The sequence below is a fragment of the Lissotriton helveticus genome, chromosome 4_1 (assembly GCF_964261635.1).
Source record: "Lissotriton helveticus chromosome 4_1, aLisHel1.1, whole genome shotgun sequence".
In the NCBI taxonomy this organism is placed as follows: Eukaryota; Metazoa; Chordata; class Amphibia; order Caudata; family Salamandridae; genus Lissotriton; species Lissotriton helveticus.
The window spans coordinates 1,366,571,495-1,366,643,583 of record NC_136063.1 but is presented as its reverse complement, the minus strand read 5'-3'; the positions used below and the strand labels follow the sequence as shown (position 1 = coordinate 1,366,643,583).

Below are 72,089 nucleotides of genomic sequence, written 5' to 3'. Positions count from 1 at the left end.
TCACCATGGTGCAGCGCTCTAGGGTAAAGGGCACTGGGCTAGTGACGTGAACACATACACACGTGAGGGGGGGAGGCTGCACATGTTAAACGACAGTTGTGCGCAGCCCGGTAATTGCGTACTTGTAGCCCGGTGCAGTGGAACTCTGCAAGGATAGGTATTGACCTAGGGTAGACATATATTAGAAGGCATTCATATTTAGGTCAGTAGGATTCACTGTATTATATACATGGGTGAAATCTACCTTACAGTGTGATTTCATTCCACTTAGGCCTACAGAGTCCAGCGGCATGTCAAACAGGTAACATATGCATGCTGAGTTTGAGGGTTTCAATAACATATGTGTGCATCTTATAGATCAAGAAGAACTGTCATATTTCTCTGGCTCAATGGAAAGGGAGGGATGGATGGAATCTCAACTATATCCTGGCATTAGTTTCCTAGACGAAAAGAAACCTAATGAACAATCATAACATTTATGTAGGGAAAAGCCAGGCTTTTAGTGCCAAGCGGATATGAGAAGCTCTTAGAGAGGATGGAAGACTGTTCCAGAGTTGGCCCGCTATGAACAAAGGAGGAAGTCCCGGCATCAGGAGAAAACATAAAGGGGGCTCTCTTCCAGGTTTTGCTGGGAAGGGTTGTAGCAGTGATTTAAGCTAGGGCTGGAACAGAGGCTCTCAGGAACTCTGTTCTGACTAACTTGAAAGCAGCATTTTGTATTGTTCCAGAATGCTGTCCACGACGATTGGGACAGGGGTTGAGGCATGCTGTGGCATCCCAGGATTGACCAGGGGATGACTGGTATTTAGAACTTTCCACCTCACTTCTACACCCTTGCACAAGAGACACATGGAGAACAACACCCAGGACCTGGAAGGCTATGACAGCAGAATGATGGACAGCTTGGAAGGGAAGTCAGCTGATGCCCCAATGGGCTGAGGATTTCATTTGCAGCTGACCCAAAGGATTAGATGGGTTCCTCAAGGTCTGGATCTGCTGGCCCTCTTATGCCTCCTGAGGACCAGTTGGGGGAAGACATGGACTCCACTGCCACTCTGGATGGCACCCTGGAAGAAAGACAGCCAGGAGTCTCTGGAACCTTGATGTGTGCAGGTAGGTGAATGCTCTGCTAACTAGTTGCAGGAGGAATGTGCAAGATGCCCCACCAGCAGAAAAGGGGCTGTAGGACTTGGCCCTTTTGGCAGGTTCACCCCGAAACTTTTTGCATTTTCCTAGCCTTTTTCTGTAACCTAGTGTTGGCGATTTTAGGCCTCTGCGCACTTTTTCACTGTGGTCCAGTGTAAAGTGCGTGCACTCTCTGTGTATGTGTGGTGAGAGTGGCCTGCCCTCCCATAGGAATGCATGGGGATATGTGTGTCCATGGTAGTTCCTGATGTGTGGGGAGTGCAGGGGCGAGTTTGGTATGTGCAAACTTGTGAGGTTAAATGCTGCGCGGCGGTGTGCGCAGATTTAATGTGTCTAGTGTAGAAGTGCCACCTTTAGAAGTGGCCATTTCTGTGTGCAGTGAATGTGAATTGACTGCCTGGCTTGTGATTGGCTGGAGCTGGCTGGTGTGCTTGGCTCCAGGAGTCAGGATGGGTCTGCCTGGTGGTGAATGGGGAGATCTGCATGTTGATGGAAGGGAGGAGTTGCGCCTGGGACCTGAATAGGGCTGTGCCTTCCCTCCACAATGCTAGCTCCACCCCCTGTGCTGCGTCTGATGTCCCTAGCCTGGCCAGTGAAAGGGAGAGAGGGGCTGAGCAAAACAAAGTGCTCAGGAGTTCCCCTGAACCAGTTGTAGCTGGTTCTCCTATTCCCGGCCCCCTTTTAAACAAAGGAGATAGGTGTATAAAAGAGGGGCTGTGACCCCATGATTTGGTTCTTGTGTTCAACTCGAATCTACCAGGGGCGTACTGCTGCTGGGCCCCAGGGGAAGGCTGGCCTCCCTGGGCCCTGCCCAGCCCCTGGATGCCCGGAGGACCTTTCTCTGTTGGGAGCTGTTGTGCTCCATCTTTGATGTCCAGGACCTTTGGCAGCATGGGAGCGCTTTCCTGTACATGCCTGGTGAGCGCTTGATTTACCTCTCTGGGAGCGCTTTATTTTAACCCTGCAGCGCTGGGCTGCAGCATGTGCGAGGGATTCCCCCTGTCTGGGGATTCCCCCCTCTTTGTGCTTATCGCGGGTGCCACCCCGCTTCTTTAATTATTTATATTTCGGGTGCCACCCCGTTTATGGCCGCTTCGTTATTTGGATCCCTAGCGTGTGCCCACCTCGCATACTACATTTATTTTCGAGCTAGAGGGAGCCTACCCGTCATTTATCCCAGGGATCGCCGTCCGCGGCCCGCCTGCTTGTGGGCGGGGACACCTTATGGAAGGGAAAGTGCGGCCGGAAGCTGGTGCTGCGAGGGGAGGACGGGAGCCTACCCCGCCTCCCCGAGTGCCCACGAGTTGTCCCGGGTCCCAGGAGGGGGCTCGGGTGAAGAAAGAGTGCGGCCATGGTCCTCCGGGGCTCCCGGTGCGAAGAGGGAGCCCCTCGCCGATCCTGATTGCAGGCAGGGCTCTCGGAAGGAGGAGAGAGCCCCACAGATCCCCCGCCCGATGTTGGAAGCTGGACCGGAGTCGTGCCCCGAGCTGGTGAATGGAGGTTTGAGTGTGCGGGTTGGTACCAGTCGAGGCCCCGACCCGTCCCGCCAGAGAGCGGGCTGCTCCATCATGGTGCAGTCGGTGCGCAGAGGGGCCCGTGACCCTTCCCCAGGTGGGGTCTGACATTCCCAGCGGCGCCGCAGTGGCAGTCCGCTGCAACTTCGTTCGGGGGCAGTATTCAGTTACCGAGCCCCGAGTGGCTCCAACAATGGAACGGAGTAGTTCAGAGCCTAGGTGGCGCCCTCGCCCCCAGTATTTGCTATTAGAGCCCCCGGAGGCTCCACCATGGGGGCATGTGTTTGTTTCCAGAGCCTATGCGTGGCTCCAACGTTTGGGGGCATCTCTGATTATTTAAGGAGCCAGTGGGCGCCTGAGGCAAAGTTGATTCGAGAGCCAGAGTGCTCCAAGGCCCCTATTTTTCTTTAGAGCCAGGTGGCTCCAACGACAGGCGCAGTTTTGATTTAGGAATCCCTGAGAGGGACAGGAGCGACACAGTGGTGTCAGGCCCCCGTGGATTTACAGCTGCCGAGCAAGTAGTGGGCAGCTGCAACGTTTAGGTTTTGGCACAGTGGCGCAGCCTTGACTTTCGCTGCCTAGGCAGCAGCCCTGACTCTCTGGACATAGGGCATTTGAGCCCCTTCTTGGATGGCCAGTTGGCCAGGGGGAGTGGTAGAGGTATAGGGCGCAGGGCCCTAATGTGATTTATGTGCTCATGTGATTATGGTGCTAGGAAATGTAATGCATTTAGTATGTTTTACGCACCCTGTTTGATACCTCCAGATATGGTTTAGGTTTATGAGGTTGTTTTACCTATTTAGGTTTGTGTTAGTGAGATTATACTTCACTGTGTGATTTACGCCCCTAATGTGAGTTATACTTAGGAGGTAGGGTCTAATGTGATTAGACTAGTGAGTAGATTGCATAATGTGTTTATGCTGGTGAGGTTGGCGCAGGATGTAATTCGCGCCTGATGTGACTGTGCATAATGTAGGTTATGTTACAGGTTGAGGTGGAGTACAGTGATTAACGGTTGTTACTGGTTGTATGTTTATGATCTATTTGTACTTGTACCAATTTCTGATAAGTGCTGATCCTGACAGTGGCCCACGTGGCCCTGACCTTTGTAAATAATCCCTTGTGAATATTGCCCGTGCCAGTTGGCACAGTGTGTGTTATGTGTTTACTACTCTAATGTGTTATGAGAATACAAAGCCTATTTTTATATAACCTTGTGTGGAGTTCCGTTTGTAGTGTGCCTGGGATGTTGTTGTGTGGGCGTGCGCAAATGCTTTACACATTGCCTCCGAGATTAGCCTGACTGCTCGTGCCAAGCTACCAAGGGGGGAGCAGGGGTTATCTTTTGCGTGTAACTCCCTTGCCCTGACTAGAGTGGTGGTTTCTGCCTGGCTTTGGCGCAAGCCATAGCCAACCAGAAATTCCATTTCTAACAGGGGCTTAATGAGAGTAGACAGCTGTTGCAGGGATCACACTTTTGGAGGCTAAGAGGCCTATTAAAAATGCTCTTGGTGACTGGAGCTCACCACCAGAAGCAAAACGGGCTAAAGATCATGAAAATTGGTGGAACTGGAGTTATGCTCTGGAAAAGATCTGACTTTTGATCCCCTGCAACTACATGAGAAAGAACGCATGGTGTCCCCATCTGCTCTGGGATGGCGCAAAGGAATGCCAGGTCTCAAGACCCAAAAAACAAATGAGGGGCGGCACCTTTTAGATGCTGCCATGTGGACACCATCACTTGAGGCAGGGATTCCTTGGCTGTGCATGGCAAAATGCCTGTGTTGAGAGGCGGGCATGCCCAGCACCTGCACCACGCTTCGCCAGCGGGAGCACAAAAAGGACCAGATTTCGTTGCACTGCAGCAAAGAGAGAAAATGGCGGTTCCCATGAGAGGCCTGGGAGGTGTACGTGGGGAGCTGGCTGGGTTTGCAGGTGCTCTGGGGTTTCCCCTCACAACCTCCAATGACCTTGGACCAGGCGTAGATGTCCCGAGTGGGACAGGGCACTCGCCAAACAAAATGAAACACAAGAGCTGCACTGATGGAGGAACCCTGTGGTACCCCATGCCTATTCTCTACAAATTCCGACTGGTAGGGAGGGAGCGCTACTGCTTGCCATCTGTCCGAAAGATAGGAGCGCATCCAGCTCAGTGCTGTACCCATCACCCCTAGATCTTCCAGCCTTGACAGAAGAATGCCATGGTTGACCGTATCAAACGCATTCGAAGATTGTCTAAAACTCTTTTTCAAAACAACATAAGACCCTGACTGCGCCTGATTTCCAGGGGAAGACAATTCCAGAGGCGAGCAGCTGCCACACTGAAAGCTCTTCCCCACAGAGTGACCTTCTTTGTCCTGGGGATTCTAGCCAGACTGGCAAATGAAGAGTGGAGAGTACGAGTCGGTTCATACCATTGCAACCTATACTGGATCAGCTTGGGACCTTGCCCATGGAGTGCCTTGAACACTATACAGAGAGATTTAATCAAAATCCTCTGAGCGACTGGCAACCAGTGTAGCTCTGCCAGTGCTTGAGTTGTCGAGGAGCGACGTGTTCGACCTAATGCTAGCTTAGCTGCTGCCGCCTGAATACTCTGGCGCCTAGCAATCAGGTATCCAGGGGATTCCAGAAGCAGGGCATTACAGTAGTCCAGGCGGCTCAATATAATACTCCTTACTACCGTAGTTCGTGCCAGTACTGGCAACAGTGGTAGCACTTTCCGGAGTCCTCGAAAAAGGGTGTAACAGCCTCCCACCAGCTTGTTAACGTGAGATTCTAGATTTAATTTCTCATTAAAACTAACCCCCAGATTTTGTATGGTAGTCACTGGTGTCTGCATACCATCCGAGGTTATGGGCCAGAGAAGTCAGCTGGCAGGGCTCGAGGGACCCCCCCCCCCCCCCCACCTTGCAATGCAAGATCTCGGTTTTTTCGTTGTTAAACTAAGCGAGTTTTCCTTCAGCCATTTCACCATTTCTCTCATGCATGCGTGGAAACTGTCCAGTGCGTCCACCTGGTCACCCTCAAGGGATACCATGAGCTGCGTATCATCAGCGTAGTTGATCACGCTGATTTTGTGTGCCTTAATGATCTCCAACAGAGGTTGCATATATGTGTTAAACAGCACAGGACTGATGGAGGAACCCTGTGGTACCCCATGCCTATTCTTAACAAATTCCAACTGGTAGGGAGGGAGCGCTACTGCTTGCCATCTGTCCAAAAGATAGGAGCGCATCCAGCTCAGTGCCGTACCCATCACCCCTAGATCTTCCAGCCTTGACAGAAGAATGCCATGGTTGACCGTATCAAACGCATTCGAAGATTGTCTAAAACGGCCACCAAGGCTGTCTCTGTTCCATGCCCCGGTCTGAACCCAAACTGTTCCTCCTCCAGTTTGCCGTTTGTCTCCAGAAAACGAGACAGTGTTCTGCTTACCCAGCATTCCATGATCTTAATCGGGTAAGGTAAGAGGGAAATTGGTATATAGTTGGTATAACATCCTGGGTCTAGTGTGAGCTTCGTCAGAAGTGGCGAGATAACAGCCCGCTTCCAGATGGGCGGTACCACAGCAGAACAAAGAGACTGACAGAATAGCTGGTATAGAATAGAGAAGAGTTCTGACCCAAATTCTTTCCTCAGCTTAGGAGGCATAGGATCCAGTGGTGGCACAGAGGGCAACCACCCCCCAAGAAACACGGGCAAGGCCTGGCCAGATGACCCCTATTCGGAGGTTAGCAGAGGGGCAAGGACCTTCAGTAGCAAGAGGAAGGAAGGGAGGGAGGGAAGGACAGAGATTGAAGGCAACACCCCCTCCCCCTGAACCTGAAGTAGCCAGAGCAGTGGGGCACAGGAGCACCATAACCCCATCCTCCAAGGAACCAAGAGGAGGAATAAACCGCAACCAGACGGAACCACCCGTCAAGAGCAAAAGAAGGTACTCACAGGATACACAGCCTCCTACCAGGAGGAGAGTTCCGAAGACCAACTGAAGGGTCCTCCCAGAACGGGGAGGAAGGGCGGGCCATGAAGGAATCAGCAGCTAGAATCGTCTCTACCAGATACATCGTTACCGAAGGTAAGTAACTCGTACATCTGATAGAGACTACTAGCCGCAGATTCCTTCACGTAGACTAGATACCCTAGCAATACTCTGCGAAAGGACCCCACCAGCCTGAACAGAACCGAGGGGTCCACAGGGGACCAGATCTGCGGATCAGGTAAAACCTCGACCCAGCCAGGCAAGAGGAACCCCACAAGCAGAACATCACCGACCCCCAGGAGATGGAGGAGGGAGAAGAGGTTTTAGAGGGCCATACACTCACAGCAGAGGAACCAAGGGCAAGGCCCAGAAGGCCAAGCACCCCACTCCCCTACAAGGCAACATAGCGTCCATCCAATGCCAAGACAGGAAGAGGAGAAGAAGAAGAAGCCAAAAGGGCCCAAGGAAACTAGGGAAAAGAAGGCAAACCCACCCCAATGGAGGGCAACACGCCAGCCAGAAAGGCACCGACAGTCAAAAACCGGCAGAAGCAAGAAGAACAGCCCAGGGCCTCACAAGGGAGTACACAAAATCATCCCAGCCCTCAGAACAGGAGCAGGGGGGTGAGGGAATGCTCGGGCACACCACTACGAGGGGCAGCGCATATGACCTCAAGAAGCAAAGCAACATACATAAACACCATGGAGAACGGGCGCCCGAAGGCGAGCAGAGCGCAAGCTATATAGCTGCTATCACTACCCCACATAGGGTACGTTAAGTTCCAAGATATGGGAACCCTCTTTGGAAGAACTTCGGCAGCAGAGGAAAAACCCAAAGAACCACAGGGAAAAAACGTCCCCGCGAAAGGCTTGACAAGTAGCCCAAGCAAAGCAGAAGGCCTAATCTCAGGGCCAAGTCTGCGCAACAACTCCAGCGAAACACACACACATAGGCAACAAAGGGCCGTCCAGCAGCCAACAATGCCAAAGTCCCAAGGAAGGACTCAAATGGCCAGAAAACACACACCACAGCCAGACCAACTGGTCGAAGAAGGCCCAGAACCAGCCCAACTCACCAGTCACTGAGGAGGAGGAGGATAAGGCAGCGGAGGAGGAGGAGGACGGAGCCCTGCCAAGAACCTTTGGATGGCGGAGACACCCGGGGCATGAAACAACAGGCTGCCATCAAACAGAAGGTGATTGAGTCGCTCCCGAATATTCTCGGGGAACACTCCGTCCCAAAGCCAAGCACGGCGACGGAGAGCGACTGAGGAAGCCACGGCCCAGCCCAGCACCTCTGAGATGTCCAGAGCGGAGAATAAACGCCGCAAGCTCCCGGCCATCCAACGCATGATGCCAAAAGTCCACCTGAACATTCTCCTGGGACACTGAGGAACCCAGAGACTCAGCCGAGTCCCACAAACAGGAGGAGGCCCTAGCCAGAACACACAAGGTGTTGAGGGCCCGCAGGGCAGCGCTGGTTGAGGCGAACATGGTGCGCCCCCAAGAGTCCAGCCAAAGGCCCTCGCGGGATGGCGGAGTCAACAGTGGCGGCAGGGAGGGAAAAGCAGTCCGCAAAAGCGGACTGGCGGCAGAGTGGTGAAGGTTAAGACAGGCCGGATCACGCAGCGCCGCAAGGTGCCAGTGCAGAAGATGCTGAGGCACCGGATCCCCCGAGGCAGGACGCATCAAAGCCCCCGTCAAGGAAGAAAGGAGCGAACCTTCGATGGGAAGCAAGATTTTCCTCCCACCAGAACCCTGGTGGAGAACCTCCAAGAGATGGTTCGCCGGAAAATGAGCAACCGTGTCACCCATGCGCAGGATGCCCACAGCCATGGACACTGCATGAGCAAAGGCCGTACCCGCCTCCGTAGGGCCCCGCGGTTTAGAAAGCAGCTCCTCCGTGGGCGGCGGCTGCAAGCTAAGGCAGCCATCCCCGAAGCCAAGCGGGACGGGCAAGGGACAGACCTGGAAGCCAGAAGGAGCAGAAGAATGAGAGTCCTGCCGCTCTTCCGACGTACACCACTGCCTCAGGAAAGGCGGGGAGCTGCCCTTCGACGATGCCGGTGAAAAAGATACCACAGGGCGACCAGTCTCCGGGGAGGACTACACCAATATACAGCCTGCCTCCGGAGAAAACGGAGCGTCCGAAGACGAATGCGCAGCACGAGCCCTGCGCTGAGCCGTAGAGTCCGCTGCCTGAAGCAGAACGTCAACACCATCCGGTGTTGCCACACAGGGTGCCTCTAAGTCACACCGCATCGGGGACCGGAGCCTGAGCCGAACTGGCCCGAGGCGGTGCCGGAGAAATGCCGACTCGACCCCCGCCGAGGCAGCCACCTACGCGGAGGAACGAGAAGGGCCTGGGGAGTGACACGAAGCCTTCTGCCAGCCGCAGCCCAGAATGCGGCAGAGATCGTCTGGCAACCCATGTGGTGGCGCCAGGGACGATTCAACCTCCGACGCGCCCTCCAACGACCAGGCTGACCGTGGGGAGGGTCGAGAGGGTCCTGAAGAGGGATGAGGGGTCCCCACCCAGCCACGACCTGGAGCGGGACGAGGAGGGTCCACCGACCCCTGAGGCTCCGCACGGTACAGCCGCTGCCGGCGCCGTAGCGGCGTCACCTCTGTCTTAGACAGGACCACCTTGTCAAAGGACAGACAGGGGCTCGGGGATGCGACCCAAGCCCCGGCATCCTCCCGCGACACCACAAGGACTCCAGCAGGAGTTTGCGGTGAAGAAGAGAGGCCGTGGCCTGAAGGAGGTGCCCCGGAGGAGCCGCACTGCAACAGCACCACATCCTCCAGCCCTGCATCTGAACCAGTCGGCGCAGGGGCCAAAGCCACCGCTGGCGCCGCGGAGGGCCCCACGCAAGGCAAGGGATCCGCCGACGCCCCAGGGGTGGAAGGAGGAGGAGACGCCAGCGAGGTTGCAAAGCCACCGCGTAATGTCTCCATCTGGACTCTCGACGCCCCAACACCGGGAAACGGTGGATAGGACGACACGCGGGCCGCATCACCCGCGGAGAGCCCACGCCTCCGGCAGGCCGGAAACTAGCCCCCGGGGACAAACTGCGACAGTTACCCACCGGGGAGTAACGCTCACGAAACATCGGAGAAGGGCGAGGAAGACAACCACCGCCGTATCTGAAACCGTCCGCCGAAGCAGACCGAAGAGAGGACGTTGACCTGGAGAGACGTGCCGAGAGAAGTTTTATCCGGCGCTCCCGCCGCGACTTCGGCTTCAACTGTTGGCCCGCCGCACAATCAGTGGTGCAGTGATCCTCCCCCAAACACCACATTCAATTGAGGTGAGGGTCCGTCGCCGACATAAGACGCCCACAGGATGTGCAAGTCTTGAAGCCCGAAGGCATTCGCACTGTTCCACAAAAAGAAGGGACAATGGAAAGAAAAAAGAAGGGACAACGGAAAGAAAAAAGAGGGCCCAAACAGGCCCGTAAGCAACGACCGGATCCGCATTGCACGAGGAAAAGGGAAAAAAACGGACATAGGCGCGCCGGGGCAGGTCTTATGTGACCTCGCTGACGTCATGTAAGCGGACGACGCCTAGGCAGAGTCGCGTGGTGCTGCCCCGCCCCTGGCGCGCAAGGATGCTGTGGCAAAAAGTGTCCAGATCCAGTCTCACATCTGGGGATAATTCTACGTGAAGGAATATGCGGCTAGTAGTCTCTATCAGATGGTGGCGTCATGCGGCACAGTGTGGTCTTCCTTCCAGACCAAAAGTGAGAGAGTGGAGCTGCCTATAAGCACCACCTTTACGCCCTAATGATAATTTCTTGATTGACTCTTTCCATGTTCTCTTACGTGGAGCACAAAATAACTGTCGGTACTTGTATGCAGATCTCCAATTTGGGAAGTTTTTAGATGGCAAAAAGAAAACATTCTACAGAACCAAGCCGCTGGAGGGCAGTGATGAAGCTGTGGGTAGATAAGAGTATCCACCAGAAAAAGCATCACCAAAGATGACGTGTTCTGATGAATACTTCTAAACGTAGATTCCTCACAGTTTGAATAGATACCAAAGCAGTAATTTCCAAAGGTGGAGGGTTGGTGGCATGAGCTCAAACAAGAAATTTTGCAAGACCAAACAGGCAAAATGCCCTTCCGTTCAGACCTGGTAGTCAACGCAGTAGTGCTTTGTCAACATGTGCAGCGACAACCACATCACGCGCAGCCTGATAGATGTCAAGGATAGGCACTATGCATGCCAACACAGTGATAGCAGTATATATTACAGTGGTCCCAGTATTAAAACATCGAAATCGTGTCAAAAGGGAAAGAATACAATGATATTCAAATTATAAAGAGTCAAAGTAGGAATTAATTGATGTTTCAGTGCTATTTAATCACACTGAAATTAGTATTTTGTCAGAAGAGCATTAAAGGACATACATTTTTGTAAAAACACCATCATTGCAGCGCCCAAAGGGGAACGTGGACAAGGGAAGGAAGGTGATTCCAGTGAGGTAGTGAGGTAAATAGAATATAGGTGGTGAAAAAACATCACAATCGAACATTCAGGCATACACTATTCATATGGCAGGAAAACAATTAGATATTTATCACAGTACATAACATCTGTACATATTTTGCCATGTAACACACAATTCCACAGTAAAGTAAGTACTGTTGAAGAGACTGGCATTAGCGAAGTGTCTACGTTTTGACCCCTGTGTGTGTGTGTGTAGGTTATTCCAACCCTTACTGGCGGGGTCATACTCAGGACAAAAGTGGGGGGTGGGGGGACGGGGCACCATGAGTGCCTGCGAAGGGATCTCTCACAACTCAATTGTGGAGGGTCAATGGGCTCAGTGGCTCCCAAACATATGGACGAGGGAGGAATCTATGTATTGTCTGGACTAAACCTACAGGAATCATTTTTCGAGTGTTTTCTCACTTGAATCACCTTCCTTCCCTTTTCCACGTTCCGCTTTGGGCACTGCAATGATGTTTTTACAAAAATGTATGTCCTTAAATGCTCTTCTGACAAAATGCAAACTAGTTTCAGTGTGATTAAATAACACTGAAACAACAATTCATTCCTACTTTGACTCTTTAATTTTAATATCAGTGTATTCTTTCCTTTTTGACACGATTTCAATGTTTTAATACTGGAACCAGCGTAATATATACTGCCTTGCACCAAGGTCCCAGGGATTTGGGGTTCACCCTTTATTTGTAACCAATACAGTGATAGCAGCCTAAGCCCTGGTACAATGGGCTCTCAGACCTTCTGGGGCAGCTTTCTGGCCTTTGAATAGCAGATCTTAATGCAGAGGACTATCCATCTTGACAAGAGTCAATTTCTGCACAGCCTTTTCTGTCTTTACCACAGAGAATCACACAAACAGCGATCATCCAAGCTTTAAATCTTTTGGGGTCCAACCGATGGAACCTCTCCTCCTCTCACCCCTGAGTATCCTGAAAGAGTGATGGATTGCTCAACATGGATAGGAGTCACAACTTTTGGCATGGACACCCAAGACCTCAGGACCAGTTTGTCCGGAAAAAAAGATGGTATAGGGTAGTTGTACCGATAAAACCTGGATTTCACTCATGTGACAAGCAGAAGCAATCGCAATAAGGTAGACATTCTTTAAGGACAACACTAAACGAGCAGCTGTACAGCAGTTTGAAGAGAGTAACTACGACATGTCAAGACCAAGTTTATGTCTTATTGTGGCATCACAAACTGGGAGGGAACATTTGCTAAACCATTAATAAACTCCACCAAAACAGGGGAGTTAAACTAGGACATTTAGTCCAGCAAATTCAAAAAGGACAAAATGGCTAACAAACTATAGCAATACCTACTGGAAGGTCTTGCTGGGTCAATTACAAAACAAACAATAAAACATCCTACAGTTTAGCTACTACAAGGACTGTATACTATAGATGGATACTCTGCAGCAATGATGACAATAACCACCTTGGGTGGCAGATCAAACACAGTAAACTGTTGCAACTTAATCTCCATGCTTGGAGGTGTATATTGGCCCAGGTTTGATTGCAAAGCCCTGCCCTGTTGGTGCAATAGATCCTTCTTGAGGGTTAACCAGATCAGGGGACAGGGGGTCATGCCCATGAGTTCCTGCTACCACGCCTCCTGGCCCAGTTTGGAGCCACTAGGTTAGTTGGGCCAGGATGTTCCTGCTCACTTTCAGAACTCTGGGCAACAGTGGCAGAGGTGGAAAAGTGTACAGGAGTCCTGTGCTCCACTTCAGCCGGAATGAATCTTTAGTGAGAGTTTTTATGGGAACTCCAAAACACAAATGTTTTGACATTGCACGTTCAACTGTGGTGAAAACATCTAACCAGCGTTTCCCTTCCACTGTCGTAAGATGCCCACCTCGGAATGCAGATCCCATTTGTGATCAGCCAAGTGCCTCTGGCTGAGCTGGTCCACCCTGGTATTCAAGAATCCCACCAGGTGGTTCATGATCAGGGATATGCCATGACACTGTTCACAAAGGGAGGGCGATGGAAGGATCCAAAAGCCCAGTGAAGGATTGAGAGATCCCTCCTAGACGGAAGGAGAGGGGATACATACTTACAGTAACATAATTCAAATACAAAAATGGGTATCCACTCACGGAGATTAAACACGCTAGAAAACGGTGGAAAGTAAGTAACTGATTTTGTTACCGCCTAAAAGAGGCGGGAAGAGGTGGACAAAGAGTCCAGTGGGACACAAACGAGGGAGAAGTGAACACTCGCAGCCACCCAGGGAACAATCAGATAGCGGGTCCGAGTTGCCCAAGAACATAGTGGTAAACCTAACCACAGTGGAACTGACTACCACAGAACTTACAGTTCTTAATAAAAGCCTAGGCTTTGTCCTCACTACACAGATGGACACATTTAAGAGAAGATGGGAACTAGCGGAATTCTATCAAAAAATACGCATTTAAGCATTTTTCCACAGATCACATTACAAACAAACCCACGACAGCCACACAGATCTGAAGAACAAATCAAGGTTCCAAACCCCTCTGTCCTCTATTCCACCGGTGGGGCTAGCTTTTGAGGAAGCAGTCCCGAGGGAGGGAGAAGAACTTCCACCAAATAGGAGGGCTTTTCAAAACCTTACCAACCAGGAAAGAACTCTCAAGAAAAAACCCCACTTGGTGTTCAAACCGGCCGATAAAGGCGGTGCAGTGGTAATACAGGTTCGTGAAGCACACAGAGAGGCCTGCATAAACCTCCTGATGGATAGGAGAAACTACTGAGTCCTTAGATCTGACCCAACACCACGCGTGAGTAATTTGATTGAGCACCTCACTGATGTAGGGCTGGTAAACGAATGGATCACATTGAGGGAACAGGACTTTCTCATTGCCAAGGAACCACGTATTGCACTATTTTACACACAGCCAAAAATCCATAATAAAAATCCACCTCCCAGCAGACCTATATTTCAAGGGACAGGTTCAATTCTGGAAACTTTATCACAATTCACGGACTGGTTCCTCCGCCCACTAATGAAGGAAATAAAATCCAAAGTACAGGACACAAACCATCTGAATATCCTGCAAAGCATGAATTATGAGCCCAGAACAGAGACTATGCAATGCTTAGACGTAGAGGCCCTTTACACAAGCATACCCCAAGAGGAAACTCTACGAATAGTTAATGACCTTATGTTGGCACAAGACTGGAACTGGCAGGCGCCGGTACACTGGATCATGCAATTAGCACAGATTGCTCTCAAAGAGAACTTCTTCTGTTTTGAGGAACTAACATTCCTACAGTGCCACAGCACATCAATGGGCAGTACCTTCGCCCCGAGCCTGGCCTGTTTGTATGTTAGTTGGTTTGAGGATCACAATATTTGGACAAACAACCCATACAAAAATGAAATCTGCCAGTGGCGACGTCATATTGACAATATTTTTGTGATCTGGTGTGGTACACACACAAATATCGCCGGTTTCTTGGACTGGCTGAATGGAAGAAATCCATTTCTCACCTTTACCTTTTCTGCAGACAAAAATCAAATCTCCTTCCTGGACGTTACTATCAAGGCCGAGAACGGCAAACTAACGACCATAATGTACAAACAACCAACGGATCGCAACATTCTCCTACACTTCAACAGCGCACACCCTAGAGCACTGAGAGAGAATCTCCCCGTGGAGCAATTCCTGAGGATCCGTAGGAACTGCGCTGATCTTCTAGACTATAAAAAAGAAGCTGAGTTGATCTCGAATAGACTGAGGGAAAAGGCTTACCATTGACAAGTAATTCTTGTTGAAGATTGGGGTAGTCACCATACAACTGTGTATATATAGATTGGATTATTAAGCATGCACAATGTCCCTTACCACTTCATGTATTACGAAGCCCCTACATAAATCATAGGAGCACCATGCTTCCAACCCCCCACCTTTTCTACAGATGTATATACTTACAATTGTTTTGTTGTGCTTTTAAATAAACCAAGTTTAAGGATGAATAAACTTTCTACCAGGATAACCCGTAATACTGTACCTTTACCATAATCATGGCTTGAATGAGACCTAGGTCTGTTACTAAGGTTCCGGAATCACAAGTATATATTATTATTAGTAGATCTGCGCACTACAACGTATGTAAATGACAAGTAGGCTTATTTGAGATGTACATATTTTAGTACTGACATTCCCGCCACCTGAAAATTCTGGAGTTGTGGGAATTAAGAGTGTGGAGATTGAACTGATAACTTTTCCGCCTTTTTGATAATACATCTGTCAACAGGTTAATCGCCCAAAGGACAGCAAGTACTATCTTTTTACCATCTGCAATCTGCAGTGGCATGTTGTTTCACACCGGGGCTAACACTCCGGCACTGCACGTTCACGTGTGGAAATATCACCAGGTGACACTACTGGGGGATCGCTTCTCTAATAACGCCTTGACGAATGCCCCGGACCCATACGGGCCAATAGAGTAGGGCAGAAATATGTTGCCACTTGGAGCTTAGGGTCATAGGACCACAACATCCTGATTGCCCCTTTCTTGTTTTTGCGATCCCCGTTCACCCCAATAATAAAGGGATACCGGGGATGAACTAGGGAGTTTTATCTTAATGCTAAGAAACCCCCTAAGAACAGTAAGTCCACCGTTTTTTTAAGAGCTCCCTGGAATAGAGTTGATCCCACCCTGGCCTTTAGGAGTCCGGGTGAACCAGATAATGAAGCAGGCCAATATTAGAGTCTATGCCCTGACACTACACACAACTCCGGACGGCGCAGAGCCCCTTGGCACAGGACACACAACCACATCGCAGCACCACGACAGTGGTGTGGTCAGTGAGAACCTGTGTCCTTGATGGACAGCAGAATGGCCTTTAGCTCAGAATGAATGGCCAACAACTCCAATAGATTGATAAGGAATCTGATTTCCTCCAGAGACCAGTCACCCGATCTCTGCTTCCCCAACCCAGCAGCAACACATCTGTCACCACTGGCAGTTTAGGGTTGGGGAAGGGAGAGGGGTCTGTGATTTGTCCAATTATGGTTGATCAGCCACAGCTGCAGATCATATGCAGTCATCTTGTAGGGCTGGGACCTCAGCCACTTGTCTAATTACCACAGCAAAGGAAGCCTTCTCTTCTGTCGGGTGCCCACAAGGTGAATTCAACCCTGCATCGGGCGAGGGGGGGGGGGGGGGGGGAGAATGAAGCCCACTGGCCTCCTGTAAATCCATATAAAGAGTGTCCTCATCATAATTTTGGGGGTGGGAGGGTAAATCAACCCTATTCTCACCATTGTCATCTCTGGGTTGTGACAGATGACCTAGCAACGACACATCACATCAGTCACCACATCAGCTCAGGTTGGGGGAGGAAGGGAGAGGGGTCTGCGAATGGTCCAATTATGGTTAAGCAGCCACAAATGCAGATCATGTGCAGTCACCTTTAAATCTGAATGACATCTGACAGGTTGACTTGGTGCTCAGCCCACTGGGTCTTCAGATTTGACTGCAGAACTTGCATATGCCACCTTGCCTACTCGACAAGGAGAATGCAGGAGGCCAACAGGGCAAGAAGCCTCAGCTCTCTTCTAATGGAAATCCAGGACAGAGGTTGACAAATTGGGATATAGCACTAATGTCCTGGACTCGTTGCAAAGGAGGGGAAGGCACTGAACTACACCGTGAGTAAGGCAGCTCCTATAAAACAAAACCTCTGCACAGGAGCAAGTTGGAGTTCAGCTCGTTGATAGTGAACCCTAACAATGTTCGGAGGTTAGACATCATCTACAGGTGGTCTAGGAGGACTGTGGCGAGCCTGCCTTCAACAGCCAATCATTGAGGTAGTGGAAAACTGGTATCTCCGACTTCTGAAGGTAGGTGACAACCAATGCCATAACTTTTGTTAACACCCGAGGGCACTCATGACAACAAAGGGGTGCACGACAACTGAAAATGCTCCTGCCCTACCTTGAACCCCAGGTAAAATTTGGGAGACTGCAGGACAAGTATGTGAAATTACGGTTAGCTCCTTTGGAGAGTAAAGCTCTCATCTCCTGCATTAGAATGTAAAAGTGCTCCTCCGAGAGACATTCTTGTATGGGAGAGAGGTGCAGATGGGAAGACAGAGACATGAGGGCATAGGCACGCTAATCAATCTGTAGGAGCCATTTGTCAGATGTGATGGATTGGCACCCTGGGAGTAAGTACTGGATTCTGCCTCACAAAGGGTGGTTGCGCAAACTAACAGCAAGCTACAGCGGCTTGGAGGCTGCTGCCAGAGGTCAGCGGCACTAGGAGGGCTGATGTCCAGGATGACCTGCGCACTGCCTAACAGATCCACATCCACAAAAGGACTGTTGCGACTGCCCAGGAGGATGGGGAGACTGCCATTGCCTGTAGGTTAACCCACTCGAGTAGTCCTGGGATTTCCTGAACTGGTGATGAAACTGCCACGAGTCAACAAACCGAGTTGACTCGTGGCAGTTTCATCTGGCCCTAATCTCTTTAAAGCGTGTTGAGGCAGAACTAATTTTTTTTGGCTAATAGACACGAGCCATCAAAAGGCACATTTACCAGGGTGGCCTGTACGTCTCGTGAGTAACCTGTAGATGGCATTCACACATAGCAAGAGTACCACACTGGTGCCAACCGCTTGCCACAATCAGTAGTATCAAGCAATGCCAGAATCGCGTATTTGGCCGCACCTTGAATGTTCTGAATCAAGGAGGCTCCAAGTTCATCTGGGACTGTCTGCAAGATCTTGCTGGCCAAGTCATAGGAGTGCAAATACCGGTCCAGTAAACATACAACACTGACTGACCTCAATGTTAGGCTAGCCGACGATAACCTTAATTTTCCAAACATCTTATCCTCTTCGACTTCCTGTCCAGAGGGTTCGTACGGAAGGAATTGAAGGGTCACCTTCTGGTGGAAGCCAGGATTACCAGACTCTGAGTAAAATGCTATTTATGGAAATCAGAGTCACCAGAAACCAGTCTATGGCATCTGGATACCGGTCTATTCACTGGCAGGTGTAAACCGGGCTTGGACTAAGCACCCATTAAGGTGTTAATAATGGTTTTATTGAACAAAGCATGGGTTTAGATAAGGCTAGTCCAAGTTGCAAAACTGCTGTAACATTTGTCTTGACTTCAGCTGAAGGCAGTTGTAGAGCAGGACCTCAGCCACTCATCGAATTACCACAGTAAAGGAAGCCCTCTCATCTGTCGGGAGCCCGAGGAGAATTGAACCCTGTATCAGTGGGGGAAGAATTAAGACCACTGTGTTCCTGTAAATCCATGTAAAGAGTGTCATCATAATTTGAGGGTGGGTGGGTAAATAATCCCTACTCTCACCATTGTCATCTCTGGGTGGCGGCAAGCTCTGGTCAGAGTCGAAGCCAAAAAGATAGTGGACCCACTGAGGGCACCTCTGCTGTAGTGGAAGCATAGGATCAGACTCTGATTATATGTGACCCAGGTATGCTGTAGCAGATTCAGACAACGATCTCAGTCATGTTTTAGCTGATGCCAGTTTTGGGGTCTGTAGCAGTCTCTACCAACGTCATTGATGAAGGAGGGACCAATGTAAGCCTCGGAGATGGGTGAAAGTCTGCACGTGAGTCAATGCTGAACCTGTGAGGTGCTCACGGGGTTGAGATGGCACCAAGGACTGATCCATCGAATGAGATCCCTCTGTAGATCCTTTGGGTCCAAAGGTGCAGCAGAGGGAGTGATAGAGAGCCAAAGATGTGCAGAAAGGCCTCCTTACTGGCTTCAACCTGCTGCTTTGCTGTGGATGGCCCAGGGAACTTCAGGCACATCAGGATCGGCTCAATCACAGATCAGGAGTACAATAGATTGTACTTTTACACCCACTTGACTTCTCTTAATAGAGTAGTGGGATAGGGTTGAGTCCCGCTTTGCTTTCTTAGGTTTTCACTTGGACTTAGACTGTGAAGACTACTTCTTGTGAGCTCAGGAGCAGCCCATGCCCTTGACTTGGAGCAGGACTTATGAGACGCCGTTATTTCTTCTGGTGTTAGGCAATGTGCAGCTTCTAAGAACCAGATTGCCATCAGGTGCATGAGGGCGCACTCACACCACACCTCATGCGTGTTTGTCACCGCATCAGTTTTCGTTAGTCACAGCATAGTTTTAAGCTAGTAGTTGTAGGAGGGGACATCATTCCCCAACACGTGTATTCCCGCAGGTGATATAGTGAGTTAAAAAGTAACCTTTTAGTGTATAACTTGTAGTAGCCATCTTGGTCGGACAGTTTAAGGGAAACTCTTCTCACGGCTGAACAGGGGTTTGTACTTTGGCATCTTCAGCATTAATATTGAAAACATTGCAGTGTTTGTAAGAGTCTTGTTCCTATGTAGTTACTTTAGAAGACAACTTGCTCCAAGATTCTTTTTCAAGAGCAGTTAGGAGAGAGATCTGCAGTCTATTAACTGCATCAAGGACCTGACTCTGAGCATTACAGGAGGCGTTAGTTCATCCTTTTACGTGCTCTTCTGTGCCAGGCATGAACCCCCCCCCCCCCCCCACCCACAAAAAGTATTGACAGCTCACTAGTCACTAGAGTAATCCATTTTGAGTCCGAGGGGTCTATAGGGTCAGCAGTACAAAAAATATCTATCAAAGACTATGCTGTTTTAGTACAGCTGGGGGGAAAAAAATCCCAATATTTTTTTGAAGCAGCATTAATCAGACAACCAGTTGTGCAATAAGCACATTTACTGTATTGCGCAGTAGTCTTAGAGACTGATTTAATGCAACTGCGTACGTTTCATGCTGCAAATATGAAATGTAGGAATTGTGTGAGAGTACTGGCTTACCCGTAGAAGGCCTTTCCACTGTGCCTGTGCCAGATCTGCTTTCGCCAGCATACAATGCAAACAGTTACCAAACAATACACAGGACAGGCAGTTTTTCAACAGCCACATACAATGAATGCAGACTCCATTACTTCAAATAATGAGATTCCAAGAATCATAAAGGTCATCACTCAACCAGAGCTACAGAACCATATAAATAGTAGAAGTGCATTAAGAAAATGCTTGTTAACAGGTAGGGTCTGATGCAGTGGTTACCACATACTCTTGCTTTCAACAGTTTTTGAGTCATGTATTGATTTTTCAATAATAAATTTGCATTTCGGTGATTTTTATGCAATGAATCTGTCGTATACTTTTTATGAGCCTTCGGTCCGTATCAGAATTGAAAAATGTCGAAACAATTTGTACTGCAAATATTACATTTAGGAGCCACAGCAGACAGAACTCCTCAGTGAATCCTATACCAAGGAGCAGAGTGGAGGCAAATCAACACTACAATTAATTTAATTTACAGAGTACTGCCACTGGATTAGGTTCTGAGTCACAGAGACCATTTCCTAAAGAACGGTGCTATGGGTACTCCTGTCCAGGCCAATTACATGCATGAAATTCATCACAGAACTGACAAACGCCTTCATTAAGAATTGTTATGTGTCCATTTTAAAGTAGCGTCAAAGTGAATTAAACGTTAACATGTATAGCACCTACTGAAAGGGATTTATTGATATGTGAATTAGTACTACTACTGAACATATTCATACATTAATTTGTGAATTAGTCCCCAAAAAAATCCCAAATGGGAATTATACATACACAATTAGTACAAATAAAAGGAAAGTGCCCTCTTTGCACATTTACTGAATACGAAGTGGGACATTTCAGGGCTAGTTCACAAAGGTGTTAATGAGCACTTGATGTAGCAATCCCGTAGGACTAATTTACGATTTATGAAGGACTTTGTGAACTAGCCTGTGAGAGCCTCTTTTTGTGTGCCCACCCCCATTTTTGGTAGACTTGCATTGCTGGCTTTTGAACTCTGCACACTGGGGCACAGCTGTCTAGGCCGAAGTGTATGTGCTCCGACCCTAAAACCATGGTGAAATTGTTAACTCCTAGTTGGGCCACCTAATTTTAGTTCGTTTTGGGAAATTACACCAAATGGCATGGAGAAGTTAAATATCACTGTCGACTGCAGCATGTTGTGCCATCCACTTGGCTGACCAAGAAATCCTGGCTTCAAGCTTACCTGCATAGCCTGGCGCCAACAATTTTTAGACTTGGAGAACCTGGTCAAAATCTTTATGACAGCAAAGAACCCTACTTTTTATTATTAGAGGAGTCATCCCTAAGAAGTCGTGCTAGTAGTTAAAAGCAATACATGTACGAATTTAATACTGGCATGTACCTACATTGACTAGCCCCAAAATCATTTTCATAGAGGACTGTGGCTGTCCTATGACAAAAAGGCTAAGTTCAGAATACAATCATAACTTCTATCTCTGGTTTGGCTCAAGCTACCAGAGTAATGCAAATGTTATGTAATGCTTATTAAAAATCCAATTTGGTGGCAAAGTCACATTTTTAATAAATATTTAGGAAAAACAACTTTGCCTGCCCTGACCTTTCAGGAGGCTAGTCAGCATTAGCCTGCCAGCAGCTGGCCTGTTGATGCTTGCCTATAAAGAGGTGGGGAAACTGCTATCATAGTTGAAGTAGTGGCTTAGGTTTTTTGACAATATGAGCTTGCTGTAAGGCAAGCAACTCAGTCTTAGGCAGTGTATCTGTGGAGGGTTCAAGAACTTCCATGAACTTGAAATTAACCAATGACAGTCAAGTTTAAAGGGAGACCTGGGGAAGAGAAGCCTGTTGTCGGTTCCCAGATTCAGTATGGTGTAGCTGAGAAGGAAGGCTAGCCCCGTTCCCTAAAACACCCCGGACTGGCACACACTAACCACTTCCAATGGTAGAAAGGATGAGCTATCTTTGATTTTACTTCGGATTCTGCATATTGAAATGGTCTGCAGGATGGCAAACACGATGTGCTCCAAACATGGGATGGGTTGCCCTTGGTAACATTTTCATTGGTTAAGAAGTGTCCATGATTCACATCCACCTACTGGCTAGTAAATCCCACAAAAGTTGCACCTCACCCACAGCTCATCAAAAAAGGTTGATGTACCTGTAGAATAACAGAAATGACCTGGACCTGCTTTTTGAGACCTGTGTGGAGACATGAAGTGATGGGTTTGCTTCCACATGTACCCGGGACTAAGAAGTGGACTCGAAGGGTCAGTTGACTGACATCCTGTGTGGCTACAAGACACAGCAAGCTGCAAAAGGTCTTTTTCCTGAAGTAACCAACTGACCACCAACAACTGGACCTGTAGTGGACCCTGCTGGTGGCCTCTGAATGAATCCTGGCTGCTAAGTGCTGTCCCGGAGGTGCTGGAAGCGTTACAGGTGTAGCTTCTCCAGAACTTCTGAAAGGCGTGGACTTCACAGCAAAGGTTTGCTTTCGAAGGACCTTCGTTGGATGCAGCTTTAGGCTCACACTACTAAAAGATTTTGAGCTCCATTAAAAACTGACCAAGACAGAAGGAAGAAAAGTTGACAGTGAAAATAGGAAAAGTATCTGTCTGAAGCGAGGACTCAAAATCCTCCGAACACAAAATTTTATTTTCTCACCGAGCTTTCCCAGCGAAAGCCAACGTCTTCGGTGGGACTGTTTCCAATACTTTGAGATTACTTCGGCAGATAGAGCCTGCAACATTGCCCAGCTGGAGATCTCGAATTGCATTTCAGAAACTAAGCCGGAAAGTCAAATCTTTGACCAATGCGAACCTGCTTGTATCTGACCAATACTCCATCACGGTTAATCAAAGATCGCGTCTAGGTTCTGGTCAAAAACTAACCGCGACTACTTATTAAAGCGTTACTTTTTTGCCACTTTTTGCCTGGCATGTTTATAAGAAATAGATGCAGAAAATAAATTATAAACCAATGTAGACCTTTATTTTACAGAACAGAATATAAAACAAGACAGAAATTGTCTACAACACGGAACATGGGAGTTCTTTGTCGCCTCTTTTGAGAAACTAAATTCAATTTACAAAGTGAAAAAATAAATACTTCTTGGGAATTACAAGGCTATGTGCATGTGCCATAAAAAAGTAGTTTTCTCCAATAATAGTTTTTGACAAAATGTCTGTGCAAAGAAACAAAATGCATAAGGAACACACGTACTGCTACATTAAGGCAATATGAACAGCAGATAGAGGAACGTTTGCTGTAAAGTGACGGTGTAGTCGGTTTGTCCAGCTTTCCAGACAGCTGGTATTGCACACAAAATGGTCTCCCCATTACTCCTGCTTATCCAAAGACCAAAAATGCCCAGATTTGGTAGTTATGAAGAAAGGAAGAGAATATAGTGAGAGTGGGAGATTGGGAAAAAAGGAAGGATGGAAGATAAGGTGGTCCACCCAAAGTAATTTTCATACAAAGGAAATATTAGTGAACACTCCTACATGTACACAAAACAGTTTGCATCGTCCATGCGCTTTACAAAGTTTATTCCTTTGGATTAGTCCCACAACACCAACTCCTGAGAAAGTGAGGCTAAAATACAGAAATCAGCAAGAAATAAAAATGCAGCAACCTTGCAATACAAAACCCGTTTTTATATCTGCTCACACAAAACCGTTTTTTTTCTTTTAAACCAAGGTTCATCTGAAAATCCAGGGCAGTATCCAGAGCGAAGAACCACTTACTTTGAAAACGCCCATTCAGTTTTGTTATAAGAACGGACCAGGATGCCAGATATGGGCCCTCATTACGATTTGGTTGATAATTGGTACGATATTTATTTCACCTCATAAAAATCAGACTTCTCCAATTCCAAATTAATTGGGTTTGATAAATACCACTCGATTAGAAGTTTATCGCTGATAATTTGGAATAACAATCTGAAGTATTTACCAGGCATTCCGCCATCGCCAATAAATATTAGCAGGTTTATCCTGCATACATTTATCTGAGGCGGCGATTTTTATCACCATACTTGTATTTAGAATATATGCCAGATATGGGCCCTCATTACGAGTTGGTTGATATTTTGTACGATATTTATTTCACCTCATTAAAATCAGACTTCTCCAATTCCAAATTAATTGGGTTTGATAAATACCACCCAATCAGATTGTTATTCCAAATTACCAGCGATAAACTTCTAAAGTATTTACCAGGAATCCCCCCATCGCCAATATATATTAGCAGGTTTATCCTGAATACATTTATCTGAGGCGGCGATTTTTATCACCATACTTGTATTTATAACATATGCACTAACAGAAGTTACTGCATACTTTGGAGTTTTACAGACAATTTGCAAGGAGGGCCTTCGTAACAATCACTGGATTTGAGGGATCCGCCTGGAATTCTTATGAACCAAGATATACATTTCAATAATACTGTTTGAGCCTATTTTTTTATATAATAAAAAAGCTAGCTGTAGCACAAAAAAAAAAATACAAGCCTTGGATGCCACACAATTAAAACGGGCTAGAAATAACGTTAAGAGCACAATTTTTGTTTTCTCAATTAAAAATCAAAAGTGGAGTCAAATTTAGTAAAAGATCCAAAAAAATACGAAAAGAATTAACAGATAAAACCAAATAAAATGCTTTACAAAGCTGGTGAAAAATCTTCATTGTTCAGTATAAGCATCTGTGGTCACCCCCTCAGTCACACTGCGTAGAGGTCCCTTTGGCAACGTAGCCTATAGCGGAAGGAGCGTGGCTATAGGAAGAGAAAGGCAGTCTGCTCCATCAACACACTTCTAATGAATTCCTCAAGAAGAAGGCTGGTGAGATTCGACCTCCATTTGAAGCCAGATACACACCCGCTGGCTAAGTATTTCTGCTTCTTGACTCTGGCTGATGCTGGAGTGACCATGTCCCCATTATTGCAGCTCAACAGTGCAGTTCCTTTCAACAAAGTACAGTATTTTGGGTCTCAAACCGGAGGGTATCCAGTTGCAATGTTCATATCAAAGTAAGGTTCAGCAAACTGGCGTGGGTCGGCAGGTAGACGTGCTGAACATGCTCCACACGAGATCGACACACAGGGCAACTCTAATAAAACAAAGAAAACGAGCTGGTGAGTAGGACGCAGTCAGAGCATTGTATTTAGCCACACTGTTTTGATGCTACTTAAAGCCAGAGATCAACCTGCTTTGAGGTACCAGATTATCAACAATAAAATAAAAAATGAATATAGTTAATAAAAAACGAAACCTGAAACTATTACTACGAGCCAACATGAGGGCATACAAGATCAGCTGATTAAAATTACAGTACAAATCACAGGATGGGCTCGAAGATGCTTTTTTAGATGGACTTTAAAGCTCTCAATAGTCATCAGATGTCATAAAAACAGGTGAAAAGAGATTTCTCAGCCTTGCATTAGCTACGCTGTGCTTTGCCTAAATGAGAATTATCCTACGGGTAACAAGAGCAATCATTTCCATGTACCGTATAAATATCTTCCAACAGTTTAACCTGACAGACCTCCAAGTAGGCGCTACAGAACACAGGTGGGGGGTGGGGTAAAGTTCCTTTTTTTTTTTTTTTTTTTAAATCACTCACGTTCTCTTTTTTCCTTTTTTAACCCAGAGTCACAAGATGACTACTAACAGTTGCGATTTTTTCTATTTTTTTACATCGAGCCTGGACAGCGCATGTGCTGCACTGCGAGCCATACTGTATTTGAGTATGTACTTGAAGCCCAGCCCACTCTTCGCCCATATTAGTCATTTGCTTGTGTCAGTCCTTCGTAAATGCTGGCTTCTGGTTCATTATTAGGCTTGTTAGTCCCTCCTTTGTACCGCTTGTCTCATATGTAACCTCCCATGAGGACTGGCCCTTTTACTTTAACTGTTACACCGTACGTCTTCTTTAGTCTGCAACCACTGTTTTCTTAAAGGAGTTTCTCTTACTGCAGGAGGGCCGGAGAGTCTCTTTCGTGCACAGTTGTGACCACCAGCTTGTTTATTTATTTAACTTGTAGCAAACGGGGAGCTCTTCAGGAGCCATGGCAGGCAGAAGGGGGCAACTCAACCATGCCTTCAAGCATTGGGAATGCAATAGGTTTCCCATTTGCAAGACTTTAAGCTATTGGCATGGTCATACACAATGCCAATAGCTCAAACTCACGTAAATGCGAGACCTATTGCATTGCAGAGGCTGGTTTACCAAGAGTCACAAGAGGACTGCTAGCAGATCACTAATAAGGGGTGCCAGATGGCTGAAATATCTGCATTTTTTGTGACGTGTGAGAAACCCTGTGTGAAGGCACAGTTTCAAATTCTGTGCTCTGTAGTGTATAGTGGGAATCTCAGTGCACCCAACACACTGCTGAACACGGATGTGGAAACATCATAGTTCACATCAGGAAAGTAATGCCACACAAACGTGAAAGCATACATAGTAGCTAAAGTGTGCTGCATTTTCATTGCCAGTAGTAGAAAAAAAGGAAGGGTCACCATAGCACATCAGGAATAAACCGGATGTGGGCAATAGGAAAGGGCAACTTGCACAAAAGAGTCATGTGACAAGATGGGAGTGCCAGGGGGAGGTGTGGGCCTTACATTTATCATTCCAAAGGATGAGGAATCCAAAATTAGAATAAGCATTCATGGTCTATGGCTACATCACCGATATGATAGCATTTTCACTACAGGGGTGTGACACCACCATGTGATACTGCAGAACGTGTTATGCACTGGACCTGTGCGTACCTCCATAGCATACTTTCCACTTCGAAAAAAGAGAAGTGATACCAGTGCGTGCCTGATACAGTTGGTGTCTGTACAAGTTCTTTACTGCAGCACGGCCCTGAATCAAGGCTCTGCAAGGTGATATTGTTCTGGAGTCACAAGCTCTTAGATTACTCGTTTCCTAGTCTTAATAATGGTGACTTGTACAATATAAGCAAATAGTACTAACAGTCTCTGGAAAATAGCAGTGGAAAGGCTATATCTTACCAAGACTAACTAATGCGGTTATATAAAAGTGCTGCAGCAACAAATGTTGGACGGAATGCTGAATAAATCAAACATTCACCCTCAGTCAAGAGATCTGGGTTAAATCCATCGTTTTTATGATCACTATACCACCCCAGTTTGGACCCAGCCGTATGCAAATCAGTCTGGACGCTGCTCCTTATGGGAACAGACCAGCCCGAACTGCTAAGCCACTTCTTCCCTGGATCAGAAACAAGCATTCTGGAACCAGTTTCAGGATAGAGCATCCCTTTATCAGCCAGGCTAGCTTGAATCCAGTGGCAAAGTGGGCAAGTGATCCACGTCTGGGCATAACCATCCCACTTAAGGCGAAAAGTGCTGCAGCAACAAATGATGTACGCAGTTATATACAAGTGTACATCAGGTTTTTTTGTAAAATAAATTGTGCAGAGTAATTTGCCACATACTTGCACTGTCTCTAGGCTGGATATAATTCCAACTTCACATCTTAACCATTTCTCTATGTTCCGTATATCATTTTTAGCCGGGGGGGGGTTAAAGTTTGTAACTGCAGTCTTTTTCTTGAGATACACATGAATGTATATGCAAGGTTAAATTTTAGGAATTTGTCCAAAGGATTTCTAGCATATATCAAAATTCAAGTACACTGCAACTCGCAATTCTAGCACAATCCATTATGAAGGCCACAACATGCTCTTCAGAAACTAGAACCCCACTGATAAAAAGTCACCCGCTACTAAAAGAGGTTCAATGAAACCTTAACCACACAACCCTGCTCAGTCCAACCCAGCATTCACAATGGAAGAAATAAATACAAAGAGAGGGGCACCAATAATGTCCCAACGTATGGACTACAGCAAAAATGTTCAAAACCACATCCCATTCACATTCTCTCTGCCATCTCTACAGGTTAGAACAAAGGAGCTTACTCTTCTTCAAAATGAACAAGGTTCAGGGCAACATCGTATAAGTGTAAAGGATGGAATATTAATACATTTTTATTAACAGGGTATACCACTATGTGCCATCAGATCGGAGATAGTGTCCCACGGTGAAGCCCTGGTATCCGTTCCAAACATTGTGTATTACAATCACGACTTATGAGTGACAGCTAAGACCCTGCTGATGTAAAAGGGTTCTCGAGATGTAACATTAACCAGGTTCCCCCTCTCTAGGAGCATCTTACAAAGCTACAAGTTCAGCCATTACACGCCCACCAAGGAGGTGTACGTTATAGGTCTGCACCTGTATTTTTACCCAGGTTTAAGATGAGGAGGGTTCCACATGCATTAAAAGATGAAAATGTCAAATTTCTTGTGCTGGGTGATAAATTTGTCTTATTCTTAACAACCTTCTGTATGAGATCATATGCAAACCCAGACCTCAAAGATTGAAATTTCAGGATCTTTCTGGACTCTAATATGATGGTGCAAAAGCAGATAAGTGTGGCCAGGTACAAATCCAAGTATTTCAAAATCCAACATGGAGTTCCAAACCCACTAAATTATACGGGTCACTCATCCAAAACTGGTCAATTTAAAAACTTCTTTAGAGGATCTAAGTAGACAATGGAGTTTCAAGAGGATAGATTTCACACCCAAGGCCAAGTACAATCAAGAATCAAGACCATTCCCAACTACAGGCTAACTAAATGGAGACCCTGCAGGCAGTGTGGTGAATAGAATACCTAATCCAATATTTTAAAACACCGTGGCATTACATTAGGACAACAAGATTCCAGTAAATGCATTATCAAATAAACGCATGCACTCATTACGTGGGATGCCTGCACGAAGAAGCTAGTTACCTGTAACTGGCCAGCACACCCCTCGCAGCACACCATATGGCCACACGGGCAGAAGGCCGAATTGATTTCCTCCTCGCAGCACACCATGCAGAGCATGGCCTCCTTCAGCTTACGCAGCTTCTCCTGCAGGGCCTTGGTTTGGTGACAGTGGAGACCCTCGCACTCGTCGCAGTCCGGGCCATGCTCTGAAGATTTGAGGGGGGAGTTTGTGGCACTCTGGTTGCTGCTGGGGGCCAGATCCACAATGCCAGCATTGTACAGAGCCCTCCGGGCATAGTCATACACCTCCTTTGAAGTCCGCTTAATGTCAAAGACGTATTTTTTGCCAAGGTTAACGTTTTCGTTCAGGAACAAAGAGGCCAAGTGGCCTTTCAGGTCTCTGCTGTACTGCATCATGACGGCATTCGTTACAGTGTCGCATCTAATATGAAAAGGAGAGTGTGTTAACAAGGGTGCTTATTCGCAACAAGTTGTACTCTACAGTTTGGTGTTTTTTTTTATGCTGGAAGACCTCTCATTTAAATACAACATGCAATTACATATTTATAGATTTACCAGGACCACTGGAATTAAGTGGCAGGAGAATTCCAAATTATGCTGCAGGGTTAACTAAATTATGCATTAAGAAAAGGGAAGTTATTTGGCGCAATGGGGCACATTTTGGGATAGAATTCCATTTTGTTCATTTTTACACTTGGTAACTGTCTGGGCAAAAATGTCACCTCGTTAATACTAGTTTAACAACCAAACACATCAATAACCAACTGAAAGATGCCCAGTCAACTTTTGCCAAAGGCCTTCCACTTCACGGGAACACATGTTGCCACATTTTAAGTAACTTTTGATTTGTCTGAGATCGAAATATATTTTTTGTTACAATCTGCAGATTATGCAGCACATGATTGATTATATGCCAAATCCAAAACTGCAGAAAATTAAATCCCAAAATCAACAGATACAAATTGTGAAAGTTACCAACTTGAAGCAATTTCCCAATTGAAAGATCTTGCACAAACGTCAGTTGAATATCAGCTGAATGTTGCTGTACCATCAACTCCGACTCTAACCCATGTGAAGTTCGCCCGCTAACGATTCAAGCCAACGCTCATCAGCTCTACAGTCAAGCGCCACTCTTGCCCACCACCAGCTGCTCTCACTCGACAACCATTGCTTCTTTCAATAGACTTATTCTGGGGCTTTTTGGAACGGCTTTTCTGCATCCAAAGCACATCTCAAAATGTTTTTGAGCCCTTGGTGGGGCGAGGGGTGGGTAGTATTTTCATGTGAATTGAGTTGTTTGTGAAAGGAGTCAAGAGGCCAGACTGACCGCAGGGACTCAGTTTCTAGTGGCATTGATGAATCAACCAATCGAAGGCTGCCAACAAGAGGTGCAAAAAGTGAAGAGGGATTTAATGATGCGGAAGCGCGCCTGCTGGCAACCACACCAAACCCCAACTTTTTTTTCCTATCGCACAATTCAGGCAAACGCTTAGTCTCACCCAGGGTAAGAAATAAAAGGGACAGTTTATTTTAAATTTCTGAAAACTTGCAATATGAATGGCCCAAAAAAAAGTAGTCCTGCACATTTAGAAACAGAAGCATCAGGCTATAGCAGATTGCATAGTCTTCAAAGTTTTACAAACTCCTTCACAACTCGAATAGATCTGCCACCAGGGCATAGTAGATTCAGCTTCCTAGTAGAACTGTACTTTCACTCTATACTTGTGCTATGCAGGACCATACACTATGCTTTAAACTATGGTATTTCTTGCTTTGAGTATCCCATTACAAAGGGTGTAAAGAAAAAACTACTGGACAATACAACCACACAATACAAGGTGCTACTAACATAGTATGTGCCACCAACAGACTGGAATACACACCTGTAGAAGGCATGGGTCTCCGTTATTGCCCTGTAGAGTCCACTCGCGGCCCGCGTGCTGATCATCTTGAAGAGGAGCACAATACTCGTGCCAGTCTCCTTCGTGACCGTCAGGTAGACGTTCTTGCCCGACTGGGTCGCCATCTGTATTACTGGATACGTAATTCTGGAGCAGGAAAACAAACTAACTTTAGTTATGCCACCAAATTAGAAAGGGTGCAGAACATGTAGGAACATCAACACTGAATACATTTTTACGGTCAGATAAATATTCTGCGAGAGGGTGGATCATGAAAAAGCATAAAAACTGAACTCCTTGATCACAACTTAATTATTTCAAGAAGCACCAGAGTGAGTGATGAAGTCGGGGGCACAAATCAAACAGACAGAAAATTCAGAGTCAAATATTATTTACTGGGTACCATTTGCCTAGCTGAAACCAGAATACAATCAATCGCTGGAACCAGGGGCAAGGGATGAAGGGAAAAATCAAAGAAGAGCCTAAAATAAGTGGGATCATCTGCATCTTGGATTGTGGTACCTTGGTGTGATCAAGTCTGCCAATGACATATATGGTGAATTAGTAATACCAACTTAGACCATAGTAGCATCTTATTTCTTTTGGGTATCAAGTTACTAGTACACCATGTGCAAGAAAGATTTAGTCCTCACAAAGAGGGTTGGATAGCTCAGTGAGGAACTGCAACGGTCTCAATAACCAGCAAGAGACAGTTCAATTCAAGAATACATATCGTCAAATTGTACAGCTTCACTACTTTGAAATAGGACTCCCAAACGACAATATGGAAGGATGATCCTCTTGCAAGACGATGAACATGGAAATATGTACCTGTTAATAGGGCTAAAGTCTTCTTTACAGACGGATACACCTTCAGGTCCGATGCCGATAATCAATTTCTGCCCTTCGTTGTCCCTCACAGAATGCCATTCCATCCCAAAGTTCTCCAGAGTTGAAGCGATCTGAAGGACCTGGTACTCAGCAGACGCTTGGCTCACCCCTTCCAGCGCCTTGTGTTTTGCAGTGATACTGTGGGAAGATGAAAGAGCCAAGTAAGTAAACAGCAACTCATTGAGATAATATGCCCACATGCAATAATACACACTGTAAATCAGTGCAACACTTGTGTAACTGACAGACGTGTGTATTTAACTCTAGAATTCACCAACTCAGTATTCCATTGCACAATAGCGCAGTTACAAGTCTGGAGCAACAGAACACAAGCAGACTCCTCCATTTATGCATGGCACAACCAGACTGTCCACATAGGCACTTATGCTACCATCTTACAAACCCCAGTGTCCTAGTTGGCCTTCCTTTCGCTCCACTATATACTAAGGCAGATAGAATAAAGTCATGTAAGAGCATAACCCTGTTTTTCAAGCTCAACATTAAACTACTAACCACAGGAACACACATCCATCCAAGCACACCTGTCCACAAATGCGCTTTGGTGGCTTTGGACTGAAGATCTGTATAAATTCAACTATAATCCATGGTTATTGCAGTTGTCAGAGATGGAAGCCGCCCGATATTGAATGCCTAACTGAACATAAGGATCTAAAGGAAAGCGTCGCCATGACATAAGAGCGTTACTTTTTTAAAGAGCAAAAAAAGGTTTTTTTAATAAAAAAGTGTTCTATTTGAGTAGTCTTCTCAACAAGACCATGTGTTGAGGCAATTCGACTAGCAGTGCCCGAGTCACATCATGGCACCCAGCCAGACAGGGAGAGATGAAAATCCCCTAATATCGCTTTTTATGGGCAAATTAAAAGCATACCGCTTAAGCAGTACTGTAGGACATCTGTCAAAATTGATATTTTTAAAGATCGCAAAGGAGAAAAACAATACAAAAATAACAAGCAAACAAGGAAGCACGATGCAGAAGATTACCAGTTGGTGGGGAAACGGGATTGGGAGGGCAGTGGATCAAATGAGATTTTGAGGGTGTTAGAAAATGGAAGAGAAAGATGGGGAGATAATTACGCTATTTGCTTTTGGCAAGAACCCTGCATCCCCTCAGAATTGGAAATATCTGAATAGATCTAGCTGTAAACAAGTGGCCTGGTGCGAAGGAAGCAGAAACACAGAAGACTGCCTTGAGGCAGAAAAGGCCACCAATGGGCCAGAAATATTCTATTGAAATGCAGGACGATCTCAGTTTCAAAATTTTAGCCATTTGCTTTTCAGTAATGCATAGGAAGAGTGAGGAAACTAGGTGCAAGGCGGCACTACCTTCACATAATATGGGAATGGGACACACGCAAGTCAAGATAGTCTTCCAAAAGATGATAACTGTTTTTTTTTTGTTTAAGGAAAACTAAATTGTCAAAGGCAAAAACTCTCACACACAAAAGTTAACCCTTCTGTCTGGACGGCTCTCCAAGAAGCATCTAACAGATTTGCTGGCCACCTGCTCTTCAACCCAGTCGGTCACATTTTCCACACAGAACGTGTCCTCTTGTGCGCTCCATACGCCTCGAATCGAAACTATGACCATCCAACCCTCCTTTCTTCTAAGAGGGTTTTTTTGACTTTCTGCTGACATTTCAGTGACTGTGGTGATGTGAATAGCAGCCATGGGGATTTTTAAATCACGAAAAATGATATGCTGTGACCTCGGGGAAAATGGACTCCATGCATGGCAAAGGAACCTCTGCATGAAAGCGTTATAGGACGTTAATGCTATGGTCACCTATGGAAGGCATTTTTTATTTCTCAGAAGAGTGAGTGAAAGTGCAAATTCTGGAAGATAACGTTCAGTGGGCCCACTCTCACAGACACCATCGGTGACACTGCATCCTGGCAGGGAGGTGGGGTGAGAGAGGTCCAACTCGGCACAAATGCACTACTAGTTTCCTCCCCGAGTGGGAATCAGGACACAAGCGAATTAAACAACACAGCTGGTTTTCCAAAAACTGACCAGGCCCTGATCACTGTGAATTTCATTCTTTCAAACCAGGAATAACACTTACGCCACCAGCTGCTAGTTAAGAGGGGATGTCAAAAACACTCTGATCCGGGCTCCAGTTGCCAAGATAGCTGACAACCATGCAGAAAGTAAGACTCCGGATCACAGGGCCAAGAGGCAATCCTTGTAGCAGAAAAGAACACTTATTATCCCAGTTTACTGTACAGAGGGGTTGCGTCAGAGTTGGCCTGTACAGAGAGCATCGAAATACCAGATGCGGCATTACCATAATCACTATGACATATTTCCACCCTGTACTAGGCAATTACATTTTTGAGGCCTGAATGAGGAACACATGGGTCCTGGAATTACCAGGCTGTTCAGCACATTTTTCTACCTCGAAATTCCGGACAGATTGTGGTTACCTGCCATGGTGGCATTTGATCTACAATTTAAAACCTGGTAAACCTTCGGATAGCTATTGACACCCTTGCCCCGTTGAAACTCTATAAGCAGTATCTCCCCACTAAACAAGAAAAATGGTATACCCCTGATCTCAGGAAAGAAAAACAGAGATGCAGGAGGCTAGAAAAAGCATGGAGGAAATCTAAAAACGAGCAGGAAAAGAAGGTGTTTTTAGAGGCCCAGTCAAATTACTACAAAAACATAAAACTAGCAAGGAAAAATAATCTGTCCTTACAACTTGCAGAGGCGGGCAACTGTCCGAGAGAATTATTCAAAATTTTGCAAAGTTTCGTTAAACCTGTAGCCAGTGAGAGCTCTGATGTTGCCTCACAGACACTGTGTGATGAGATCTCCAAGTTTTTTGAGGACAAAATTAATTTGATCTATAACAAAATTATTGCTTCCCAAAGCACAGTGACTCAGACCCCCCCCACATGTATACCCCAGGCACAGATTAAAAAGACACTTCTTACTATTCCTTCTATTAGTGATTTGGATCTTCCTCTCCTTATTAACCATATGAAAACCGGCTCCCCCAATGACTACCTTCCTGCCAAAATGGTGGTCCCTTTGATTTCCATCCTGGGGCCCTCCATTCAGTCAGTAATGAACACCTCATTAGCAAAGGGACAAGTCCCGAGGGAATGGAAGATAGCGGTGGTAAACCCTATAAGGAAGAAAGCGGCTTCCCCCTGGACAGATCTTTCGAACCTCCGGCCCATCTCCCTCCTACCCTACATCGGTAAGATGACAGAGAAGCACGTGAACACCCATTTATCGAATCATCTTGAGGCAGCAGAAGGCCTGGACCCTTCACAATCTGGGTTCAGGCCAAACCACAGCACCGAATCGGCCCTACTAGCAGTGACCAATAACATCAGGATGACACTGGATAGTGGGGGGTCTATGATTCTGGTGCTGCTGGATTTGTCTGCTGCCTTCGATACGGTGTCTCACGAAGTGCTTCTCGACCGTCTGAGGGATGTAGGGCTGGGAGGTGTTGCTCTGTCGTGGGTGGAAAGTTTCCTTTCCTGCCGCTCCCAAGAAGTCAGGCTGGGCTCCCATAAATCCATCTCCAGGGAGCTCACCAGGGGGGTGCCACAGGGCTCTTGTCTTAGCCCCACATTATTTAATGTGTATGTGGCCCCCCTGGCCGACTTAGTGAGGTCCTTTGGGTTTACCCAGATATCCTATGCCGATGACACCCAGCTTCTGTTCCCCTTCAAGACTTTCACACCTGCTCTGCAAAAATCCTTTGCAGAAGGCATGAAGGTTGTGTCAAAGTGGATGGCCGAGAATTGCCTACAATGCAACGTAGGCAAAACGGAAGTTCTATTGTTTGGGGAAGCAACAACATTGTGGTCTGGAGAATGGTGGCCCCCAGAACTAGGACCAGTACCTGTCCCAAAGCAGACTGTCAAAAACTTAGGGGTGTTATTCGATCAAGCCTTGACCTTTAAACATCATGTTAATCAAGTTGCTGGCACATGCTTTGGGGCCATTGGACTTCTGAAAAGGGTGTTTCCCTATATACCGGATAGCCACAGGAAAACCCTAGTCCAGGCGCTAGTGATTAGTAGATTGGACTACTGCAATGGCCTTCTTCTGTCAACTAATGAAGGCCAATTAAAAAAACTGCAAGTAGTCCAAAATACGGCGGCAAGGTTAATACTTAATGCTCCATCTAGAACTCCCTCCCGTCCTCTACTAGTTAATCTTCACTGGCTGCCAGTGCGACAACGCACGAAGTTTAAAATTCTGTGTACTATTCATAAATGCCTGTTAGGCAAGGGCCCCAAGTATCTTACCAATGTTTTCCAACCCTATGTTCCAACCCGATCCTTACGATCTAGTAGTCTTCACTTACTACAGGTTCCTAAAATAAAAAAGGCCCGTCAGGGAGGCCGTGCTCTGGCGCACACAGGACCCGCTCTTTGGAATTCCCTTCCTCCTAAACTTAAAACAATCACTAACCACTTATCCTTTCGTAAAACCCTCAAGACTTACCTTTTTACTATTAGTTAATCTGCCCATGGTTTGTGTACCCTAGAAAGTGAACTGGTGTGATGTAGACCTCCCTTAGCAAGCAAAAGCGCGGAGATACCCCTTCGGGGATTTATTCAGGCGCTATAGAAGCATATAAAAATAAAAATAAATAAATAAATTGTGTGGGGTAGTGTTTCCTGCGGAAGTCTGCAGAGATATCCCACCACATAATTCGTAATCGGCTCCATAACTGAAAACAAAAATCTTACTCTCAAACTTTTTACAAGAATTGGGCAGCAGAGTTTAAAATACATTTTCGCAGCTATTAAAATAAAAAAAAGGTATACATATTCTGGAACTAAAGTAGAACACTTCAATGCAATAAAGGCAAAGAAAATCAACCTAAAAGGTAACTCTAGCTATGAAGTCACCTATCAGATACACAGTAGTCAACTTATCCTGAAGAGAAACCACAGATGGACGGAAGGAAGCATCCCAAACATGGAGAGCCAACTATTGAGTTATGTGCACAGTTACCGAGTGGGCTTGATGCGTGCTGGAAGCACATGGAGCAGTGACGAGGGAAGGTGCTTATACATAAACCTGCATTATTTGCACTGAGTCGAATTACAGCATTGAGGCTTTAATGGGAGCATGTCAAGTAGGCCATACAGAGAGTAGGGTTGGTCACAAACGTCCCAATGAAAGATCATATCCCTCTGCCCTTCAGTAACATAACAATTATCCCCAACCACAAAGCCCTGCCATGTCTCATGCCACACATTCCACGGGCCAGCAATGAACTCAAAGCAATTCCTTCAGCCCAGCAAGCGCCACCGCCAGCCTCTTACCGATTTAAAATGGCGATGCCGAGCTCCTTCCCACACAGCTCGGGGTAGCAGTACTTGGCAGTATTCTGGTTGTAATCCCCAAACTCCATCTGTGCCAACAAAGCGCTGAGCTCCACTGCCTGCTCCGGGGAACACTGCGGATTACCGGCCAGCAGATCCTCTTTGACGTGCAAGAAAAACATATGCCTGCAAGAGATGAAACACAAAACCCATTAGCTTCTGAGAAGAAGATCTGAACAGGCAGAAGAACAGGTTGAAATGTTCTGTCAGAGCATGCTGCATCTTTTCCTTTGTAAGAGGCGAGTTCCTATTGCTGCCAGGAGACCCGCTGTGTTTCCAAGGCCATTTTACTTTCCAGATGAGACTCCAAACTCATAACAGATTCATATTACCGAGGACTGCGAAATTAACTGCACAAACTTATAAAAACATCAATAAAAACAGGGCTTTCGACAAGGTCAAGAAAAACAAATGGAAAGAGATTGCTTCCACGGTCATATTTCACTGGTTTACTTTCGATAAGAGACTCCCTTGTTACATACAAATACATAAGCCTTTCATTTTGAAGCACTCACACCACACTAGATATGAGCAAATGTTCACATATTTGCCACAAGATGGCGGTATTCACCCAGATGTTAGGGAACTTAGAAAAGCTGAAGCAACAAAAACTAAAGCAATGGAAGGATGCCTCAATTATTCCCAGTCATTGGCGATCAGACAGGGCAACGTGTCAGCTCATCTTTTTTCACTCCCTGTGCCTCTCTAGACAGACTAGTCATATGCAAATCAGCACTGGCCCTGTCGCAATAGGAATAGGTAAACCCAAACTGTACGGACTAAAGATAAAAACAGCTGCTTTACCGCCAAATATTAGCCGCAGTAACTCTGGCCTGTTTCGGGTAGCAACTAACTGAAGAGACCCTTCCAACCTCCTCTGCCTATCTGTATGTGTGTGCACACCTTTCTGGGCTCCGCTGCAGGGCCAAAACCTTAGTAAGGCCATAGTTCTAAAACTAAGACAAGCAAAGATCAGACCCGCGCAAAAGAAACCATTTCCAAGAGAGAGCCAAGTTAATATGGTTGTCGTACATCATGGGCGCGTTTGCAGTTTATCAGTCTCATCAGCAACAAACCGGTCTGAACACTTGAGCACAAAGAAAAACAGGTTGCTGATTCAGCTGGCAGATGAGGGTGAATAATCGCTCCCCCGCACCTCTGCCTGCGAGGCACACATTGCACAAGCACTTCCTGGTGCTCAACGGGGCGTGCTCGGCCTCCTGGAGTTGTTTACCAGCATACGAAACTGAAAGAAATTAACAACATTCGGGGCTGCCATTTTGTAGTGTACAAACCTAGAAAGCTTCCCCCAAACTACCCTCTTCTGTATTTCCATGGTCCCTCCCATACTTTACATTTTCTCTTTTGGAGGGCCATGCGGTTGCCAGCCCAGGGACACCCAATGCATTCTTTCAATCCCGCTCCAGCAGCTTTTCAGAAAACTTGTCCGGGCAAGAGAATCCTTAAACCGTAGCTGCCAGGGGAAATATTTCCAGGGAGACGCTTTCTAGCCTTTTGTGTATGGCCTGGCGAATCAGTGTACTAAATTAGCAAACACCACCAGCAGCTTTTGAATCAGTGGGTCATGAAGAAAAGAAACAAGTCAAAACCAAAAATACATTTTAATACGTCCCATGAACAAAAAGGCAGGAAGGCGTGAAAAACAAAACCACCAAGATTGGAATGGAGACAAAAAAGTCGTTAACGCGTGAGCGATCAGCCAACGGGTAAAAACAAACCGAAGGCAGACGTCAGCCGACTAGCACCGCAGCCAACAAACGAGACCGAAATTCCAAGAAACGGCCAGGTCATAAAACCGCACCTGACGTCCTGTACATTTATCTGGGAAAAAAAACAACATGGATGGTTTCTTCCAGCAAACCCAAAGACTAAAAGGAGCTTTTGTTCTGTACCTGACAGCACCAGACGCCGTGCTAGCTTGCTCCACCTCAGGACAAGGTGATCAACATTCACTGCGGGTGTGTGTGTGTGTGTGTGTATTTGAAGACACCAACAAAACCATAACTGACCAGCTTTAGAAAAGCACATGCCACAATCCTATTTTTGGAGCTCAAACGTTTTCGGTTTACAGCGATATTGCCAATCCGTCATTCAATTTGTATAGAAATTACACCAAATACCACCAGCAAATCAGTTTTAAATTCATATACCCCTATGTCAACGCAAAAGATACGGTAAAAACACTCCCCAAAATACTATTGCCAACGTACACTGCAAGCCAGTAATACCTGAATTATGCGATTGTGCGGCCGCGGTTATTTTCGTATTATTGCACGTTTGCCACACAATCCATCATCTGCGACATAAACTGCACATTTTAACAAAATCTTTTATAGCTTAAACGGTTCAAAATTTAGTTAAAAAAAGCAGCGGCGCCTTGCAAAGGTAACTGCTCATCTTTCTGTAGCTAAATTGCTGTATTTGGGTTTTACTAGTACTGATAAGGCACAACTAATGCTCAGACTAGATCAACACACTTAAGACAAAATAATGATATACAACTATCACAAAATGTGCTGCATAATTTTTGTTTTCATGCCGCATACTTTACTTAACCCTGCCACACAATTCCAGTACCCCCCTGCCTTTAGTGTTACACACTCATCACCAGTAACCGGTCTCACGCTTAAACAGGGCTTCAAAACCTGCCTCGGTCACGCTTTCTTCTGTTTTAAGAAGCCTAGGGGCATATGTATGAAAGTCTCTGTTAGCGATTCTCAAAAAATCACTATTTGAGAATCGCAATCTGAGAATGGCAAAAAGGGATGTATGAATTGAAAAAAAAAAAGCAATTTTTTGTGATTTTAGTATTCCATAATTGCGATTAGCAATTAAGGAATACTTTCTCATTCATTTCTATGGGCCAGGAGGCCCATAGGATTGAATGGGAAGTCATTCTCAATTTGCGATTCGCAATTAGAGAATCGCAAATTGAGAATAATTTCAAGGGTGTCATTAGGACACCCTGATGCACCCCTGAAATGAACATGTGTGCGCATATGGCGCACATACATGCCCTAAGTGTCTGGGGCAGGCTGCCAGCCTTTTGTCTTGGTCAATGCTTGCGTTTTGTCCTGGCTTTTTGTAAAACGTTAATGTAGGGGAAGCTTTCAGACCCATGTCAATATACCCCACAAAAACAACACCAATAAATAAATAAATGGCAAGAAGCAAAAATATTTTTGGGGTGTCAAACATTTTCGTAGTAGTAGTGGTCACTGAAGAGAACTGCTTTGAGTGTATATCTGCTCCTTGTGAAAGAGAAGAATGCCATCACTCACGGTGAAGTTAACCACTTATCTGAACTGGGCTGACCCACTTTTCCATGCTGTATGGTGAAGAAAAAAAAACGCGAACGATGACAACAGGTCAATGGATGAAGGTGGCTGGCTGCATGCCTGCCCTAAGCGAGCATAATATTATATCGTTTTAGTTTAGTTTAAAAAAAAAAATTTAAATGGTCTTTGCTAACAGAAGACCTGAAAAATAAATAAAAATCTTATGTTCTTGAGTCCTCAAGACAACATGACGCTTTCTACTATAGACAGATGCACAGCTTCAGAGGAGACAAAAATGGAGCAAGACCCTCCATGATACACATGACCAGCGCATGCAGTGGGAAGGGGGTAGACGTATACAGTGTTAATGATTAAAAGAGGAGCTAGATGCACCATGGTGCAGGGATACTTTACCTATAAATTGCCTTGGCTCATGCTAGTGTTTAGATGCTTTAAAGGGGCTAACTACATCTCCTCTGTTCATTTGTACAGTACATATCTTGTGATCAAGACCGGGGTGACCCGGTCGAAACACGTCATGTAAAGGAGGTTGTGGTGTAAATAAAACAGTACCGTAATTTCACGAGCCAACCAGTGGTCTGTACCTGTTCTTTTCTTCTCAGAGTTTCGAGGGGATACGGATGTTTGCTACAGGACTTGGACATTATATATATATATATATATATATATATATATATACACACATATACACACACACACACACACACACATACATAATTAGAACATACAACACCCTAAGCTGCTGCCTGTGGTACCCGAGCTGTAAAACCTAGATCCTCCTTGGCAAGGGGGTGCAGCGAATTGTACAAACCAGCGAAAATAAAAAAAAGGTTTTTATATGCGACAGGGCTCTCGTCAGGCCACTGCAGCTTGCACCACCCGCTGCCCACGCCAGAGCTTAAAAGTCGGACAATTCCAGGCCCCCAAAGCTATCAAAAAAATGGCCTGGGCAGTACATATTAGTCAATGTTATTGTGTATTGAATTAATAAACAGCTGTTGTTCTCATCTCTGAATTCGACTGACAGCACCACCGGGTGACAAACTCTCATAAGTGCCGGTGTTAAGTGCCGGTGCCCCAGCACCATAAACCACCGAGTCAAATTAAGACCGGGTCAAATTAAGCACTGCATGGCTCAGTGATGCAGACGTATTTCAAGTTCGAAGAAAAAATAAATGAAATGAGCATCTGCTCCAGAAACAATAGCAATCCTCTGCCTAGTAAGCATGCACCACCAAAGTGGAGTTGTTACTTCAGCCCCCTCTACGTACTTCTATCCTCCACGTATTTCTAATCTGAAAAACACTACCAACTCCTGCATCAGTGAAGCACTAGAAATGCTCAAGAAAATAAATGAGTGTATTATGACCCACTTTTTACCATAAGCCCAATAAGCAGAATCGTTTTTCAGTACAAGAACAACTGTGGACAAGTCGCCTTGCAATTAACCCGGAAGAGTGAGGCGCGGGGGCTGCATTTCTCTCGCGTAACAGGAGCAGGTCTTTCCGTGAGAGAGAGAATAAAGGCAGCCATGCAGAGAGCAGAAGGCAACAAGCGCTCCTTTCTTCGAGGCACAGAAGGCACTCTGAACAGATGCTCCTGCCGGCTGGCAGGGGAGGGGTCGATAACCCCACCACAAGTTTACCTGGAGAGGTGGCTTAATCACTCATAGGTAACCAACGGCATCAAAAATGGGCTTTTGTTCCCATAATCCGGCAGCTGACGCTCTTTGGAGGGCCCACATGAGTCAATTGTCACGCATGTAGTTATGTTTGGGCAGCTGCTCGGAGCCACGAGTGTGCAGTCGAACCAGCCCTCATCAGAAAAAAAATGCATCGGTCTGTGGTGATTTCAGGCCCACAGAACTGGGGTAGTATTCCACTGATCCCTTGCTTTAATTAAACAAAAAAAACTACACACACACAACTGTGTAAGGTTAAATAATTATATAACATGGTTAAATGTTACAGATTAGGGTATATGGGTTTCATACAACAATTGAAGCGAATAAAGTCACATAATGACCCATCGCAGGATAAGCACCCATTAATCTGCAAAGACCGCCTACAAAATAAAAATAATATTAAAATCATATTCTGAAGAAAGGTATCTTTACGCAAGAGCTGGGACAAATATAAACAACAAAGGTGGTTCGTGTTTCTGGCACTTTCCAAACCCTTGGAGTGTGTGTGCAAACTCAAAGTGTTATTTGACTCTGTATCAACATGAAACAAGCACTGGCAAAGCCAATTATTCTATCCTACTTAAAAGCTAGTTCAATTGTTATTTATTTTAACTGAAAGCATATGCCACAAAAATAGAAAAAAGCATGAAGACCTCTTAAGGTGAGCACCATATACTTACAATAAAGTAGACAACTTTTCAATAAAAAACGTTCCCATGTATGGCAGCAGTACTAGTGAGGTTTATTAAATAACTTGCCCATCAGGTGTGCCAAGCATTTTATCATTTGTGAAGGAGACAAGTTTAAATCATTACCTAACCAATAACTCAAACTGTCAGCAGCTACAGTATCGCAATGTCCCTTAGCACGTTACTACATCAACTTTAAAAATAAGCATTTGCAATGCAAAAGTTCTAACATTTGTCAGAGTTAGAGCTATTGGGGTTGTAAATGACAATGTATTTTATCTGCGTGTTTTGGCTTGGAGTGTAGTGGATGTATGAACAGAGACGCAGCTGCATCGTGGCAGAGGACTTAGAATTACAAATTACCACTGGGACCAGAGAAGCAGGTAGCAGCACTGTGTAAATGACTTAAAATGAGGAATTACATATGAGACCAGAGAAGCAGCTAGCAGCACTGTGTAGGAGACTTCGAATGATTAATTACTGACAGGACCAGAGAAGCAGCTGCAGCACTGTGTAGAGGACGTAGGATGAGGAATTACTGACCAGATCAGAAAACACCAGAGAAGCAGCTAGCAGTACTAACTAGGACGTAGAATGAGGAGTCACTGATGAGACTAGAGAAGCAGGTAGCAGCTAGGTCTGGGAAAAGCTTGCAGACTTACTGAAAAACTCTGGAGTTCCGCGGGAGGACTGTGTATTGCTCAGCCAGTGTGTGGCACTGCTCAGCCAGGTTACTACACAGTGCTGGTGCTTCCCAATCACAACTGAACTGCTGTACTGAAGAGGCAAACACTGTACATAGACTTCAGATCAGGAATTAGGCGCCGTGAGACTCAGTTGTTTCATACACTTCAAGCACTGGTTGAAAAATCACTCAAATCTTCGTGTTGCCTCGCATCTCCACACTCAAACTGCTAAGGCCAGATCACAACACTCGCAACAGATCCCTAGTGGAAACACAATAGGTTGTACTAGAGGAAGGAATGCATTGCCCACCAGTCTGCTGCAAAACAATAAGCAAGTGAAGTATTGAAGAATACAAGCCCCCTAACTCATGTGAATAGCGCTGGAGGCAGGGTTGTGCGACGGGCCTCTGTCACATGCTCAATCACCTACGAGGAGAAAGTGTAAGCCAAAAGCAGCCAATCCTGCCCTGTATTAAGGTTCCTCGCTCTAGGGTACCCAAGCCCCTTCTCGGACCCACAGCCTGTACGCTCTCCATAGAAGATGAGCGAGCGCCTATATTGTATTGCTACTGGGCGCTTTCTACTACTCGCTACGCTGGAGCTGCGCCATCCAGGCGCAAGCCCCAGACTATTCGTTTACATAGCACTTTTTAATATGTTGCTTTTGTGCACCTCGATCAATGGGCGTTAATGAGTGACGACGGATCGATGCGAGCTGCTGTGGGTCCCCATTTGCTGGGCACTTTTGAAAAGCGTGCCATGTGGGGCGTGACTACACTGGTTCCCCCTAGGCAATCACTGACCACGTAACACAGCCCGCACTGTCTCCTGCTTACGCGACAGCCACCGACTACTATGCTATTCATCACTGTGCTGATTTCAGAAGGGTGAAGGACCAAGTTAACCCAGGTAGTATTAGAACCACTGCTTGGAGCCTACAGGAGGCGCACAACCTACTGAGCTACCGAGCTTAAACACACTATCATGATAAAGAGGTGAGAGATAGGTACCATAGAGAGCCACTCTAACCCGATCGGTACTAACGAATAAATACATGGTGATAATGATTACGTAGCACAAATCGTATTCTGTTATCAATAAAGTAAAGGATAAAATGTTGAGTACGTCCACCCTGCCTAGTGCCAAGTCAGTGACCTAATGCTACACACAACTGTGTGCAGCAGAGACTAAAACAACTCCGTTGATTTACCTTCTTTTATTTACCAGTTTAGTTATTGTATTGACCTAAAAAGGATAAATGTCTAAGTCTGCTATCCATTGTTCGCGCCTGTGATTAAGCAGTTTATTTATTTACAATGGGTGTGACAGCGCATTTTGAAACAAGTAATGCCACACACTGTAGTCCCCTTTGTGGTCGGAAGGGATGCGAGTGCTTTAGGAGTAACTGCGTAAAAGTTGCAGTAATAGAACTTAAGCCAAAATCAGTCACCAATATTGCAACTAAGCGTGCATAGAGCACCCGCTGACCTCTCCAAATCACAAGGCATGCGGGGACAGTTGCAAACAAGGGGACCAGGAGAAGATGCATGGTCTGTACCCAGGCCCGGACTGGCCGTTGCGGGCACCGGGCAATCCCCCGGTGCACCGCAAGGGTGGGGGACGGTTTTGGGCCCCTGGGGGCCGTTTTTGTTACAGGGCCGTTTTTGCAGCGTTGCTGCAAAAACGGCCCTGTAACAAAATCGTCCGAAAACCGGCCCTGGCAACGAGTGTGGTCGCGCCCCCAACCCCCGCCGGGTGGGTGGTTGGGCCGGCCGAGCACTTTGCCAGGGCCGGTTTTGGTTCTCAGTCCGGCCCTGTCTGTACCTAGCTCACAAGCATGCCACACCGCTGTGCTACAGATGCATTCGGAGCCCCCACCTCCACCACCGCGCTCCACCTCCAGTTCCTGGCCATGGCTGCGATGAGAGGGGCTCAGCACTGGGCCATGGGAAAGCAAACGTCACGAGCAGAAGTTCTGCCCCTCTTCTTGGCCGGCATTGGCTTCGCTGGACGGAGGCTGCAGCGCCGATTGGGCAAGCGACTTGAACTGGTTGGTTCTGGGCTCTGGATGCTGGAGCTTCCGCTTGGCACTCGTGGACGTCTACAGTGAACATCCCTGAAGCCATCGAGAGCACATTAGGGGCCAGGAGGGTAACGTTTCCACTCGCACCGAAAGGTACCAGTTACTTGTTAGGAGTGCGTGCCAGTAAACTCCGCTCGTTGTTGCAGAGTTTTTGTACAACTTTGTGCTCCAAACGTAGTGCAGAGTGGTAAAACTGTGCATACTCCGCTGGCAGAGTGGAGTTTACCACCCACCTCTAGTAGCAGCACTGTCTAGAGGACTTAGAATGGAGGAATTACTAACAGGACAAAAGAAGCAGCTGCAGCACTGTGTAGAGAGGACGGAGAATGAGGGATTATCACTGGGTACAGAGACACAGCCACAGCACTGTCTAGAGGACTTAGAATGAAGAATTACAGACAGGACCAGAGTAGCAGCACTGCCAAGAGGACTTAGAATGAGGAATTGCCACTGGGACCAGAGAAGCAGCTGCAGCACGGTCTAGAGGACTAAGAATGAGGAATTACCACTGGGACCATAGAAGCAGCACTGGCTAGAGGACTCAGAATGAGAAATTACCATCGGGAACAGAGACACAGCTGGCAGATAAAGAAAAAGATTTACAACCCTGTTTACAGCAATGGAGAAACAGAGCTCCGAGCAAATGAAACAATGCTAAAAACGAAAGAGTTGGTGAGAGGGAGCGAGCGAGTAAAGTCACATTTCTAACATTCTAACTTTGTGACTACTCAACTCGGGCTCCAGTAAAACAGACTCTGTAGATCAAAAGTGAAATCCAAGGTACGAAGGAGTGAACACACAAAACAGTAGGTGGGAGGGGAAAGCAGTAACACTGGCCAGCTGCTCGCATTTGCAACATTTATACAACACGAGGCAAGCAATCGGGGGAAAATAGTGCGTGAAGCGAACTGAAATGGACTGAAGATAAATGAACCTTGTAACAGGGCCAGTCGCTGTGGGAGGGAACAACAGACCAAAAGGATGGACATATGGGCACGATTTACCGTTCAAAAGTAAGGAATTTAGAAAGGCATCCAAACCAACACATGACAAGCGATAGACAGGCTTGAAGCCCGCCCATGTATTGAATACACCATGCATCGCAGAGCAGTGCTTAAGCGCTGCTAGGCTCGACCTAATGAAGGTCGAAAATGCATCGCCATCTATAAAACGGCAATCGATTTAAAGACAATGTAAATAGCCAGTGTTAAAAGTTATCAAAAAATAACACTTTGAACTGGATTGGTCACTTAAGAGAAAGGAACCATTTTAGGTGGATGTGGACAATGTATACAGTGCAGTCATGTATGAAAATTTAACAGCCAAGTAGGCCAAAGCAACAGAACAAAAGCCACTCCACAAAGGTTGTTGGATAAACAACAAACTTGCAAAACAGCTAAAGCAGTCTCAAAAGCCAGACCTATTTAAAAAAAAAAAAAAAACCCACACACAACGGTGATGACACGTTCGCGTTGCCTGCCTCATACAATACTGACCTAATTTTGGATCTAAAGAACTACATCGTAAATTGATCTCTAGATTAAACAGGACTGTATTCATTTATCAACCGAGCAGATGGTTCTTAAATTAAGATTATTTCATTTAGAAAGATGTACTACCAAATTAAAGCCAGGGGTGTAACGCATGCACTGATGTAGAGGGCTGGACAGTCCGCGGTTTCAAAAAGCAGGTGAGGAGCCCAGCAAGGATGCTGCTGTTACACCATCCACAAGTTCAAAGAATGGCCAGGTTGATGCCTTAGGTGTTCATCCAATACAGCTCCAGAACAGGAGGAGCTGGCCTGGACGCCAACACCGTGCTCTGCTGCAAAGCCTACATGCAGCTTATCCGTAGACATCTCATCCGTTTGAAGGCAACCTCAACGATGAGCGACAGAGGCGGCCAGTAGTAACATCAAGAAGGAGTCCAGTGACTGCACTCCTCTTCATTCAAGTATAGGTGCCTGAAATACACTTGTAACAACAACTTGGAGGAAGTGTGGGATTAGAGGCGGGTAGGGGGTACTTGCACACCTCAACTGACCTGGTAAAAGAAGAAGGGGGTTTAAACATACCATAATCCAAAACAGAAAGAGGAAGTTGCTCTGGTACGTAATAAAGACAAATGGCCGAATGGTCTGGACACAACGTGAAAAACAGGGAAAAAAACATTGTAAGCCGATAAACAAAGTCAAAAAAGTGTTTGTGTGTGTACATGGGTGGGCCCAGCAACGTTACAAGATTAAGAGAATTATGGTGGTGTACCCTCTGCACGTCATTTTTTTTTCCTCAAGCAGCGTCTTAAAATGCTCCTTTAGCAGCAACATGCGAAAGATCACACACTGTGTCAACTTCAATCTGAGACTTTTTTCTATTTTATTGTTGACCTAACGCACGAAACATACTTTGATGCAAATTCTTTAAATGAAGGCACCGATAAGACTTTGACCTAGAGATGACCGCAAGAGCTGTTCCCTGCAGACGTTGATAACCTGAAGTTCCCCGTGGTTTAAGATTACCACACCAAACAAAGGCCCTTGTTCGTCTGCGCAGGTGGGGCGCTCGTGGCCAAGAGAGAACAGCCCCTGCTTCTCAGCCGGTCCCATCCCGGAGAAAGCAGCTGCGGTCAGAGACATCTTAAGGATTTTGGGGGCCCTGGGCCAAAAGGATTTTGCGGGGCCCGTCTCCGGAACCACATATGGAATTTCTGATCCAGTTTCAGCTCTTTCATGCCTTTTTAGGTCTCGCCTGTCGATGCGCATGCGCATCGAGCAAGGCGAGAGTATTGGCACTTATCCGCTCTTTATCCACACTGCAAGGAATCGTGGCGATTCCTTGCAGTGCACGAGAAATTTAAGCTCAATGCGCATGCGCATTGAGCTTAAATGCGCGTGCACATGCCCCCAGCCGCCTACTCTCTCTCACAGCCTCCCCCAGCTCCGCCCCTCACTACTTGATTGCACGGCCGCTAGGCCGTGCCTCCCCTACTCTCCTCCCCCCTCCTCCTTTCCTCCCCTGCCTGCCTGCCGCTAGGCCGTGCCTCCCCTACTCTCCTCCCCCCTCCTCCTCCTACTCTCCTCCCCTGCCTGCCTGCCGTGTCGCACCTCTCCCCTCTCCGCCCCCTCCCCTGCCCGCCCCCTCCCCTGCCCGACGTGTTACGGTGAAAGGCTTGTTCTTTCCTGTGTGGCTGGGGAGCGGTCTGTCCCTTTCTTCTGCAGTAGGTAAGCAGACTGTCTCTTACCCTACCTCTGTAGATGGTGAGCAGTCCCATTCCAGAGCTTCCTGTTTGCAGTCGGGAGCTTTCCCTTTCTCTCTCTCTCTCTCTCCGCCAGGGATATTTTTGTCTGTGACGGCGCAGAGGTCAAATGTTGTTTTATTCGTACACTGACACAGCTGCCGATCCGACCCATGTCGTGACAGCCTCGCCCTGTCCTGGTTATCTGGCAGCATCTCGTGCGTGCAGGGTCCTGACCTGTCCCATTTCCTACACAAGTTTCAGCCTTTAAGTCACTGCGTTCAAGTGCGGGTCAAAATCCACAACTGTCTGAAGGTGCCACAAGTGCGCCTCGGACACGCACTTCTGGGCCCCGGTGAGACTGCCTGTGTTCTGCCAGTTCACGATAGACCCTTGCTTCCCTTTTAAAGTTACCACCTGACCCCCATGGCCACAAGCATATAATGATCCATTCCTTGCTTTCCTTATACACACGATTGTTTTCAGGTGTGCCGTTTCAACCGGGTCAGTGACCCAGGACTTCAACTCCCAGAATGCCTTAGGCACCTAATTGAAAATCCAGGACTAGAATCCTGCATCCTTGGTGAATGTGGTAATTTATTAACATTAAACACTTAACCCTTTTGCTTCCTTTAAAAGCTTAGCAGTGCAACTTGTGTGGTCAGCACTAGACAGACACACCGTGAACAGTTCACCACTTAAGCTGTGCAGTGTGCGGTGCTGTACGAGGTGTTCATGAAGGACGCTGCTGCTCTTTAACGTGGGAGGAGCAGAAAGTGCATAGAGAGCCAACCTCCTGTTTAGCTTTGCCGTTTGCGCATCACGCCCGCTCTCTCCTCGCCACACAGGTGCTGCTGACAAGATCATGTCTGCAGCCTTGATGGATGGCTCGGAATTTAATAAGCTGAGAGTCAATATAACCGCCAGGAAGCAGCCAGTCAGAGTATTGCCTGATGATGCCGTTGCCAGGTGCTGCCGCAAATGGGGGCTTCCTCTTCCGGGTGTCTGGAGAGGCCGCGGGATCGGGTTCCCGTCACCTAAACCAAATGCTAATTCCCACAAGAATTGGTGCCTCAAAGTGCCAAGTGTCATTTGCAGCACTGCAACCAAATGCTAATTCCCACAAGAATTGGTGCCTCAAAGTGCCAAGTGTCATTTGCAGCACTGCATTCTGGGACTTGTAGATCAACTGCTTATTAGAAAATGGAAATGAAATGTTCATGCCTTCAAATCTCCTCTATCTAGGGGTGGGCGATCAATTCTGCTCGCTGGCAGATTTAGCAGAGTTTTGCCACTCCGCATAATGTTTGTAACACTGAGTCCCGGCAAAGCTACGCCAAAAGCCTCATGCTGGAGGATTTTCTCGCACGCGGTAGGCAAGCGAAAGTGCGACTTGGCATCCCCAAGCGTGATTTTCGGGCGATAGAATGGTACTCAGCGAGACTTTCTCAATGTGGGTGGTTGCGACCGTTCGCTGTGAGAAAGCTGCTGCTCAGCCCTCCAACGCGCCACGTGATGCCGTTTGTGCTGATTTTGCAGCACAGAACAGGCTCCTGCGCTATAAATCATCACGAGCAGCACAATATACCGATTTCTACCCGCTTGCTGAACTCTGTGGACATTTTATGTAACTCCAAAGAATTCCACGGAGTGAAACTCTGCGAGTTCCGCCCTCACCCCCTACTTCTATCACAGACATTAAATTAGCATTGCACACCCTCTTGACATCTCAGTTTCAGATTCAACATTTATCACTCACCCTCACTCACCTTCACCCTCACTCACCTTCAACCCCTCACCCTCACTCACCCCCACTCACCCTCAACCCCTCAACCCCTCACCCTCCCTCACCCTCATTCACCCTCAACCCCTCACCCTCACTCACCCTCAACCCCTCACCCTCACTCACCCTCAACCCCTCACCCTCAATCCCTCACCCTCACCCACACTCACCCACACTCACCCCCACTCACACTCACCCCCACTCACCCACACTCACCCTCACCCTCACTCACCCTCACCCTCATGCTAAACCCATTAACAATTCTAAAAGCACTAATTCTAATGCTGCGAGACCTATTGCATTTCTAATGCTTGTTTGTCTAGGCCCCTGACAGCGCGCACACGAACACTAGCCAACTTCTAAATGTGTTTACATCTAATATTCAGGGCTAGTGAAGTGTGCTTCAATATAGTAATAGAAGCAGCTCACTAATATTACTGCAAATCTGTGACACCCTACCATTTCTCATGTGAGGTCCTGTTTTTATCTATAAGAAACTTACAATGGGTGATGCATGAAGTATAAATACAACATTTCTCAGCAAAATGTCTGTACTGGACTCTGACATCACTGACTTTAAAAGTAAATTAAAGGAAACCCGTATTTAAAACAATCTGTTTAAGAAATATTCAAGGTCATCTGGGCAAGACTTGCAGAACAGAGCGCTCTCTATCAGGGGGGCCCCTGAAAAGCTGGTGCCCTGGGCCAGTGCCCACTTTGCCCATGCATTAAAACGTCTCTGGCTGAGGGGTGCATTTAAAATAAAGCCCACTGTGCAGTCCGGTTCGGTGCACGCTTCCTGGTCCGGCCGCCGAGCACGTCATCAGATGATTCATGGAGATAGCACGTGAACCGTGCGGGCTGGGGCGCAGTAGCCACGGCGGGGAGGAGCACGGCAGCTCGGCGCCTACGGCAAGGCCCCGAGGGCTTCGAGGCTGTGTACTGGAGTAACCTTTCCCCTACTTTCCAGGGGAAGGCCACGGGCTGCTGACTGGAACAGCCGCTTCACACGCACTACTTCTCTTGGTCAACAAAGGTCATGCAGCTAGTGCCCGTTTTTATCTGGGTAACTCTCAAAAGCCCTCTTCGGTCAACAAATACTGCGTTGAATAGGACAAAAACTAACAAGCAAAGCAAGCACACGGTCACAAGGGTTGGCAAATACACAAAGGCCAGTCGATGTGTGTGTTGACACGACAAACACCAATAAAGGCCGTAGGTCAAAGCCTGAAATTTGAGCAAAGCTTTGTTTTGAGGCACTCTTTTGGCGACGTAAATGTGAAACAGAGATGAAATCAATCAATCAATCATGCACTCTCCACTGGAAGTGCTCGATTCAGGGTCCTATTCCGAACCACTGTGCAGCTCCAACCCCAAAGAATTTAACTACGGATTACAGGATTCGTTTAAACAACGGGTTTGATTATTCAGTGTGGTCCAGTTAGTTGGGAGGGACGATAGAATCGAGGTTTCATTTTCAGGGTAACCGCTACTAACATGCTCCTACCTTGAATAATTACAAGCCAATTCACCCTGCGCTCCTATCCTGTAAATAAATGCATCATGAATGGACACCCCAGGACCAATGTTGGCCAGTGGTGATTGTGCACTCTACTCTGTTCGGAGGTCATGGACCTGATGGCAAACAACTGTACTTGAAGCCAGCAACCAAGGACTTCCCTTCCTTATAAAGATCTGTAGTGAAAGTGCCCCCTTTCCACACAGACACAGAGCGGCCCAAGATCTCTTACCCGTGCACCCTGCAGCTTTATTAAAGACATATCAGTAACTTGGAACATCCTCAAATGTAGCAGTGAAGCCAGGCCACAGTAGCAGGGAGTGGGACTTGATAACAACATTGCATCCTCACATATTAACAAAAGCATACCAGTGAGTAGCAAGAGACATGGAACCTCACATCAGACAAAAAAAGAGAATCAAAGACCAAGTCTCAAACCGAAATGACAAATAAAGTACATCTGAACAGCATACATCAGACAAGAAGATCGGAAGCATTGAAAAACAAGGCTAGAGTAGTCTACAACAAACGTAAAGTCTCCAACAACGAAAACATCTGGTACTAATGACTCACACATACATAAAAATACTGCATATGTTCCCAGCCTAATAGCCACAACTAACTGCTATAATGGGCCCAAAGCGTATTTCAGGCTGGGGATGCTCAAAGCAAAAGGATCTGGGATTTCGCCAGTCATTAGTACCGACCCCCTGCCCAACTTCCCTACCTACCTCCCCACATCACTTATAAATATGAGGAGCATCTCTAGATGGCCAGTCCAATTTCCTTTACCACCACCTCCCTTCACTCACCTTAACAGAAAACACCTTTCCTACCACACTCATCCACATCCCGCTTTTAGCACTTCTGTGGTTGCCAACAGCTCTGGGAACGAGTCACTGTACACAGGATTCATAAATATTGCGCCCCTATCCAACAACTCACAGAGGCCATAGTTCTGACACATCCCTCCTAGACAAGTGTTTACTTTCGCCTATAAATTAGGAGGTACAGCCTGGAACAACTGGTGGCTATCACACCACTGGATGAACTGTAAGCCTCCGTGTAACTATACGCAGTGCTTTAGATGGAAATATAGAAGTGCAGGGACTTCCTATTTAGAGTACTTGTTTACTCCTGTGAAGAGCAGGTACTCTCCCATTAAATGTATTGCAGTAGTGCTGAGAAGTGCAGGTACTCTTCCTCTCAAACTGAAGTGAAGGTACTCCTTACCTTCCCACTTAATGCACAAACTATATGACCGCCTCGCAGAGAATAGCTATTTAAACAATCTACATAAGTGTTATTCAAACTGTGGGACATAAAAGTCTGACAAATAAAGAGGCCTTTAAATTCTGGGTTTCTTTTTCAAATTTGGTGCTGGTCTTCCCACAAATTGCTGCTTATGGGATTGGTGTTTACTTTTCTCTCATCAACTGCAAAGTGACAGGAGTTTCTAAAGTGAATTGTGGGAAAATCTTGCTGACGTTTACGAAAGTGTGTTGTTTTTTCCAACCAAACGTACATACATGTAAATAAACTGTATTCGTTCGGCAGTTAGGAAAAGCAAAATTAAAAACACCATTTTGTAGAATTCTCAAGTGTGCTGGAAACAAAAACAAATGAAGACACAATTGGCTGATAAACAAACAATACATATTCACAGAAACAGCTATCGTTTATGAGCTATATACTTTTAGCAGTAAAATTGTAGGTCTATGTATAGTGGCCACTTCAACAGAAAATGTACGGTCTCTAAATGAATTGCGCTTCCTGCCTTCCACACGATGCTTCGGTTACATTCAAAAATAGCCTCTCCTACTGTCCATTACAGTTAGGTGAGTTGCGTGAGTTTGCCATTTTAACCACTGATCCACACACAGTCCCATTTGAAAAAGACTGGCACAATGTATATGTTATTCGTATAAATTCCCCTTTCATTGGCAAGTTTTATAACATTGCATTCCGAGGGGGCGAACATAAAAAGACACAATGGCTACACAACTAGTTTGTAGCTTTCGTGTAGTTTGGAATAATGAAAGAAAAAGAAGAAAAAAACACCGAAAGCAATCCTAACTCTGTCCGAATCTAAAATGGAGGCCTGCTCTCCGTGTGTTTTGCGGAGCTAGTTTCACTTGCCTTCAAAAAGGAACCAACTTCAGAGAGGCCGGTGTCAAATAACAACGCAGATACTTCCGCGTGGAGACAGGCGCTGCAGGCCAATGAGAAGCCCGGGTTCTGCCTAAACGAGGAAGCGCCGTAGACTAGACATATCAACTGAACTCGCTGTACTATATAGCAAGGAACGCTCCGAGGTTACTCGCAGTCACTGACCTGCAGTTACATCGTCACATGCCTTTTCGAAGACATGAAATGCCTCATAACAACCGCACTGGAAACCACCGCTTAAAACACGCCCAGCAGCTTCGGAGAAACAGGTCCTGGCTGAGAAACGTAAAGGCTATTGGTTCAGAAATCCCCCTAAACTAGGGTGACCAGGCGTCCAGGATTTGCCCCGGCGGTCCCTGTTTTTCACCTGCGGTCCATGCAAATCTCAGGAAATTTAGCTCCTATCCCGGTTTTTTGAGAGGGGCGACTGAAAAAACTGTGGGAGGTGCTTTTTTATGTTTTGCAGACCAGGGATAGTCAGCAGTTGTTTCAAGAAAGCAATCTAATTAACAGGCAAGCTTCTGGGTTTAAAAATTACATTTTATTTATGTTCTAGCTGCCTGTTCTGTAATTCGCTGCTGAGGAGCGGTGTCATTCTGTGCGCTCGCTTTAAATACAACTGTAGTCCTTCTACTTTCGTGAAATGTCCAGAATTTTAAAGCCAAAAAACCGGGTCACCCTACCTAAACCCACTACCACAAACTTTACACCGCACGGAAACACAACAGATCACCCACCGAGCAAACTCAGGCGTTTTAAACTCGCACATATTCAGGGCACGTTCACAGCTGCTTGCTACAAACAGAGCTGCCGCAAAGGTATGTAAAGCAACTTTGACGAGAATAAAGGAATTCAAATCAGTCACTTGGATGCCACGGGTCAAATCCTGTCTGAAGGAATCAGCAAACTGTAAAGTGGCAATACAGGCCAATAGGAGCACGCCGATCCCCCTGGGAGGGATGGGGAAGCGGAAGACAGGAAATTGGGGCTAGCCCACTACCCGGGTGAAGCTGAAAATAGCACGACTGTTTTGCGCCCCACTTTGTTACATAGGTGCAAAAAGGAATCTGAAAGTCACAAGGGGCAGGTCACAGGAAATATTCAGCGAAAAATGATCAAATTGCATACGTCAATGAGAGTTATTAGGTATAATATGTGGCACTCTTTGGTATTCTATAGGTTGTGGTAATGTATCCTATACGGATAAAAAGGAGATGCAAGTTATTGTTTTTAAAGAAAACAATACAAAATTAGGCCTTGAGCATACGAGCATCATTTTGTAAACAAAGTCTTTACTACCTCTAAGAGTAAAAAGGTTATGAAAATCCATACAATGCTGTATTCAGCAGAAAACAAAAGAGTACGTGACCATCTTTTTGTTGAGGAAGACACGGAGAGCCTCTTTTCAGCACTTCTAAAAAATGTTTAACCAAGGATTTGACTTCAGGCATACCCAGTGGTCACACTAACGACCTCTAAAAGCTTAAACTATATAGTCATTGACAGAACCAATGGGTCAGCCCTTGCCAAGCAGGTGCGTTTATTTTACGGCAACTGCAAACACAACAATGATGGACAGAATGTGGATCAATGTCACACATTCAACCCAGTCCAAAGATCTGGGCCCAAATCCATCGTTTTTCCACTCCACACCACCCTGGGTTAGACAATGGCGATATGCAAATCAGCGCTGACCCTGTGCCCCATGGGAACAGTCCAGTCCGAACTACAAAAGCCATGTCCTTCCCAGAACGGAAACAAGCATCCGAGGACCGGCCCGGTTTCGAGGTAACAGCTCTCATCAGCCCGGCTAGCTTGATTCCAGTGGTGTGGAGTGCCTGGGACTCACGTCTGAGCATCCCCAGTACACTTAGAGCGGTAACTGCAAACACAACAATGATGGACAGAATGTGGATCAATGTCACACATTCACCCCAGTCCAAAGATCTGGGCCCAAATCCATCGTTTTTCCACTGTTGTGTTTGCAATTTATTTTACGGCAAGCATATGCCACAAATATAAAAAAGAAAAAATATAACATGCCGCCACTTTATAACGGCAATAAAACATTTTTTTTTAAACCCACACAAGTAGGATTTAACTTTTTTTTTATTTTTTTTTAAGACAAGCCTTTCATTTTAGAGGACAGATATCTAAATCTTCGCTAATAACATTTTCTTTTAGGGTAGAAAGGTGGACCAAACATTGGAAAATCCCTAAGCACCTGTCGAGTAGCCACCACCTTATTCTTCAGGGAGATGAAGTTATCTGCTACCTTTTCTCAAACAAAATCATGGTTACAGAAGGAATCATGAAAACTGGACAGAAACTGCTTGGTACTAACAGTTTCCAAGTTACGAGCATAGTGACTGCTGCAGATATCACCCTCCTGTCGAACCAATGCTTTGGAGTATGATTAATGGCCAAAGGTTGTGCGGTCCATAAATTGAAGTAGCAAAGCTTTAAATCAATTTAAAAGTATGTTAGAGAATGTTCCAAGTGGGGAAGAGACAGTAGTATCCAAAGTACGTTCTGGTAACATCATAGACCAGATCGACAATATTATTCACAATAATGTCTATTTTATTGTGGGCAGAGTCCTGAAAGGCTGTGATAACATTACATCAGTTAGCGAAAGAGAATAATAGTTCTTCGAAACAGAGTGGTAGCCATTGAGTGGAGTTTGCCTATGTAATGTTGGAGGCTTAGGAGTCACTTTTAATTAAAATGAGCTTGTGCTGTAATCTGGGGTGTACGAAATGTATGGTCTCTTAAATTTTGTTTTCCTCCACATTCATCATACGCAGTGTTCCCTTTACACAAGTGAACAAATTAGGTAGTACCAGCAACAATTCGCTCACACTGTTTCACCCACGTTCCTTAAGCACATCTACATAAAAGGATGTAGATATCCATGCTTCAGATTAGTCCTAAAACAACAGCACAAAATAAGTGGGTAAAGCTCCAAAATTGCCAATCTTCTAAAAAACCTTTTGATCATTTAGCCTCAGAAAACTCCAAATGTGATCATAGGGAGGATGGCATAGGGAAATGTGCTTTAGCAAAGTGGTTACAATCAGGGCCACTGGAATTATGTAATTTTGTAGCAGCTGTTTTTTCTGCATAGTTATGGATTTGCCACAAAATCCGTAACCATCTGCATAATCAGCAGATTTTAAACACAACCCTCTTTTTTTTAGCATTAATTGATCAAAAGTTACTAGAAACGGGGCAACATGTGTTCCTGTGCAATGGAAGGAACTTTGTAAGGGTTGACTGTTCCCCTTTCTGTTGCTTATTGCTGTATTTGTGTGTCAAACTGGTTCTAATGAGATGAAGCCATTGCCCACAGTGGTAGCGTGTGTAAAAGTTACAAAACAATGAAGTAATACCATCACTAAACGTCCTATATTACACTGCATAATTCTTTTCTTGCCACAGAATTTGATCCTCCCCCGCTTTATAATTCCAGTGGCCCGACTTACAAGGTAGCTCTGTTAGAACAAGCCTTCCTTCTCAGCCCTTTAATGTGGCCACAGAAGGCTGATGTGGTTTTAGGAATAGTTCAGTCTTAAAACACGCCTTATAAAGACAGAGGAGGGAGGGCGTAGAACAGAGAAGGAGCAGTGGAACAGAAAGTAGGAAGAGAAGGACTGAATTGCAACTTTGAGTCGATCAAGTTCAAAGCTACCTGCTCAGAGCAAGGACCAAGTCATCACATGAACACTAACACAGTACCCTCAGGTATCATCCAACTTATTCCTATCATCAGAACTTCATAGAAACAAGGACACCACAAGAATCGCCGTAGGCAGCCTGTCCAAACCAAGGAAGAACAAAAACATGACATCACCACCCAGGCAGGCCGCTGCTAAGCTAAATTCACTGTTTATATTTGCATTATCAGGCCACACGCCAAATCACCTAAATACAAAACGAATTGAACAAATATTAGATTACTCAGTTGTCAAACAAAAGAAATGAACACAGCGGAGTCCTCATTCTCTGAAAACAACCACACACTTAAAGGGGCTTAGACCTAGCCTCCTGTACTGCAAATGTCAAAAACAAAATGGAAAAAAATGCAGTTCGTAAACAGCAAATAATTCATTTCAGGACAGGAATCACACAGACGACCAAAGGAAAAATCCCTTGTAGTGTTAATCTGATTTTGTTTTTTGTACCACCACTAACAGGTGAGAAGGAGCAGCAGCAGAGCAAGCTACCTTAACCCACACAATACCATTACAGTACAGGAACCAGAAAGGCAAGCTTCTAATGTGTATGGGCATTTTTGACCTCTCGCAGTGAATAACCTACAATAGATTATACACTACACAGCTCAATGTTAAAGTGATCTTCCCTAAACACATCACTGTTACACTAACTGAATAATGTGTACCCACTACAAGTACTACAATATATCAATACCTTACAGACAAGCTGAAGACCATTTCATACTCCCACCTTCACCAGCAAGAGCGGAGTATACTCCTCCCAAAACACCAGGTCTAGAGGCCACACCCAGGTTTCAGGGTGGAGGCTTCTGTGTGTTTTATCCAGTTGAAAAGGAGGGGGGGGGAGAGAAATCTGAAGTATGGTAAGAAGTCTCGGAGGGGTGTTGACGAAACTGATAAAGGTACTTTAAGCAAAACCGCTCAGAGTGGAAACTACAACACCCATGCTGGCCGCCTAGGTCCAATCCAGAAAGGGGCGGGAGCTTACGATCGGCAACCATGTATTTTGTTCAGAAATTCAGCTAGCAGCAGTACAAAGTTTAGGCAGCAGACTGCCCTACCTGACCCTCTAGTCCAGAAGAGAAGGATTTTGTCGAAGCTGCAACAATACCATACTTTTCCACCACCGACTTATTTGAATAAGTCAAATCAATCAATGTAAGCTTTATTTAGCTTTTGAAATAAAAACAATAAGAGAAAGACAGACCATGATGTACACATCAATTAAAACCATCCTCGAAATAATCACAATAAAAACATGCAGGGTATAAAAATGCATTGATAGAACTACAAAACACATTAAATAAATACACCATTAAAAAGCCCAACAGAGATGAATCTTAAAAGATAACAGCTATCTAATACACACAGAAAAGTCCATCTATCTAGATTCAATGAAGGAATCATAGTAAGCTCTGAGAAGAGGTCCCTACATGTAACATAATAGCAATATAAGGGCCAAGGAGTTGAGCGCACTATTCTTAAAGGGGAGAGACCTTTCTTAGGACAAGAACTCTCACTCACCCTAGGATGACATGCTTCATCATAAGGTTCCCTCCTCACACTAGGGCCACTAGGTCCCTGGTGTGGGCTACAACTCTTCTGAGCCAGAAGAGGAGCCGAAGTGTTTTGCAGAGAGGGGACCGAAAATATGGTTAGTGCAAAAAGAATGGAAAAGGATAACTAGGTCAGGATTAAAAAGCGAAGAGGACTAGGGGTTACTAGCAAATATATCCCTAAAATAGGTAAACCTCATGTTTTTGCCATTTAATGACCTCAGCCGGGGTTCACGAGGCATTCTTTAGGTCCAAAAAAAGTAAGCCACTCTGCAGTTATAGTAATGAAACAACATTAAAATCTCATGTAAATGTGTATACTGGCCATGACGTGATAATAGCCGATATATTTCCCGGACCCATGATTGAGTACCACACTGACTGCTCCACGGCCGTGTTTTAAGTGGGGTACCTATCAGGCCAAAGAGAGGTAACTGAATATCATTGATGAGACTGTGTACCCTTAGTATCTACTACCTTTGGGTCATCACTCAAATATACCGGCTATTATCACGTCATGGCCAGTATACACATTTACATAAGATTTTAATGGGGTTTCATTAATTTGACTGCAGAGTGATTTACTTTTTATGGTCCTGAAGAATTTCTGTGAACCCCAACTGGGGTACTTGAAGGACAGAAACATGTTGACATATTTATGGGGTATATTTGCTAGTAAACCCTAGTCCTCTCTGCTTTTAAATCCTGTCTCGTACAATAAAGACATTTGGTCTCCTAGAGACAGTTTTAAATATAGTTTCCATTCTTCCACTCTATGAATAGGACCACTCAACTCCTTGGCCCTTATGTTATTACATTACCTGTAGGGACCCCTACTTGGTTTGCCCTTTTTCATGATTTGATCATTCTTGAGAACGTACTTCTAGCGAGTTCATATTCAGATAGGGAGCAGTGCGCTCCCCTCATTTTTTGGGCCTGTCCCTTGGATATTTTGTCTGCATTAAATCATAGTAATTTCTGTCAGGGTTAAGTGAATCACTGCCCTGCCCAAACAATCTATCAAGGATGGCACAAGGCCATGTACAGGTGGTCCCATGATCTTAGTCACCCTCCTCATCACATCCCTCTGTTCTTGGCAATGTAAAGGTACATCACACTTACTCCAATTTGAAAAGTTGCTAGTCTCTGGGAAAGAACACAATGTCCCGCCAACTCTTGGATTCTAATATAGAAATCTAAAAATGGGGAGACATGTCTCCCCACTGGGAACAAAGTATATTCCGTGGGGCCCAAGGATTTAACAAGGAGGCCTGGGACTTCTGCGACTCTGAAATGTTTCTGAAAAACAGACATTTTATTTTGCCTGCTGTACTTGGCAAAAGGAGGATTTTAGGAGGCAGACTGGGTATCACTGCAATGTTTAAAAAGGTAGCAAGATTAATTTGAGAGAAGGGTAAATCAAGAATTAAAACACTTTTTTTTTTTAAGGTTTTGATAAGTTATTCACTTCCCTAAACTTCTCTTCAGCAGTCTGGCTTTCAACGTTTTTAAATTAATACACATTTACTTATGGGGGTAGGGAGCGAATCGCTAATTCAAAATTCTGAAACATTTTACAGCAAGCAAACAAAGTGATTCATGTGTAATAAGGAGACCTGGCAATTGCACGACTGAAAAAAGTTGAACCACATCAACACGTGGGGAGGAGTTATTTCCTGCCTTGCTATGCAGGCGGGTTCCATATGACCTGCAGTAACACGGACAGCGGCGAGGGTTACTAGCGTTCATAAGGCGCCGGCAAAAGCCAGACCGAAAAATATCCTGTCATTTGATCTGTCCGTCCCTCACAGACTGAACTGAAAAACAAACTGTGTTACCACGGAACAGGGAATTCAACTCTGCAGTGCTCACAATCGCGTCTCAGATTATGGCTTTGCAACCAATCGGTCTTGAAATGTACTATTTACATAGTTTAAGGAAATTACAGGCGAAACTTCGACACTTTCAATTTCAGAGTGAAGGGGGTCCGATGAATAGAGTGAGTATACATCTAGAATATTTATTTCTAAACCCACACGTTTGTAGGTATTCACGCATCTCCTACAGGAAGTATCCTGTTATGGGAAATACATACATATACAAATTTACTCCAGTCATGAAGGTGCAAAATTGGAATGGGGAGGGAAATACCCAAGTACTAATGCAAGGGTAGGATAAGGGGTTCTCCACGGCCAAAAGAATTTCCTAGCAGAAAAAAAAGTTACATGTGCAAATGTATACTCCAGTCACGTTTATGTATACAATTTTCCAAATGGTGAAAATTCAGCAGGCAAGTTCTGGAAAGTTGCTACGCCTACAGGACAATTTTGGGAGTAGTAGTGAGAACAATACAATTCCCAGGAGTTGTTTAAGTTTGCGCCTAACATTGGAGAGCTGCTAATGGATCAAACAGATTCATCTATGCAAAAAAATCTATACGTGGAACAAAAAGGAACATGGACTGCTGTTGGTAGGATAAGGGAGTAAAAATTAAAGACATAGTAAAGCCTCCAATACACATTTTTTTTTTAAACCACGATGCATTTTTTCGGTTTCTGAAGGGTTGAGGCTGCCTCTTACCTGGTCTGCTCCTGTAATATGAGATGGGGCTCCACGAAGAACTTGACCCTCAGCTTCATTCTGTAGGGCGCCAGGCCGTCCATTTGCTGGGAGATCCTGTTCCTAAGATTGAGCCACAAATTTTCGCCTTTGTTGCCGGTGAATTGGAGTCCGAAATAGTCAACCTCTATAATGCCCAACCTCCTGCAGACCTGCAGAAAAAGAGGGCATGATCACACCAGCGTTCAACCCAGTGCACTCAATATTCACAGGCCTGCTGGAATTATGTGGCAGATTAGGGCCAAACTATGTGGCAAAGTTGATTAATTATGCAGCAAGAATAGGCAAATTATTAGATGGCATTGTCGAATTCTGTTGTAATTTTTACAGATGTTAACCTGGGCAAAGGCTTCGTATCAGTAAAACAAGTTTAACACCCCAAAACAACAATAGGATACAAAACTGTTACCAGTCAAGCTTTGCAAAGGCTTTCCATTTTGCCTCACAAGCGTTGCCCGTCTTACTAACTTTTAAACCGTTTGAACTACAGAAAATGTTTGTTAAAATGTGAAGAATATGCAGCACATACTGGATTGAGCACAAAATTCATAATTTAGAGTAAACAACGCAGCCGCCAAAAGGCATAATAAACCCAGTGGCCTTGAATGCTAAATATGATGGAAGGCACATATGTAATCTTTGCTAAGATATGTTCATTTCCAACAAATGCGGTACCCATTCAAGACAATTTACTGACTGACCCAAACCTTGCAGGCAAAGAAGCTAAAACTTAGTATTGACATAATGTATGCAGCCACCCATATAGAACGTCTCCTCTTTCAAGTAACTTGGGAACGGTGAGCAATACCTGCTTATCTATTTCAAAAAGATGAGCTGTTCTCCACTTACTGAGATATCTTAACATAACATAATGCCTCACTTATAAAGACTGTTCTGTATGCCACCGTTTGCTCATTGTATTTACTTTGGCGAGCAGTGATCATTAAAGATGACCTTACATGCCATCTCGTGACCAAATGCACTGACTCAATGGCAGCCACGTGCAAGTTAGGAAACCAAACAAGTTATAACTGTAGTAAGAAAAACATTTTTTTTAGAAAGTACCAAAAACATTTGTGATAAATAAGACAACCAAAATGTGCCAGCACACCAATCCACACGACGCTTTTCAAGTCGGTAAGAATGTCCAAACTGGAACGTCTATTAATAAATGGACTCGACTAGATACAGTTGCGAATGTTTTTATTTTTTTTTAGAAGTATAGTCAGCAGCTGGACAGAAAATTACGGCTGCACTTTGGAACTTCTAAGTGGAAGCTAACGCGTGCTTTGGTTTCAGTTTGTTTTTTGTTTAACCAATTAGAAACACAGAGCCAATTACGCATAAGGGGCAAAAAGACAGCAAAAGCCCGAGGGGGAGGGGAGGCGGAACAGAGGACGGCCACAACACAGGAGCCCATCTGCCGACAGCAGCTAAGCATCTGTCCCTCTTGAAGCAGGGGGGCAGCTGTTGCCCCCTCTCTGCCTGACCCCATCAATCTTCTATACATCGAACCTAAAAGCCTGCACCTACAGCAATCGCCACAAAAGACAACGACAGGCACACTCAGGGCGACTACCAAGAGCAGCCTCCCAGATGAGAGGGATAACAACAAAAACACACACGTAAAACGATTTTTTTCGGACAGATGGGTTCAACTGAGCCATTCGCTTACTTGTCTACTGCACGCCTAGGGTGGGGGGGGTGGGGACCACCCACGAAAAAATATAATGCTGCTTCTTGTATTGTTTTTTACAAATAGGCGCTTCCAGGAGAACTAGTTTGATTTTTTTGGAGCCTTTGTGCAACCTTACCAGCGTTTACACATTTTTAAAATACACTAGGATTTGTTCCAAAAGCAATTCCAAGTGGACGCCTTTTAGAAGATGGTGGTGGGGTGTCTGGGTTAAGAAGTGGCAGGACCCGAGAAGAAGGTGTACTTCCCCTGCTATCAGAGAATTATTTAAGGATGTATGGGCACTGGCACACTATTGAACTCCACACACAATACCCCTAGTAGTCCCATAGCTGCCACCACGCGTGAACCTGGAGGATTTAGGAAGAATTGAGGTATCTTGGAGGCCACTTAGAAATCGGAGCCCGAAGGGCTGGCTACACGGGTGGCTGGCTATTAGGCCATACGGCACAGAAAAGCGAAGTCCCACCTTTAGAGAACACTGTACGGCGGTCACTTCAGACGGTATAAACAAAAGCACACGCCACTACTGGGCAGTGAAGGGGCACCATGAAGGTTTAAGACCTCAGCACACAGACACCAATAAAGATACATAAGAGCCTAAAAAAAGAGTTTGGAAATCACTGATATGGTGCACTACATAGAGCGCGACAGGGACCAAGGTTATTAGAGAAAACAACTTCAGTCAGAAAATACAGGGGGGGGGAAAAGGAGAAGATCCTTAGTGATGCAAGTCAGGACCATCTACAGGATTTAGGAAATTACAAGAGTGACCCGCAGATGAAGTACTGAAAGGTAAATGTTGTATATTTATACTTACTTCAAATGTTTACTGCTCTGCTGTCTTATACTATCTTAATAACCTGAAGACGTGTCCTGCTGCTTACCCAACTTATTTACAACAGTAAACTACAACAAAGGTAGTGGGATGAGCAACCTACGAGAGGAGTGATCAGAGAAGGAGCAATAATGGTGGGCCCCAAATCACTACCACTGATAAAGGGGTAAAACATCAGTGATACTAATTGAGGGTGGTCGTTGAAGTACCCTTATCGGGGAGCCCAGGTGAAATAACCTAGATCAAGGGTTCTAGCAGAAGGAGAACTTACAAGAGGAGTCTTTAAGGAAAGGGGCACGACAGGAGAATACACAGATTAATGAAACTATGGAAGGGCCTCCTTATTGGCGAGGGGTGGGCAAGATATAGTAAACTGCTACAGTGATGGTCCCAGAAGAGGGACATTAGGGGCCTCGAGAGGGATGGGACAATAAAACCCCCATCCTCCCAATATTAAGTTAGTTTCTTACAAAAATAGGACCAGAAGAAAGAACCTACAACAAAGATTATAGTGTGAGGAACCTACAAGAAAAGTCATCTGAGGAAAGACTAACTGAGACCCCCCTGGATTACTACCACCAATGGTGTAAGAGGAGGCTGAAATAATGTATCTACAGGAGGGGGGGGGGGGGGGGAGAGGGTCCCTGGACACAAAACTATTGCAAGAGCCTAAAGATGAGGGGAATTACAAGATTCGTCTTTGGAGAAGGACTCTAGAGGAGGAGAACTAAGGTGAATGTAGCACACTACTTCAACCGTGCCACCAAAGAGGTAATGAGAATATACAGAGGAGCCTGCATAGGAAAGGAGAACCTCGAATTAGCATCACCGCAGGATAAGCCCCCCCCCCCCCCCCCACCCCCCCAATTATGTACACCAGGTGTGGAGGGGCCATATTAGTTAGAGAACTATGGCCCCAATGGGTCCCTACAGAATTCTGAAGATCAACTATCCCTATGTAGGGGGGGGGGGATGGGTCGCCATCTCACCTGGATCAGGCAGTCTTCCCCGTTGGCTTTGGCGTCCACCTCAACCTCCATGACTACGGCGTCCGGCCTCGTAACGAAGCACAGCATGGTGGGTACTGCCGCCAGGGCTGCTCTCGCGTATGCCGCTGCCACACAAGGAATCCGGTCTACACCGACCTTAAAAGCCACCCCCGCCGCCGCCGTGTCCTGCTCTGGTATCTCGAGCTAGGCGCTCGGTCCCCTATACACAGAGCCCAGCGCCGGCCCCCAAGCCCCGCCGGAACCAACCGCCGCGCGGCTCTCATCTCCCCAGGCACCTAGCCAACCAATCAGAGCAGCGGTAGTTCCAGCGAGCCCTTCGGGCTCTGAAGTGAGCGCACGGGCGCCACCGCATGGCTATCTGCGGGAGTACAACCCAGGCTGGCTACAGCATGGCTGAGCCCGAGGATTGATTGCTCAGTTTTGTTTTCAGTCAAGTTAGCTGGCTCTCGGTTGCAGAACAGCACGCGCGTCCTCTTCCAGCTGCCTCTTAGTTCTCCGCAGCCTACGGCGGGGGAGGCGGAACGAGAATAAAAATAGAAATATGTTTTTTAACAGTAATAGGTAGGAAGAACTCACTGTGGCATAAAACAATATATTCGTTAAATCCCAGCCCTGAAAAAAAATGTTACGGACAACATTTACTACAGGTTTTGAAATCCTAAAAGTCACAGACTTGTCAAAAAGCATTTGAAACACAAAAGCACACATATACATCGATCCTCTTCTTGCCTTTCACAGTAGTTACCTACTGTACTGTGTGCTCCTGAGAGCCCCGGTCTGCATATGTTTATGCACTGCAGCCCTCCGATTTACAAAGAAAAGTACATAGACAAAGGAAGCTGTACATTTTTCGCATGCAAACTCTTGGTATTTGTCAGTAGCTCCCACATAACGAACGTTCCAATGCTACCTGCAGCAAACTGCCCTTTCACCCACCTATCTACCTTCTCGTTATTCCTGAACATTATCTCGGTCATTAATTAATGTATCCATTTGTAAACACTTATCCACTTCACATTATATACGATCCACAATCATTGTTTTGTATTGCATTGCAACATTTATGTAGCGCTTATTACCCCTATGTGACTCATTGAAGCGTTCGCCTGCACCAGTGCTTAATTTGTCATCCCTGCCAAAACAACTTCTGACCATCACTCTCGACTGAAAGTGCGACAGTTCAGATTATTCCTGGTCCCCAAAGCCAAAGGACAGACTGGTTGGCAGGTATTAGTAATGTTTAATGTTTATTGCATTCAGAAACAACCTTTGTTCTGCTAATCTCTAAATGAGAAGAGCAGCGCCACTAAGTGGCAGACTGTCTTAATTGCAGTGTTAACAATTAAGTGCCGGAAACCACTGGCTCAAATTAAGCACTGGCCTGCTAGGACAGCAACCTACGCTGGGAGGGAAGTGTGGTTTTCGTTTCGACTATAAATAATATCCTTAACATTAGTGAGGCACCTCCGACCTGCACTGATCCAAAACAGGCACCCTCAACGCAAACTCACGCAGGCACCCTATGTAATTACAAACACAGGCACTCCGCACTCCCATGTAAACACTCACACAGGCACAAGAATGAAAGTGCACACCGGCACCCCCCATCACATTTACCCCCCCCCCCTGTGCAATTACACCCTGCACTTACACAGCCAACACCTGCAGTCATCTCCATATAGATACTAGGTGCATCCACTCAGACAGGCAACCACAGCAGCCCCCCACCCTAGTACAAAGCCATCCTGGCACTCAAACCCTGCACGCACTTAGGCAACCCTTGAATGCACAAACACAGCACCATCGTGCATTCACACAAAGGCACCCCCTGCAGAAACAGTCGACCCACATAATCCCCTATGCTCACCCCTTCAGGCACCCCATTTCGCTCCTGTCTTTGCAGTGACCCCCTTTATGCACATCCTGTACTCATCTACTAAAGGCACCCTTGCGCCCGCATAGGCACTCCCCACAGGAAGTCCCCACTGGCTTCCAATGCACTTACCCCATTGGGGACCAAAAGCTCTGACTTCACTATAGGACCCTCTGCACTCACCCTATGAAGGCATCCACTTGGAACACACTCGCAGGCACCCCCTGCACCCACCTCTTGCACACAACAGGGTCAAGACTTACCTTGTGCTCAAAAACCTCCCCAATTCACTCACTCGCTGCACACATCCTTTGCACTCACACATAGCTACACAATGCACTCGCACATATGCAGCCATTGCACTTAACACCGACAGGCACCTGCTGCTTAGTCCCCCTAAAGGCACCTCCAGCATGCACCCTTCTCAACTCACCCCTATAGGCACGTTATCACTCAACCGCTAAAGGCTCACCCTGCACAAATCCACCTATAGGCATGCACTTCACGGACACAGGCATCCCCTGAATCCACATAGGCACCACATGGACTCACATCTGCAGCCGACTGACTCATCCTCTGCAGGCAGTCCCTGCACTCACCCTCCCACCTTAAAGACACCCCTTGCACTTACACAGGCCCCACAGCAAGCACTGCTACATCACCCCCCTGCAAGCACTCACATAGACATCCTCATGCACTTATGCTCCACAGGTAACCCTGCACTCATCTACTACACTCCCAGAGGCACATTCTTGCTCACACACTCTGTACACACCGTCTGTGTTCCACCACAGACACACCCTGCACTCAACTCATACAGGCACCCCGCACTCACCTCTCCGAAGGCACATAATACGCACTCAACCTAGGGGCATCCAGTGCCCTAACCCTCTACAGCCATCACCTGCACAGGTACCCTCTACACACACCCCTCCCCCTGCACAGGCAGCTAATGCACACACGTACCAGCACCACCCTGCACTCACCCAGAAGCTACCCCTGCACCAACTCACACACTGGGATACCCTAAATTCATCCCCTACAGACACCCCTTGCACGCACACATATCACATTCCCTTCCTGCAAGCACACTCTGCACTCACTCCTCTGCACTCACTCCCCCTGTACTCACCTTGTGTTGGCACGGTCTATATGCACGTTATGCTTTTATCCCTTACATGGCACCCTATACTCACCGCCCACAGGAACCCTTAAACTTATCAAGGGACCTCTTGCACTCACCTCCTTCATATACCCCCTCCACCCACCTCCTTACAAGCAACACCTGCACCTGCTCACACACTCACTTCTCCACACCCACTCACACATATACTCCTGGCACCCACTCACACCCAGGCACCAGACTCACCCTGCACACCTACAGGCACACATTTCCCCATTTACTCACACTACTCTCCCTCCATTCACACAGACACCCTATGCACCTCCACACAGCAATACCATGCACTCACACACAGGCACCACCAAAATAGCCTGCACTCACAGAGGCACAACCTGAGCTCATTCCCTGCAAGCACCCCCTGCAAGGACCTCCATGCATGCACCCCTTCTTATTATTCCCCTTTCAGGTTCCCCCTATAAGTGTATTCTTCACTTCTGTCCCACAAATATGGCTGCATTCAGACGGACCGCCGGCAAGCACTCACTCAGGTACCTCCCTTCACTCATTCCCCAACAGGCACACACTGTGCTCACTCAGCCCGACTCTCACCGCAGGCACCACCCTGCAGACCCCCCTCCAATCACTCATATGCACACCGTGCATACACCCCAGACTCACCCTCTACAGGAACCCCGCATAAACTCCCTGCAGGCACCCAATGTACTCGTCTCAGCATGCACCCAATGCACTCTTATTACAACTTACTGTGCACACCCCCTGCACATGTGGAGGCTCAAGACTCACCCTGCACTCACTACCCTCCCCCTGAACTCCCTGTACACCCCGGTACCCACAAATAGTAACACCCAGCATTCACACATAAGCGCCCTCCATTCCTACCACCTGTAGGCAGCTGATCTTCCAGGACCTGAGGCGTTGGGGCCGAATGGTGGTTTTATCCTTGAGAATACAAATCGGAATTTGACATGGGAAAGCTCCAGGGCTTTTTAAATGAGACTTGGCCCCATGTTGGCAGGGATGGTAGACAAAGAGTTGGATCCTAAAGCTAAAGACCATTTTTTTAGGTGGCAGGTTCACTATAGAAATCTCACGCTACATCAAGACTTTCACTTCTCTTGATATTGCCCAGCAGATTCTCAGCAAGGTGCACGACAACATGGCTTTTATAGCAGGTGGACGCGGTTGAGCTTGTTCTTCTGATCCACTCCAACAGAATTCGTACAATTCCACACTCTACTTTTCATAATACCTGCTTACATTCACTTTCAGTAGAAAAGGAGCACAACTGTCCTTTTACTCTCAAAGAGTTACCCATGGAGAGGCATTATACAGCAATGTATGGACTGATCTTGTCCAAACTTTGGAAAGCCATTCTCTGTCAGATCTTCCCACAAAATATTAGATTGTAAACTCTCCTTCTTTCTCCACCAATTGGGAATTTTGACATCAGACCAGGCTGTGCAGGGACTCAAAATATAGTTTCACCATCAACCAGTTCAGTGCGTTTCTCCCTGCCCTAAGGTTGTTAGCAGGGGAAAAATCTGGTGCGGAGAGAGATTCTGGCATTCATTTTTGCACTAAGTGGCAAAATAGCTAATTCCTTGGGATTCAGTGTGTTTTGTCCGCACCCTTTTCTTAGTGAAGAAGGGTGAGGAAGGATTTTGGCCCGTGACAAATTTGAAGCTGTTGAACTGTTTCATCCTTTACCGACATTTTAAAATGGAGGGCATACCTTTCCTAAGAAATTCGCCTTTGGGAGCAGAATGAATGGCAAATGTATATCCCAAAGAAGTGTCTTTCTTTTTTTTTTAAATATATTTTTTATTGCTTTTTCATTATACAGCACAGCATATACCAATTACTTACAATTACAAAGGGATAGATAATCACAATACATTTTACAAAAGAACAATACATTGGAGATATTTTGTCAGATGGCGAAGCCTAATGGAAGAAACCTTCTCGGATAGAAGGATGTAAACCTAAAATAAAATAAGTGCAACAAAAAAAATAAAAAAGCAAATGAAGGACTCATGTGTGAGGCAACTATATCGTGACTCACATTTTTTATGCAAACAAAAGTAAAATTATCTAGGGTCCATTATGAACCAACGATTCCTTCCAGCTCTACAGAGGTGCCCATATCCGTCTACCTAAGCCTCTGTCTTTCAGCCTCTCCTTGGCCCAATGGCACTTTGCAAAGCTCTTGAAACCAATAGGGTTTTGTAGAGATAACGAAGCATAAGAACGATTATACGCCTGGATGGCATGCTTTTTGTGTCTCAGACTGAGTGAGTTCTAATGGATAAAGTGCAGATGAGATCTCTTAAATTCCTTGGAGTAGGTCACGAGTAAGGAGGGAGTACTACAAGAACAGGTCACACCAACTCATAGAAGATACTTTGTGAATCTGGACCATTGTTTCTTTGCAATAGGAGTAAAATGCGATCCACACCTGAAGTGGGTGTAAAACATTATATTGTATATACTTTAAAGCTAAACTATATGACAAATATGTCAAAGACTCTGCTCTACTCAGGTGTTAGAACCATGTCTAATGCATTGTTTCTCACACCTTGAAAAGCATTTTTTCTCAGTATATGCATTGCAATTTTGCATAGTGTAGTACACCCTAAGCCTAACAACAGTGCTCCTGGTGACTCCAGATGGAAGGGAGCCTTCCTATCACCACAGTGACCACTCTCTCCTATACCGTTGCAGTCTGGAGCACGATATAAAGCCACCATCAACATCTCCGGCAATTTACCTTCTTCCACCATCCAACAATGTTTTTTCCCTGTTACTTCCCTCGTCTAGCCATTGGCTGCTTGCTGCAGGTGGGATGCATAATAGTAGAATTCCAGATTTGGCACTCCAAGCCCCCCATCCTCATACCCTTCTCCTCAATGTTCCGCGGGCCACTCTACTCCGACTGCCTGCCCCGAGAAGCAAGGTGAACTGGCCATTTAGCCTCGAAAATACTCCAGCCCCAAGGCGGCACAACGAGTTCTGGATGCTGTATAAATAATGAGGCAGCAGCACCATTTTGGCCACCGCTATTCTGCCCATGAGAGACAATGTTAGAGGGTTCAAGAACCATATTGAAGCCTCCACGACGCTGGGATCCAAGAGAAGGCCCTGGACTGGACCACCTCCTTCCTCTCCAGCAGAAGACAGAGCGTCCGTGTCCCCCCATTCCGCTCCGAAGCCACCGAGATCATCTGAGGCGTACCCCAGGGCTCATCCCTCAGCCCAACGCTGTTCAACATCTACATGACACCGCTCGCCCACGTTGCCCGATTGCACAACCTCAACATAATCTCTTACACCGACGACACCCATCTGATCCTCTCCCTCACCAAGGACCCCCACACCGCCAAAACCAACCTCCACGAAGGAATGAAGGCCGTTGCCAAATGGATGAGGACCAGCCGGCTGAAGCTGAACTCAGACAAGACGGAGGTACTCAT

General features: G+C 46.1%; 1 protein-coding gene across 1 annotated transcript; it reads right to left on the bottom strand.

Moving 5' to 3' along the window:
- Positions 1–22,949: 22,949 nt before the first annotated feature.
- On the bottom strand, positions 22,950–65,786 carry MYLIP (myosin regulatory light chain interacting protein). Its single transcript, XM_078687922.1, has 7 exons — positions 65,582–65,786; positions 62,020–62,210; positions 36,920–37,105; positions 31,538–31,735; positions 30,689–30,853; positions 28,806–29,226; positions 22,950–25,088 (listed from the first exon to the last, which is right to left on the bottom strand). The coding sequence occupies exons 1-7, from the start codon at positions 65,666–65,668 to the stop codon at positions 24,999–25,001; spliced, it is 1,338 nt and encodes a 445-aa protein (XP_078544048.1). The 5' UTR covers positions 65,669–65,786; the 3' UTR covers positions 22,950–24,998.
- Positions 65,787–72,089: the final 6,303 nt, after the last annotated feature.

Coding starts and splice junctions, on each gene's coding strand:
- MYLIP (XM_078687922.1), bottom strand. CDS start 65,668: ATGCTGTGCTTCGTTACGAGGCCGGACGCCGTAGTCATGGAGGTTGAG. Junction 62,211..65,581: donor GGGAAGACTGCCTGATCCAG/GTGAGATGGCGA, acceptor CTTTTTCTGCAG/GTCTGCAGGAGGTTGGGCAT. Junction 30,854..31,537: donor GACTTTAGCCCTATTAACAG/GTACATATTTCC, acceptor TTCCTGCTCCAG/AATTACGTATCCAGTAATAC.